This window comes from Gastrolobium bilobum, unplaced genomic scaffold (genome assembly GCF_033153095.1).
Source record: "Gastrolobium bilobum isolate Gb01-03AN ecotype WA unplaced genomic scaffold, APGP_CSIRO_Gbil_v1 utg558, whole genome shotgun sequence".
NCBI lineage: Eukaryota > Viridiplantae > Streptophyta > Magnoliopsida > Fabales > Fabaceae > Gastrolobium > Gastrolobium bilobum.
The window spans coordinates 21506-93594 of NW_026896319.1; the positions used below are offsets into that span (position 1 = coordinate 21506).

A 72089-nucleotide genomic window follows, 5' to 3' on the forward strand; every position below is an offset into this window, starting at 1 on the left:
GTTGGTGTGATCATGATCTGTATGTTTGTTGTTAGTGTGGTAAAAGTGAAAACAAGTGACCCAAATGTATTTTTGCTTCAGTGAATTGTAATGAGTACTCCTTCCTGTTGTTATACAAATTATGTGTTAGTTCAAATCTGTTTGTGTGTATTATCATATGACCTATTATAAAAAAGCCTTGAATGTATTCCTTAATATATTATGGCATTATATATTATTGCATAGTTAGGCATCGATTGAAGGATAAAAGATTGCTACATTGTATCACAAACAGATATAGATTGCTACTGATATAGACACATAACTCATGACATTGCTGATACAGAAGTTGCAAACTGTTATGCATATTTTGTTACTGATTGCAAAACTCGAGGACCAATTAGGTCCCTGGCAATGTTAGTCGAGGGTCGTTTTGGTCCCTGACAAAGTACACGGGGCACTTATTGGTCCCTGATTCCAGAATTATAGGACATCAGTTGTTGATGTCCAAATCAACAAAATGCAGCACTCATTTTAAAAAACAGTAGTGCATTACATCAGATACACTTGCTGTCCCTGACCTATATGCTTTTGAATGCAGTCCAGATCAACAAAATAGAAGTGCATGATATCAGAAATGCAGCATGTAGGGGTCCAAATTGGTCCCTGACAATGATTGTCGGGGTCCTAATTGGTCCCTGCAGCCAAAAAATTGGACATGATCTGTTTAATCAGTAACACAGCACAAACCTGCACCAGAATGCAAATATGGCAGCTAAATGACCAACAACAAGCTAACTCAGTTAAAAAACATAAAATGGACATGAACTTATCACATTCATCAACCCTGCCACATAACATGCATGTCCAGAAATAAACCAGTTACATATAATTGTCTTCCTACAACTAGAAACCAGTAGTGCATTACAAATAAAAGCCAACTGATAGAAATTACAGGTGAGGCCTATAAATACAATCTTGGCCATGCATCAAAATGATTACATTATATCTGTAAAAGGCCTCCAAAAAAAATGGCCAGGATGTACAAAAAAAGGGCATTATATCCACTCCTTTTCAGTTGGCTCATGCACAACTCCCTTGTTCGTCTTCATCAGCAGCTCATTTTCTTGAGGATCGCCTTGGTGGCATGAAACCAGGTGTTGTCATGAAGTGCATAAATCTGCTTCGTGTGCCAGTGTTGGCTGCCTTAATTGTCTCTTCAGTCAACACTGCATTTGCTTCTTCTGGATTTGAAGGAGGTGGGCTGCATCCTCTCAAGTTGATTTGTTGTGCCTGAGAACTACCAATTTCTGACGGGCCTCCTTGACTTAATGGGATTTCATTTACTGAGTCTGTGCCAATCCTCACAGATTGTGGTCTTGCTTGTCTCTTGTCTGTTTTGGAAGCTGTTGGCCCCTTACAACTCTTGCCATAGTGTCCAGTCTGACCACACTTACTACACTTGGCTTCATATGTCCTTTTAACTTTCTTTGTCATGCTCCTTTGGTCTTCAGTTGGGTCCTTCTTCCTGTGTTTCTTGGGTCGCCCAATTGGCCTTTTCAGTTTTGGTGGAAGAGGTTTGGATTCATCAGATGCAGGCTAATACTTGTCCGAGTTCACTGGGTTTAAGGTGTGCTCATATGTGGCATGCAATGCATCAACTGTAAGCCATTGATGGACATAGTTCTCGGCTGGCTCGTTTTTGTGACAAATTGCTGCTATAGCATGCTCACAAGGCAGTCCAGACAACTGCCATACATTGCATGCACATGTATGTGTTGTTAAATTGACTCCAACTCTATCACCTTTCCCACTGACCTCATACATAACTTGCTGCAGATTTCTAGTCCAAGTGGGTGTCCATGAATTGCTAAGAACCTTTAACTGATCCAGTTTCAATTGCTGAGCAGGAGCTATTTTACCCCGAACAGTTCCTAACACCCTCTGATGTGCAGCCATCCTCCTCATAATGTAGCATCTCGGTTCCTCCAATAGAGTGATAATCGGTTTTGACCTATACCCAACGATCTTGGCATTCCATACCTCTGCCATGTTGTTTGTGATATTATCACATTTAGGCCAGTGGCTGAAATAAGCTTTCACCCAACTTGAGGGCTGGATGCCATCCAAGTACTTCCATGCAGCCTCATTCTTTACTTTCAACCGTGCCATGCATTGCTGGAACTGGGGGACAGTGGTGCATCTTGAACACTCCCAAACCATGGCTTGAATTGCCTTGTCTTTCCATTGCTTTATGAAATTCTTCCAAACGTGCTGCACACAAAAACGATGATATGCACCAGGCATCACCTCTTGCAGTGCTGAAATCAGCCCCTACACACAGACACAAAAAAAGGTATCACAAAAACATATATAGATTGCCACAAAGTGTTGTTGACTTAAATATACGAGGATCAATTAGGTCCCTGGCAATTGCCATCGAGGGTCGTTATGGTCCCTGACAAATTGCACGGGGGACTAACTGGTCCCTGACATTATCAGGAATGCACTTAACATCAGCAATGCACTTAACATCAGCAATGCAGTTAAAAATGCAGTTTATGTAATCATGAAAATGCAAAAAAACCAATAACTAATAAGCAGGTAACTAACAGTAGAAAAAAATCATTCAACAATTGGATCAATCTGAATACTAAAGCAAGTTGAAATGAAACAAGCTTAACACACCTTCTATTGGTCAGAAATAAAATTCCATCCAAACACTACGTGAGGGCCAATGTCTTCCTGTAACAGGGTTAAAAACCACTTCCAGTTCTCTTTTGTTTCACTATCAACAATTGCATATGCAATGACATAGAAACTTTTGTTGGCATCCTCACCAACTGCACTTAACAATTGACCTCCATAATATCCATCCAAACCAATTAAGGGCCTGCAGCCAGCTTTGAACCCTTTTCTTGCATGCATCCAGACAAATGTACAACTTAGAAAATATGGGAGAGGAGTTCAGATCAGGTTGTGGGATCACTTGCATTTGACATGTAGACCCTGGATTGCTTCTCAATAGCTCACCTAAGTAGTCTCTCAATTTTGCGTACTGTTCTTTTTCACACCCTTCTATTTTGGCCTTCGCTTTCTGAAGTGCTTTGGTCACTTTCTTCAAATGGACATGAACTTTGTACTCCTCTTTCATGCGGTCGTAGGCCTCAGCCCTTGTCATGTTCGGTTGTGTCATTAGCCTTTTTTCTAACTTCTTTGCAACCCAATCCCTACTTGCCCTCTTGTTTCTAAAAAGTCTGCAGCAAGTGTGTATGTTATTAAAAGTCTTGATTTGGAAAGCTTTCATTTTGTTGTTCCACGAACAGTAAATCGTCCAATCACATTCATCATTACTACACTTTGCTCGGGCCCTTACTTTGTCATTCTTCAGCCACTTGAATTATCTTCCTAGATCAATACTGTAGTCTATGACAACATTTTTAAATAATTGAAGACTCACAAACTCCATTCCTACCTCTAAGTGCACATGACCAAACTCCTCATGCACATTAAATTTTGGATTGACAACCTTTTCATCCTCTTCAGCACCACTTGAAGGAGGCGTGTTCAACTCTTCAGAGTTATACCCATACCCATCCTCCTCGAAAGACATTGACTTCTCCTCCTCTTCCATTGTATCTTCCCCTGCCACATCTTCAACCTTCTTTTTTCTCTTCCTGTTTTGCTTTTTTTTTTCCAGCAGCTTTACCCTTCCCCTTGCACTCCTCTTCACTCTCTGTTTCTGTATCATACATAGGTGGAGGAGGTTTATATGCCTCATCCTCCACACTATCTTCTGAATCAGTAGAAAACCCATCACCACTGCCACCCTCATCCTCCAACCCATCACCCTCATCTCCACCACTGCCACCCTCATCCTCCAACCCATCACCACTGCCACCCTCATCCTCCTCTCCACCACTGCCACCCTCATCCTCCTTCCCACCACTGCCACCCTCACGTGCATGTGCAATAACTTCTTCCGGTGAAACATAGACAAGGGTTGCAATGCAATCTTCAAAATAAATTTCTATGAGATTTCCATTACTCAATGCAGCCTTGACCATCTCCACAATATCAGCGTCCGTATTCGAAGGCCTTAAACCTACATCTAAATTCGTTGCGTTTGGCATGAGCCACAACATTTGATTACACGTCTCATACCCATAACCCTTGAACAGAGTATCAAGGTCACGCAGGTTGACGAAGTCAGCATCCATCTCAGGTAAGTCAACCACTTTGCCATTTACATAGGTTAGGACCCCTTTATCATCTATCCTCAACACACCCCCATAATGATACCTTATCACTATATATTCATCCATCTGGAAAAAAAAAGCAACACAGGGCTGTAAATTACAATATATTCATGTGAACATCAGGGGCCACAAACCAATTTAAAAAATGGCAATAACCATGTACATCAAACTCATCACTGCCGACAGGGGGGACAAGCCAATAACGTGGAAAAAAATTGCACCTTTACAAATTATGCATGCTCTAAAAAATTGGTGACCACAATGCACTAAAAAATGGCAATATACTTTACAAACCGATAGTGAAGGGGACCACATACATAAATGGGTATTTTTTTTTAACCCTAACCATGATAACTCACAATGGAGCGCACATGGGGGACCATTCTCCAACAAAGAATAGACAACATCAGGTGATGGGGGACCACAAATATTGAAGATTTCCTAAAAAAACACTTACCTTACTGCATGTAAGAAAACCAGCACACTTGAACTTCCCTTAACCACCACAGGACCAGCCTTTCGACAACCTTCAAAGTCCACGCTCGATTGCCTTCCCTGCAACCACCGTCTTCGACAACCCTCACCGTTCAACGAAGCTTCCAGTGGAGGTCAACAATGGTCTTCCAATCATATGCAATAACTTAGTGAAAAAAACGAGTCTCCACGGTTACTTGCAGTGTTGGTGCCTCTTCATTTCTGAAGAATAAAACGACGTCGTTTGGTCCTTTGGAGTGCTTTGCTATCCTTTTGATTCAAAACGTCGTCGTCCAGCTTTCCACCGTGTCCACCGTGGAGTCCGCGTCAGCAGATAACGTGCCACATGGGCACCGTTAGTTTGATCGTGACAGAGGAGTTGACAGAAGGACTAACGTGTCCCTTTTTTCATAACTTTAGGGACCAATTTGGTACTTTTATATTGTCAGGGACTAAAATGGATTTCACTAATATTGCTAGGGACCAAAAAGGGTATTTACTCTTATTTTTTTGTCTTTTTTTTCCTTAAGTAGATAAGAGATCATCTCAGCATCATTGTTGTCAATTCCTATTACGCTCTTGTTGTATCTCCTTCTCTCTGATCTCTCTCTAATATGATTTGATCTCTCTGTCTGATATTATCTCTCTCATCCCAGTTCCTATTTTTTTTATTAAAGCTTTCACCTTTATAATGTGTTGATGGATATTATTAATTTAGTTTCATTTTTTTGTTAAATTATTGAATATTAAATGAAATATACGCTATATAAATTAAAGAGTAAACACCATTTTTGGTCCCTAACAAAAAACACGGTCCCCATTTTAGTCCCTTACAAAAACAAATTAGTCAGTTAGTCCCTAACAAATTCAAAGTGGACCCATTTTAGTCCTTTTGAGGGACTAATATGGGTCTTTTTTGAATTTGTAAGGGACCACGATTTCAACTAAATGGGTCCACTTTGAATTTGTTAGGGACTAACTGACTAATTTAATTTTGTAAGGGACTAAAGTGGGGACCGGGTTTTTTGTTAGGGACCAAAAAGAGTTTTATTCTAAATTAAAAATATTATTTAATATTAAAACGTGTCTCAACATGTCAAAATCCATATTTTTTTTAGATTGACGTGTCGGAGTGTCGTGTCACGTGTCGCGTGTCGTTTCGGTACTAATACACATAGGAGAGAAAAGACTAATAAGGTGGTGTGGAGGAATATATTAGGGGTGTTCGAGGTCTGGATTAGATCGGTTTTGAAAGCAAAAATCATCTGATCCAATCCTTTCGGTTTGATCATATAATCATCCATTCGGTTTGGATTTTTTTTTCAAATCCGATCCGATCCAATCCAATCTTTTTCGGTTTGGATTGGATCGGTTTTCGGTTTTTTGAAAATCCCAAAATTTATTTCTTGATTATTGTGCAAATTACATCTTTGTATATATTGGCTTTGTAATTTTTTTTTTTTTTAAATACAAGAGCATTAGTAAACTATAATTTTTTTTTTGGGCAATGAGATATGAAAGTTTACAAAGATAAAACTTTATTGATGAGATGTGACTAGATTTTTTCTTGGGTTTAGTTGATGGATTAACGGGTCTTGGGTTTAGAAATTTTTGGACTATGATTAGGGAAAAACTCAAGTAGGTAGAGGGGAATTAATATATTGGATCGGTTTGAATTGGATCGATTTTCATCAACCCATCCAAAAACCGATCCAATCCAATTAAAATTTGCGGTTTCTTTCAGTTTTCGGTTTTTCAGTTTTTGATTTATTCGGTTATCGGTTTTTCGGTTCGGTTACCGCAGTTTGAATCGGTTTGGATCGGTTGATGAATATATACATGAGAATGAGTCAGACCTAATAATTTCTTGTAGGAAAGTGGGTGTTCCTTTTCCTAATTTTAAACTTCTTCTTTTTTTCCCCAGATAATTGTAATGACGTGATGGGATCAATCATTCTTAGTCAACGTGTCTTTGAGTTGCCATATTTTACTAGAGTTTAAATGTCTCTTGCTTATTTAACAGAGAAAGTTGGAGGGGAAATATATCTTCAGATATAACATCAAGATATTACAATATTCAATAATTAGGGAAAAAATACTAAAATATGCTAAGACAGAAAAGCTAAGTTCTATACAATATTAACATAATATCAAAATAACAACTCTGTTAAAAATGTTAATTACGATATAAATAATAATAATGTTTACATAAATCACTATATTTTATTTTTTCGAGCTTGATACTTCTTTCAGAGTTCACGAACAACTTCTGAGGATATGAGTTCGGCCTTGTGTGTAGTTAGGGTACGCTTGTTGGCCCAACAAATTACTTAATTGATAGGCCTTGTGTGTAGTTAGGGTACGCTTGTTGGCCCAACAAATTACTTAATTGATAATGTTATAATGTGTGTTTATAATAATTTGCTTTCTATTCAAAACAATTTATAAATTATAATTGTACTATGAGAGCTTTCCAAAAAAAATTAACCAAAACAAAACATGCATTTGATCTTTTAACAGTTTATTACTTTACTAATTTAGCCATTTTTATGCATCACATGCAAAAAAAAAAAAAAAAAAAAACGTTTTCTTTCTTATAGACATATAAATCATAAGTTGGATCATTATAAGGGAAGTTCAGACTTCGGATATCACTTTGGCTGAGAAAAAAAAAATATAAGAAGCAACTAATTTATGATTCATTGAAAAACTCAAAGCCCAATGAGTTTAAAAGGGGCTTATTTCTCATGGCAATCATTTTTTTTTAAAGTTAATGGAATTGAAAAACAGACTACAAGTCAGTATACATACGTGGGCTAGCAACACCCATCATATCTCTTCTGTTGCGACTCAGCAAGTGTACCGGTCGTTAAGTAATAAAAGTGTACCGGAGTACGAGATTGTTCCCACGAGGATTGGGTTTCAAACAATAGTTCACTAATCGCGGTTTAGTTGGACAATCAATATTTATACGAAGAAAATTGAAATTAAAAAGAAAACAATTAATAACATGCAAATTAAAATTCAGAATTAAAAAGCAATTGGAAAGATGATTGATTTAAAGATTAAAAACAAGGCTAGTTAAGGTTTCGACTTTTCTCCCAATCTCCTCTATATGCTTTGAATTAAACTGTCAAGAATCTTCTCTTAATATAATGCCAATCAATTCTTTCTAAGTTAATCAGGGCTCAATTCATTGTTACCCTAAATCTATGTGATCTTGAAAGAACTCTAGTTCCCCGATTATTTCCCAAGAAAACATGCATTAAGATCAAGAATTTAAAGATTGCACAATTGCCCCATGTCTCTCCCTAGATCACAAGGATTGTGATAAATTTATCAAATCAGGGTTCATACACCAACATCCCTATTGTCATACAATTCCCTTAAATCAATCTATAAGGAGCAAACTCATAGAAAGCATTAAAGACAGATAAATTTATTCAATTATAAAATGAAAAGAATTCTGAGACAATTTAATTCAAAACATACGATTCAATTGAGTTCCATCTACCCCTAACTACATAAATATCTAGGCTAGCATACTGAATTCAAAAGCAATAATAAAGAAAAGAGAACCCCTAGTCTCCATTGGTGTGATGTTGACTTGGTTCCTCAGTGTTCCCACGCTCCGCAACAGGATTCCTCCTTCAGGTCTCTGTGTAGTTCTCTGGATTGATGAAATGGTGGTTTTCTTGGCCCTCAACTCCCTATTTATAACCATTGAAACTATATCTTTTAATTCTCCATCCAATCTTTCTATGAATCTTGATCAACTTTTAAATCAAATCTTGATTTGTTTCCTTTTTATTCAAGATACTTCAGATTGGGCTGATTGGGCTCGTGTTGGGCACTCAAGCGCGCTACAGGGCGCTTGAGCGTGCTCCTGTGCATAGAATTCTTGAATTTGTTTGCCCACACGCGCTCGAGTGGTGATGTGCCTCTGGCATATGTAGTTTTCCAAGCTAAAAATGATAAGGATTAAGTCATAAAAGAGCACTTTATATACATATTCGCTTATTATATTGACTTTTCCATTTCAATGATATTTCTCACCTATTTGTTATGTTTATATAGGGAGAAAGAATGAGAAAACGACATTTTAAAATATTGTTGGCGTAAATCCGTTCGGGTAGGGGTTCTGAGATGCACCAGTCACACCTGGACCATTTTTCAGAGAAGTGGCGCGATCCTGCGCCAGCCTTGCTAAGCCATTCTCCAGAGAAATGGTGCGACTTTACGCTATAGTGGCGCGGTTTGGCGCCAGATTGGATGCAGGCATACATACCAGAGAAGTGGAGCGATCCCCCGCCAGTTTGCGAGAAAAATGTCTGTGTCCAGTAAGGGCAATTTTGGAAGTAGCAAATGAGGATTATAAAAGCAACGTTGTGAGGACATTTGAAAAGACTTTTGGACGTCAAAAAGAAAACAAGGATTTCAGAAGGAGGAGAGGAACGAAGGATTGTTCTTAGTCTTCTTTTTGTAATTACATTCTTCATCTTTATCTTTATCTTTTATAATTTTATGTAAGCCATGACAATGGTTGGCTAGTACTCTTTATTGTAGCTAGGGTCACAAACCCTATGTGAACCCTTGTTACAACGAATTGATTTATTTTTACTCGTTTATATATTTACATTTATCTCTACTATGTGCGTAATTTCTATCCTCTTTATTAGAACTGCTCAATCTAATAGTTGATGATAGTTTGAGGGTTAGAACCCTAGATAGGAATATTGGGGTTTTGATCTTGAAAGGGAGTAGGATAACAATTTGTATGCGTGCTAGGAAGATACGTATATTTGATTGCAGATGCTTAATTTATCGTGTTCATTGCTTAATTCCATGAGGAACATTTGCAAGGAATTGGGGTTCCAATTGGGGTTAAAGGGTTAACCTTGCAAGGGATTGAGGGTTAACTACTTAATATTTTTAGATGATAAATTATCTGAGTATCTATTTAAATGAGTATTTTAAATCAATCCAGAGTAAGAAGCGGGAATCATTTGGTGAGTGCGCTCTAGCTACAATGCTTTCTAATATTTTATAAAACCAATCTCTGTTTTATTCTTCATAACAAAAACCCTAAAAATATAATCTTGCCTTTAGTTCTTATTTTTAATCAAATCAACAATATTTTTCACACATATTCGAATTCCTTCCTTCTTAAAAGGAACGATTATTTGATATTCGATCACAATCCCTGTGGAGACGATACTTTTCTTATCATTTTATTACTTATGCGATTGGTACACTTGCCGGATAGCATCAAGTTTTTGGCGCCGTTGCCGGGGATTGGCGTTTTTTTATCATATAATCTTGATCTTTAAGATTGGATTTTGTGAATATTTTTATGTTTATTTTATTTTTATTTGAAAAGTGCTACTAATCTCTTTCTTGAGTTGTATGCGAGGTAAAATTGCAGAATTTCTGTTTGATCCTGAGATTACAAAGACCGAAAGGAGGAATAGAAAACTCGCTCAGAAAAAGCTTGAATTCAAAGAGTTTGGTACTCTATCTGAAGAGACACGGGAGATACCAATTGAAGTACCAATCATGGCAGCAAACAATGATGAAGGAAATCTACTCATGGATACTATTCTTACTCCAGCTTTCAATAGGCTGAACTCAAGCATTGTTCATCCGGTAATTGGTAACAATAATTGGGAGCTAAAGTCTTCTATTATTCAATTGGTGGAGAGAGCCCAGTTTGTAGGAGAGAAGAATGAAGATCCTCACAGATTCATAAACAGATTCCTTATGATATGTGACTCAATCAAACATCCTCAAATGTCCAATGATGCAATCCGGTTGAGGTTGTTCCCTTTTGCTGTTAAGGGAAAGGCTCTTAGTTGGTTGGAAAGGCAGCCTGCACTTAGCATTCCTACATGGGATGATTTGTCCCAAAAATTCTTTGCTGAGTTCTTCTCCATGGAGAGGTATAATCAGATGGTGAATGATATCACCAATTTCACTCAGTTAGAGGGTGAAACTATGTGTGCAGCTTGGAACAGATTCAAGGATTTGATGAGAAGGTGTCCTCATTATAACTTGACTGCTGGCAATCAAGTGAGAATCTTCTTCAACGGTTGTACACCTGATATTCGGATGGTGTTGAATGGTGCAACAGGTGGTACTATGAAATCCTTGATAGAAAATGAGACTCTTGAGCTGATTGAGAGAATGGCCGCCAATGAAAATGAAGTGTTGTCATCTAAGCCTAAAAGAGGTATTCTTCAGCAAGGCAATGATGTTGTGCTGGTTGAAAATAAGTTATTATCTCAGCAAATGCCAAATTTGACTTCAAGGCTTGATAAGATGCAGCATTCTGGTGTTCAGGCTCAAGCTGTTGCTGTTGTGTGTGAATATTGCCAGGACAATCACGAGTCTAATGAATGTCCTTCTTTGCTGTCTTCTGATTCTCCTCAACAAATGCAGGTAAATGGAATTTGGTATGACCAAAGACCTCAGCAGCAAAATGTTTAAAGAAGTCAGAATTTTTCTGCTGGAAGTAGTAATTATCAAAGGAGGATTCAGGGAACTGGTCTTGATTTCAAGTCTAACAACTATTTGCAGCCTCCACCAATCCAACCCAAGGAGCTTTATGATTTGGAGAAGCTAGTAGGACAAATGGCTCAACATTCTAATGCTTTTATGGAGGAGACTAGAGCTAATACTAGAAACACAAATGCATCTATCAGAAATTTGGAGAATCAAATTGGCCAACTAGCTAAGCAAATTACTTATAGAACTCCAGGTGCCTTCCCTAGTAATACAATTACTAATACGAAGGAAGATTGTATTGCCATCACAACTAGAAGTGGTAAAGTGGTGGAATCTTCAGAAAAGCCAAACATAAATGTGGGAGCTGATAAGAAGTTTAATGAGGTCGAGGAGCCAGAAAAAGAAGTTGTAATTCCTTCTAAGGTTGTGAAGCCTCTTCAGAAAGGTGAAGAAGAAGAGCAACCGATTGTTGCTGAAAAGAAGAAATTTAAGATGAGTCCTGGATATGTGAGAGCCATGGCACCTTATCCTGAAAGATTCAAGAAAAATGCTCAGAAGCAGCAATATGCCAGATTTCTTGATATCTTCAAAAAGTTGCACGTTAATATACCCTTTGCTGAAGCCTTGGCTAATATGCCCAATTATGCCAAGTTTATGAAGGACCTCTTATCAAGAAAACACAAGTTGCAGGAATGTCAGATGGTAACACTCACTGAGGAGTGTAGTGCCATAATACAAAAAAAGTTTCCTCCGAAGCTTCGTGATCTAGGGAGCTTCAACATTCTAATTGCTATTGGTAACACTAATGTCGGCAAAGCCTTATGTGATCTTGGAGCGAGTATAAATCTGATGCCACTGTCTGTTTCTCTGGGAACCTCTGAGCTCAAGCCTATTATGATTTTCTTGCAACTTGCTGACAAATCTTTGAGGAAACCCAGTGGTATAATTGAAGATGTCCTTGTGAAAGTGGACAAGTTCATTTTTTCAGCTGATTTTGTGGTGTTGGACATGGAAGAGGAAACTGAAATGCCTCTTTTGTTGGGTAGACCTTTCTTGGCTACTGCTCGGGCTATGATTGATGTTGAACATGGGAAGCTCGAGTTAAGAATGAATGATGAGACTATCACCATCAATGTCTTTGATTCTATGAGAAAATCTTCTGACAAAGGTGATTGTTTCAGGCTTGATGTTTTAGAAGAAGTGGGAAAAAAAGAGAAATCTTCTAGTCAGGAGCATGAAAAAGAACTTGAGGCGCCTGATATTGTTCCCTTTAAGGAAGAAAAGGGTATAAATCTTTCTTTTTCTAACCACAAAATTCTCATGGAGGATAATGTCAAACCTGTGAGGCAACCTCAAAGGAGGCTTAATCCTACAATGAAAGAGGTGGTAAGAAAGGAAGTCGTGAAACTTCTTGATGCTGGCATGATTTACCCGATTTCAGATACTGGTTGGGTAAGTCCAGTGAAGACTGTTCCAAAGAAGGGAGGCATCACTACGGTTCACAACGAAAAAATTGAACTAATTCCGACCAGAATTATTACTGGTTGGAGGATGTGTGTGGATTACTGGAGTTTGAATGCCACCAAAAGGAGGACCTGTGAGAAGAGACACCAAGACTCTGTCTCTCAAAGAAAATAATACTTGAAAGAGGTAACCGTCAGGCTCGTGACGTTAAACAAGCGTTCATTGGGAGGCAACCCAATGTAGATTTTATTTTATTCTTAAAAAAAAATTAAATAAATAAAAAATTAAAGAAAAAAAAATGGCAGTACCAAATGGGTTAAGACTTCTGCTTCTGCAATTTTTTGATGATTTTCGGTTTGTTTCTGCGGAGGCCCAAGAAACCACCAGTTCCTCCATTTGGTGAGTCATCCCATGCTGCTGAGGGAGATGACATGGAAGATTGATTATATCTCCTTGCTGCTGGAGATTTTTTTTTTGTTTTAGTTTATCTTTTTAGAACTTGTGCTGTTTTATTATGACCATAGGTTGATGTTAAGGTCACTTAGAATATCTTGTGGGTTTGTTTATGTCCCATACACTCTGATGTTTTTATTGTGCAGATTATAGTTTATTCTATATATTGCTGTTTGTTCCATGGTGCAGATATTTCGCTAATCTTTGGGTTTAACTATTGTTGGGGAAAACAATTCTTTAAATCTGGGAATGGTAGGCTTTGGGAAAGCACTCTAGAAATGTAATTCTTTCTATCAGGGGAGATATTTGATGGGACGTAAATTTGTTCCCATCTAAGCCCATTTTGATGGCAAAATACCATACGTTCCCTCATCTGATAAGCAACTTCAGCATGAAAATCACGTGTTTTACACATTTGTGACAAAAACACAGTGGGGGAACGGATGGTAACGTATTCCTTTAAAATATATTAAAAGGGGAACGGACTGAGACGCATTTAATGCACCTGCTCCATTCATTTAATGCATCTGTACACTTTGCAGGTAACGTATAGTTAAAGACTTCTAAAAAGCAAGGCGGTGCACCAACTGAGCAGCTGGAAACGTGAAGAGCAGAGAATCAAGAGTTCTCATTGGCTGAAAAAAGAAGCAAAACATGGGAAGGCCTGCAAACAACAGCTAATCATCACCAAATCCTGTTCCATTCAGCAATTCACGCAAGCTTCACACTCTGCTGCCACAGTCCCGTCCCCTCATTCAAGTAACTAGCTCCAAGGGAATTACAGTCTTTCCATTCCTCTTCCAGCTATAAATAGGACCTCCCTCACACAAAAACATCATCGAATCCTGGAGGGTTTGCAGTCCGAAAGGAATAGATCACTTAGTAGTAGTTAGTAACTTAGTTTAATTTTCAGTTGTAACTATAGTTAAGCGACAACCCCTCTTCCCTTCTCTGTAAACAACCATCAAGACTCCTCACGAGCAAATACCCATCTTTCTCCATTTTCTGTTTCTTTTTGTAAACTGTCTTTTAAATTAATATAAGTGTTTTTCTCTTCGTTCCAATCGTTATCTCTTGACTGAATCTCGGGTCTATGTGATCTCAGTTGAGAATAATTATGTTTAAACTATCAGCCATGAGCTGAACTATCTGTGGAATGGCTAAACTGTGAAACTCTTAAAGAACTGTTTTCAAAACTCTTGACCGAAGTTTTTTGTATTTCTTTGGCTAAGTAAGCTATATTCATTGTGCGCCAATGGAAATTGGGTACATACTGAGAAAGGAACTTCCATAAGGAAGGGATTTCAGACAGCTAAGCCATTGGGGGAAGGTAGATGTCATGGCAAAAACGCTACTGGTCACCTTAGGAATAAGGGTCCAACTCGTCCATTTTAAGGTTCTGAACTAAGTACCTGTTGGAGTCAAGGGAGCCATAGGAATATGGAAACTTGTGCACTTGGGTTGGAACTGAGGGACGAATCTGTGTTCTGTAAGAACAGAAGAACGTCCTCTATCAGAACTTATATTTTTCCACCATCAGCAAACCACCCAACAAGTTTTTGGCGCCGTTGCCCGGGATAGAAACACTAACTGTTGTTCTTATCATTGTTTTCTAACACATATGCTGTATATATGCCTTTACTTTTATATTTTTTTCTCTTTATCACTGAATCGGCTGTGCATATATATACCCTGTGCTATTGGTTTATGAGTGAAGAGTTTGAAACAGACTCTAACCACGCCATTGAAGTACCTGAGTTTCTCTTTGATCCTGAGCCAGAACGTACACTCCATAGGAGAAGAAGGAATCTCAGGGAAAGATTTCCTGAAAACATGGCTGATCACAATAATAACAATGAAGAGGTTCCCCCTGAACAGAACTTCAGAACTTTGGCTGCTTCTTTCAGGAACAGACCAGATAGGGGAGTAATCCTTCCCCCTGTAGCACCAAATTTTGAACTAAAACCTATCATGTTTCACATGATTAGGGAAACAGGGGTCTTCAATGGACTCCCTGCAGAAGATCCTTACACACACCTCACGACATTCCAAGATATTTGTGATAACTTTAAAGCTGAGGGTGTAACAGAGGAGAGGATGAGAATGAGGTTGTTCCCTCACTCCTTGGGTTTAAAAGCTAAAACATGGATGAAAACTCTCACCCCTGGATCAATCCACACATGGGAAGAACTCTCTAACAAGTTCATAGAGAGGTTTCTCCCAATGTCTCGACAAGCTGATGTTAGAGCTGAAATCTCTAACTTCAGAATGTTTGATGGAGAAAATCTCTATGAAGCATGGGGGAGATACAAGGACATCATAAGAAAATGTCCAAACCATGGGGTAGATAGTTGGGGAGTGCTACAATCTTTCTATAAAGGACTTGACCATACATCTCAATCTCACATAGATTTTGCTGCAGGAGGATATTTCCTTACAGGAACACTTGAATCAAGATATGAAATCATAGAAGGGACTGCTGAAAGATGTCTCCAATGGCCAATAGACATAGTGAGCCCAGTAAGGAAGCCAGGCATGCTAGAACTGGATAAACAAACAGCCATGGAAGCCCAGCTGGCATCACTCATGAATGAAGTGAAGAACCTGAAAGCTGACCAAGCAGCATCAAGGATGGAAGTCTTACAATTCACAACAACTGAAACAGAACCATGCTCAGCCTGTGGTGACCTTCATGACTCTACAGACTGCCCATCCACTGCATTGGTGTGTTATGCAGAAAATTTTGGCAATAAGAACTTCACTAGAGACAATCAACAAGCAGGTCGAAATACACATTCAAGCCCTAGAAGAACTATCATTAAGGATCAGAACCACAACACCCAATGGAGGCCACCCATTAACTAGAAACCATTCAACAACAATCAGCAGCAGTATCAGCAAGGTAACAGCAGTGGAAAGTTTGAACAAAGAAGAAACAACTACGTTCCGTTCCACAGAGATGACCAACGCATCAACACCCTAGAAAATTATGTCAAGGAATATGTCACCAGGAATGATGCAGTGGTCAGGAAAATTGAGTCTCATCTGGGGTAGATTGCTGCCAACCTTCAAACCAGAACACCAGGATCACTACCAGGGGACACTGAGGTCCCCTCAACCATTTCTGAAACCCCTTGAGAGGTAAGTACCATGTCTAGCTAAAGACATTAAACTAAGCGCTGACTGGGAGGCAACCAAGTAGATACATTTGCTCTCTAACAAAGAGCAAAGTTTTGGGGTGGTTATCCATAACCTCATAGCTCCCAAAAAGGAGGGAACGTCTGATGTTCCTCTCCAAAAAGTCCAAATAAAGTACGTTCCGTTCCAGGAACATAGTTTTGGGGTGGTCCCTGACCATACAATCCCAATATAAAAAAAAATTATATATATATATATATATATATAGATGTACTTATATGTTTTGTTATATGTTCATTTAGATTTATTAAATAAGAGGTGATAGGTTAGTACGTCCCATTTTCCTTACGTAGTACTCACTATTGCATATCTTCTTATTATTTATTTCAGTTAGTTATTTATTTATTAGTTAGGAAAAAACAAAGGGAACGTTCCTTGGGTTAGGAGATAAGAGTGACTGGGACACCTGTCCCTGCTGAGTCACTTAAAAAGATACGCAGCCATATCCAATTTGCATTCATTGCAATTCTTGGAAACGCGCGCAGAAAAAGCAACCGTCTCCTCAACCATTAAGACAACTGCACCATTTCCTTTTCCCTCTCTCCTACGTCTCGACCTAAACCGTTCCATCTTCTCACACTCATCCCATCAGTAACTGATCACCTACTGCTGACCACTCGTTCTGTAACGTCCCCATTCCACTACCTCTTCAACCTCATCTCCTTAACCTCCACGTCCCAGAAACCTTTCATTTTCTCCCCCATAATCTATTTAAACTCGGTCTCTGATTTCTTCAAATTCTACTACTTCCATTCAACTCAGAACCCTTTTATCCATCCTGCATTTGTGCCCTAACTCTCTTTCTAAACAAAATGACTAAGCTCTCATTTAAAGTGATCCTTGTAGCCAACCGCGGCGAAGAACCAGAGCTCACTGAACCCACCATCATTCTGTACCCAGAAAGGAACATTTCTCTACATCATGATAAAGTGGTTCTGCCTCCATTTGTGAAGAAATCACTGAACAAACTTCAGTGGTTGCTTTTCGCCACTGATGACCGTGAGTTGAACTTGAACTGGGTGGGAGAATTCCTATACCAGACGAGAAGGCTGCCCGAAGAGGAGGCACCTGATGTGGTCACAGTGAGGGGAAAAAAAATATCATTTTCCCCCGCTGATGTCCAGGAAGTACTCCACCTTCCCACCGTCACCAATTCCCCCACTGTTTGCCATCAGGTTAAACCTACTGTTCCTGAGGAACGTTGTCAAGACAGTAGGGAAAGTTTGACCAGACAGTTCATTTATTAACTTTTCTTCTCATTTTCACTCTTTATAAACAATGATAAAATAATAATTAGCACTTTATCCTCGTGGGAGCGATAATTTGGGCATTAATACTCCCTTTATTGCTTGATGCGTGCACTTGCGCACTTGGATTGGAACTGAGGGACGAATCTGTGTTCTGCAAGAACGGAAGAACGTCCCCTATCAGAACTTATATTTTCCACCATCAGCAAACCACCCAACAATATTCTAAACTCTTTACATTCTATTTTTAGTTAGTTGTTGGTTTGTGTTGCTCTTATATATATATAAAAAATTGGAATATTTCTGAAGCAATTCTCAGGTTTAAATGTGCTTACCCAGTTAACTTTCTTGATTGAATCTTAGGAAGTACGTTTGTATGACATTCTGGCATGACATTGTATAGGTGTAATTGGATTACATGATTGCTCGTTTGTCTGAACTGATGTTGTGAAATTATGATAATATTAAGGTTAATTTTCATAAGTCTATATTGATACCATAGCTGTGAGGTTTGAGCTTAAACACTGAATTTTCTTGTTGAGAGACCTCACTGTTGTAACACTCTAGAACTTGATTTGTTTCTCTGGAATGCATGCATTGGTTGATATGATAAAGGCATTTTGTTCTTATTAGCCTATGGCCCAAATAGCCCACCTGTATGAAATTTTCCATTGATTAGCCCCTTGAGCCTGAGCTTATTTGGTTGATAAATGACCTGTTGGCCTAATTGATGGCTTAGCTTATATCCATGTGACTTACCCTGTTTGAGATTGAATTACTGATGTGTTGAAAATAAACTAAGAAATTGAGGTAAGCTCAACAAAGGTTAAGTGATTAGGGGATGTATATTTATTTGTACCCTTATAAAAAAAGAGAAGGGACAAATATGCATAAAAGGTGGCTGAAAGGAATTAATTCCTGAAATTCTGTGGGAATGTTAGTGGAGCAAAACAATTGAGTTGAATATGCTAATTTGAAAGAGTATCAGTTTTTCAATCTCATTGTTGTTTGAGCTACTATCCATATATTCATACCCTTTTAAACCGACCAAGTTACAACCTGTGAAGTCCTTTTGATCAACTGGTGCATGTGTTTGACTCTTCATTTTTAAGAATTTTTTAGAATATGATCAAGCCTATGGTAGTGTTATAGCTGTGATTGATTGAGTGCTCATGATACCCTTAAACACTGAGTGTTGAGTGGACATTATTTATCTGTGTGAGGGGTAATCAATGTAGACTTGTATCTTTAGAAAGCTGATGACGTTGTTGGAAATTTATGATATTGGGTTAGTCATGCATAACATATTGTGTCTGAGAGTGTCTATGTATTGTTATGCTGGATTCATTGGTTGTTTCCAGGATTGAGTCTTGTACATTGCTGGAGACAGCAACGTTTAAATCTGGGAATGATTTGATGTGCCTTTGGCATATGTAGTTTTCCAAACTAAAAGTGATACGAATTAAGTCATAAAAGAGCACTTTATATACATATTCGCTTATTATATTGACTTTTCCATTTCAATGATATTTCTCACCTATTTGTTATGTTTATATAGGGAGAAAGAAGGAGAAAACGATATTTTAAAAGATTTCTGGCGCGAATCCGTACGGGTGGTGGTTCTGAGATGCACCAGTCCCACCTGGGCCATTTTCCAGAGAAGTGGCGCGATCCTGCGCCAGCCTTACTAAGCCATTCTCCAGAGAAATGGCGCGTCTTGGCGCCATAGTGGCGCAGTTTGGCGCCAGATTGGATGCAGGCATACATACCAGAGAAGTGACGCGGTTCTGCGCCATTGTGAAGCGATCCTGCGCCAATTTGCGAGAAAAATGTTCGTGTCCAGTAAGGGCAATTTTGGAAGTAGCGAATGAGGATTATAAAAGCAACGTTGTGAGGACATTTGAAACGACTTTTGGATGTAAGAAAGAAAACAAGGATTTCAGAAGGAGGAGAGGAACAAAGGATTATTCTTAGTCTTCTTTTTGTAATTACATTATTCATCTTTATCTTTATCTTTTATAATTTTATGTCAGCCATGACAATGGTTGGCTAGTACTCTTTATTCTAGTTAGGGTCACAAACCCTATGTGAACCCTTGTTACAACGGATTGATTTATTTTTACTCATTTATATATTTACATTTATCTCTACTCTGTGCGTAATTTCTATCCTCCTTATTAGAACTGATCAATCTAATAGTTGATGATAGTTTGAGGGTTAGAACCCTAGATAGGAATATTGGGGTTTTGATCTTGAAAGGGAGTAGGATACAATTTGTATGCGTGCTAGGAAGAGACGTATATTTGATTGTAGATGCTTAATTTATCGTGTTTATTGCTTAATTCCATGAGGAGCATTGCAAGGAATTGGGGTTCCTATTGGGGTTAAAGGGTTAACCTTGCAAGGTATTGAGAGTTAACTACTTAATATTTTTAGATGATAAATTATCTGAGTATCTATTTAAATGAGTATTTTAAATCAATCCAGAGTAAGAAGTGGGGATCATTTGGTGAGTGCACTCTAGCTACAATACTTTCTAATATTTTATAAAACCAATCTCTGTTTTATTCTTCATAACAAAAACCCTAAAAATATGTTCTTGCCTTTAGTTCGTATTTTTAATCAAATCAACAATATTTTTCACACCTATTCGAATTCCTTCCGTCTTAAAAGGAACGATTATTTGATATTCGATCACAATCCCTGTGAAGACGATACTTTTCTTATCATTATATTACTTGTGCGATCGGTACACTTGCCGGGTAGCATCAAACGACCAACTGGGAACTCGAGTGTGCTCCTCAATGGTGAATTCTTGTAGTGTTGGGCGCTTGAGCGCCCAAGATTGCTCAATTTAGCTGATTTTACTGTCTGGACGCGCTCGAGCGTCCATTCTGTGCGCTTGAGCGTGCTATTTTGGCTTCTTTTGGTACATATTGAGCTGCAATTTTTCGTCATGATTTCTTCATCACTTCTTAGCACCAATAGGTGTGGTTTTACCTTCAAAATGCAAAGAAAATCAAAACGTTAGCTCAATTTCCTAACTTACGATTTAAATGCTGTAAAACCTTGAATTCCATCCAATCTCCTATATATTTCTCATATAATTTAGCCTAAAAACATGGTAAACCAAAGGTTTATCAAACATTCTCAGATTTGAATATTGCTGTCCTCAGCAATCAATCAGAATAAACTAAGGGAATAGGGAGTAGGAATCCTCAATTGCATGGGAATTTGACAGGAAGGATTCATTAGAGACATGATTACAGAGCATTCAGACTCTAAAAATTGATGCATCAATAAAAAAGATTCGTAATTCATCAGAAAAATTTCAACAAAATTCTTAAGATCGAGAACAAGGAAGATTTCCTAAAGCACTCCCTCACTAGAAATTCAATTCACTCACGCTCAACTGTTTAGAGGGTTGGTGTTTCACTCGTATCCCACTGAGTCAAACTACCTTAAGCTTTCTCATATTCTTGCTGTCCACAGTTTGTTAGTATTTGGGTGTCCTAGAGACAATCTTATGATTAAATAAGGACATAGATGTAGACCTTTGTATTATCGCAAATAAATAAAAGCATTCTTTATCCTGTTTCATATTTTGTCTCGATATTACTGTTAACTGGATAAACCCCTTGGAATAAAATAGGTATCTCTTGAGTATCTGTGATGAGATCACGATCATGAAGATTCAAGGATATTGGATGTTTATTCCTAATTTTATGTTCCTAGTCTAGAGACACTGAGAATGGGGATCAGTGATCTCGGGTAAGACCAGCACGACTTATCCACTTGTATTTGGATGCAAGGTAAAGACCTCATGAGCTACAGATATGGAGATGTCTTAGCTAAAGTTGTGGGTGGATCTATAACGGTATAGCTCGCACTGAACAGACCCACAAAAGAGACTCTATGAGAAAATCTCACAGAGAGTATCATTAGAGTAGTCTCTTTATATTTGGGTATGTCTTTCCTTAGACCAGAAGTTATTACCTAGACTGTGTTCTAGAAGGCATGCTTTGACTGTATACCTCGTCTGCCTGAAACATGGAGACTCATAGGTATACTGTTGGGCTTGTCCTGAAAGAGCACAGGGCTAGGGTGATAAGCTGAAGGAATTCGTCAGATCTCTGTGAGAGATTAGGTTATCTGTAAACCGGAGAAATCAGGATGACATTTACAGGGACTCGAGAATCTATGCATAGTAAAAGAGATCATGAGATGATCTGCCTTTAGAGTCAGTAAATTGAAGATTCCCTATTCCGAATAAAGCTTACCCTAAACCGCAAGGGTTGATACGTTTCCTTACCCTAGGTTTTATGGGAAGGTAACCGAGATGAAAGGAAATACATACGGCAACCAAATATGTGTAATAGGATGATTATGTCATTAACCTAACTAGCTCTGGGGCAACAAAGCATTGCTAGTGCTCTGTGTTGTCATTAGATGAGTTGTGGGCTTATTGGGCCCAAGCCCATTTATGTCAGTGGCTATGTTGGGCCTAATGGGTCACACACTAACACCTTATTGTCATGACAATATAGCATTAAAGGTATTGGGCCTAATAATGGTTGTTAGCCCAAGAAGAAGTTTGGAAGCCCACCAAAAGGAAAAAAGGGCGCATGGTTAGTTAATGGGCTTGGATGGTCCAAGACATTACTAATTATTTTAATTAGTTAAATTAATTATCAAATGTTTAAATTTTGAATTTTGAATTTGAAATTTGAAATTTGAAATTTGAAATTTGAATCTTGAATTTGAATTTTGAAATTCCGATTTTGAATTTTGAATTTGAAATTTGAAATTTGAAATTTGAAATTTGAAATTTGAAATTTTGAATTTTGAATTTGAATTTTGAATTTGAAATTTGAATTTGAATTTGGAATTTGAATTTAAAATTTAAGTATTTGAACATTTGAATTCAAATGTTTGAATTCGAATTTGAATTGGCTATGAAAAGTTGTTTCATAACAAAAGGATAAGATAAGATCTTGTTGGAACAAATCCCAAATATCAAAAGGAGATCTTTGAGAATCTTCTAGTGAGGATATGGGGTGCTGATTTAGGTATCTGATGATGGTCATATGATCAACCAAATGAGCTCCAGTCAGATTTGGTTTGTTGAGAGAATAAGTGAGACAGTTGGTTCAAGTTTGAATGCAACTGTTCAATGTATCTGGACTGTTATGAGGCCAAGTGGGGCGCACCATATGGCTGGCCATATGATGGTTGTTGAGTCAGATTCTTGTTGAGATATTCACTTGATATCATGAGGATCTGAGAGGAGGTTGTTGACAAGATTTGAATTTTGCAACAACTTCACTCATCCCCCTAGTGTGCACTATATATAGGGCCTTATTTGAGTGAAGAAAATTAGATTTTAATTAACTCATTCTCTCATCTCCTTGTGGGTTCCTTTTGTGAGGTTTTTCTTAAGAGAGTTTCGAAATAACCTAGCCTTTTTCAAAGAAAACCATGCGCCACTTTTGTGTCTATTCTTGCTGAATATTCACTCTTCTAAACACCTTGACCTAGCCTCCTCCTTCACACATTGGGCGCATAGCTTGCCTCCATTGGTGTTTTCGTTGGTGGCCTTGAAGAAGAGTTCTTCCGTCTTGACAAAGGGTGGTGTGGATCAACATTAGAGGGCTTGCATCTTCAAGCCTCATCTTGATCATCCTCCAGTTTTGGAAAGCAAACAAGGTAACATCCATGCCCTAAAGCATGTTTCTTGATATGGTATGTGTTATTCCGCTCGAAAAATTTTGTTTTTCCCTCTCACATGCCTCGACCTTCAAGGTCAGTTTCTTTCACAGTTATGGTGAAATATCCAACAGATCAAGAGGTCTTTACTCAGGTTGTAACTTTGGCCTGGTTGAAGGGGGGAAAATTTAGAGAATGGGCTCCAAGATTAAAATCCAGATTCAAAGAGGAATAAATGTAATTGTTTACAATTTTTAAACACTTTCTTTCTTCTTTTTGATCCATTCTTCTTCTTCTTTTTCTTTTGAACTTTTCTCTTGTTTGTCGTTCTCTCTTCTCAGAACAAGTTTTCTTCTTTCTTTCACTTCTTTTCTTTTTCCTTTTTCTGAGTGATTTTCCTTTTCTTTGTTTCTTTTTCATTCTAACCAACCTTACTTCCTTGGCTTTTGCCTTTCTTCCCTTGTTCTCTCATACATCACAATTTATGTAATCAACAATTAACATTTGTTCCTCAATTCAAATCTGAAAGCTAATTTTAAATAAGGCGAGGATTGATATGGGAAGTGGCTTATTCATCTTTATAGGTTTTCAAAGAATAAACAAGCCTATGCTCAAAATGGTTTAACTAAGGAATGTCAACAATGGTTGGCTATTTGGCCATCTAGTTTAAAGAAAGAACATGCATCAATCATATCCATAGAATATATCACATATCACTTTAAGCAAGAAATAAAGCAAGTTCTAGAGTCTTTCATACAGTGGGATGCACACTCAATAAAAAATTTCTGTATAGGCTCAAAACCTCACGGCTATGAATGCACAGCAATTCCCCTATTCTTTATCTTAAAAATTTCATCACTGAAGAGAATATTTAATGAATCATGAAAATCATTACATTGATGCTCATTATGAAAAATTAAGAAGGTGCATCATCATGCTCTGAATCAATTACTGATTAAAAATTCTCGCCATTTTTCCATTTACAAACACTGAGTATAAGTTTCAAAATTTTCACAAAACAGTGGCTTGGGATTTTTATTAATTAAAATTCTAAAAAAAAATTAAATTCAAATTGCATCTAAAGAAAAAGAAAAAGGTTGAGATAGTTTCCTGTACTAGCCGGATGTTCTGTGTATACTCATGAAATTTTTTCGGTTCAATTAGCAATACCAGCTGATGAACTACGTGTTTCCCATTTCCAGATTTAAATGTTGCTGTTTTCAGCAACTAATTTAAATCTAAAAAAATCGCGTTGAGAGTTTAGATATAGTTGATTCCTCTTGAGACAGCCTCAATCGAAAAACTATCTTTCATCAATGCTGAAATATCATACTGCAACAAAGGATTATCTCATACCATAAAAAAACAATAATAATCTCAACAAAATAAAACTGAAATAAAACATAAAAATGGCTAAGGTGATCAGTCATCCTGCTCCCCATCCTTCGCATCTTGCACTATGGCGGGTGTCATGACAGTATCCTCGCCATCCTCCTGATCATCATCCTAGCCCTCAGTAGCCGGAAATGTACTGGTCCCTCGTAGTGCAGCATCATAGGCTTCCTCCTCCTCAGATCCATCGTAAGGCTCGGGCTGGAAGGCTGATGGTCCATCAGGCCGGTTGATGTAAAGGTACGCCATATGTGAGCTCATATATGCCTAATAATCAAGTTGTCTCCTCTGCATGTACCGGTTCCTGCGCCGGATTAATCCCACCTGAGTCTTTAGAGCAGTCAGTCGACTCTCTACTGATCCTCCAGCAGCTAGTACAGAAGTCTCGTCTGCCTGGCTGGTGTAGGTCTAACTCTCCTCCGCCGTCTTGCCTGGGCTGCCTCTGCCACGGATCCATCCTCTTCTACCGGTTGCCTTAGCTTATCAGAAATTCACTTGGCGTTAATAGTTGGCAGCAAAGTAATTTACCTTCTACCTGTAGTGGGAATCTTTACCCCTGCTGCCTGACACATATATTGTATCAGAGAGCTATGGCCAATGGATGCCTTCTTGCTGTTGCTGTGGGCCATGTCATAAAGGCTCTCTGATAGGATTCTGGGTAGGTCAATGGGCATCTCCTGCATAATAGCCCAAATCAATACTGCCCTCTTTACTACCACCTCAATGTGGTTAGCAGAGGGCATGATGTTGCTCACCACAAAATGGTACCATACCTTGGCTGGATTGTTCAAGTTCTTCAGCCACACTCTCTTAGGACGCCCATCCTTTGTTTTATCCCACTTCTCTCCTAGGTTTGTGATGCACTCCAGGATAGGTCTAGCTGCCTCCATTTCATCTTCCTCATACTCAAGGGAAGTGCATTTGTTGTAGTACGTGCAAGTGGTGACAGATGTCTTGTCACAATGGGTTGTCTTCAGCAAATTTTGAATGGAGAGGGAGTCATATTTGATCTCTTTCCCCCTCACGAAGCTAACATATTGCTTCTTTACCCCCTCTTGATCCTATGTATAAGCATTGGCAAAGAATTCCCTACAAATATCTTCCCTTGTCTCCACTGGCAAGGTGCATAAGTTCCTCCATCCCCTTATTGTGATGTTGTTTAAAAAATCAGGGTGTTGTCCCATAGTGAGGTGTAAAACCCTCTCCTTGCAGATTGCCTTGCCTAGGATCTGTGTTTGGTACTTCTCCTTATGAGCTGGGGACTTGAATCTTGGCACCACCATATTTGCAGGTGGTTGAGAACTAGAACCGGCACTCGGTTGCTTTGTGCCTCTTTGCCTTTTGTTTCCTGTATTTTTGTTTCTTCCATACATCCTGCAATTTCAGAAAGAATACCACTTTAAAACTCATTCTTGTTATAAATTCCCTAAATTGCATCTTACTTACTATCAATGGTCTATTACCATACATATATGATGAGTATTTTTCTATGTGATGACTTCAACATACCATCAACATTCCAGAATTTCTTTACTTTTACAATACCCGTACACACAATCCAATTATTTCATTTTCTCCAATAGTTTCCATGTACTATTAGAATTTAGCTTTTGTATTCAAGTGAGCATATGTATGTATGGGAACAATTCTGTAAAAGCATTAATTTTTCATAATAAGCATTTGTATTCATACCAATGATGTAGCAATTGAAATAGCCATTATGAGTTGGAACTCTGTATGCATGAATTGTTTAACCATGTATGCAACTTGGTGAAGCATCTGGTTGTGCTAACTTATGATTCGGTTGATGAGCATCTCATTGACACATTTTATCAAACAATTCATGGGCATTTTATTTGAACTATTCCTACACTCTTCAATGCCTACAATCCATTTATATCTACCGGAACAATCATGATATGAATTCAGCAAGCAATTTCAAGAGGTATAATGTGCCCACTATCCCTGATTAGATATTTTGATTAAACCCTATTAGATATAAAGTAACCCCTTTTAGAACCCTAATTTTCAGATTGCATCGCATAAAAAGGGAAGAACAATTTCAATTTGATCATTTGTTAACTTATAAAAGGGAGAGATTCATACCTTGATTTCTTGACAATGAGATAAAAGGAAGTTCCACTTAAGAGGGAGACGGGGATTAGTGTGTGCAGTGAAGGAAAGATAAGAGATGAGAAGAAATGAAGGATGGGATGGGGATATTTAAAAGAAATTTTCAGGAAAAATTGTGGACCGCTGAAGCGCGCTCGGGCGACCATTGGGACGCTCGAGCGTGCTTTTCGAATTGCACTTTTCCCTCTTCTAGCGCGCCTGAGCGCTCACTAGAACGCTCGAGAGCGTGTGGCCGTGCAGTTCAATCTGTGAATGCAATTGTGCGCGCTGGAGCGGCCATTTGGGCGCTCGAGCGCGCTAAGTGTAAATTTTTTCTAATTCTCCCTGTTGGTACACGCTGGAGCGGCCATTTGGGCGCTCGAGCGCTCCCCTCGATCCCCAATTCCTTTTGTGTTTGGGCGCTCAAGCGCTCAGTAGCGCGTTTGAGCGCCCACGAGCCACTCATAACTTGTCTTTTTTCTCCTCACTTATGATTCCCTTATTCCACTCTCACGAGCTATTGTCACCTTAACCAAATTATCTAATTTTTTTGTATTTTCTTATTTAATTTAACTAAAGAATGTGGAAATTAATAAATTCTAAGGCTGCCTCCTCAGTAGCGCTCGTTTAGCGTCACGAGCCTGCCGTACCTGATTTACCTTACCTATACCAGGGCAACCGTGACTGTTCCCCTATCGATTTCTCCTCCCATCTATAATTTCAGATTCTGGCCATTGACTGTGAAGCTCCTGTCAGAATCCAGCAGACTGATCTCCACTTCTCCATATGACTTCATATCCTTTACGAAGAATGGTCCTGACCATCTGAACTTTAATTTCCCATGGAAGAGACGAAGGCGAGAGTTGAAGAGTAATACTTGTCGTCCCACCTTGAAATCTCGAGGTAGGATCTTCTTGTCGTGCCACTTCTTCGTCTTCTCTTTGCAAAGACTCGCACTCTCATATGCAGATAGTCTGAACTCATCCAGCTCATCCAATTGAAGAAGCCTCTTTTCAGCTGCATTCTTGGAGTCAAAATTGAGGTACTTGATTGCCCATAAAGCTTTATACTCTAGCTCCATCGGTAAGTGACAGGACTTCCCAAACAGTAATTGGAAAGGGGACATATCAATTGGAGTTTTGAATGCAGTCTGGTATGCCCACAGTGCATCATCAAGCTTCTTGGACCAGTCTTTTCGCGAACTTCCAACCGTCTTTTCCAGTATACGCTTCAGCTCTCGGTTGGATATTTCAACTTGACCACTTGTTTGCGGATGGTACGGTGTGGTAATTTTGTGTTTGACTCCACACTTGGCCAGCACGTACTCCACTTGTCTGTTGTCAAAGTGAGTCCCTCCGTCACTGATGATTGCTCGCGGTACCCCATACCTGACAAAGATATTTCTTTTGAAGAAGACAATGACCACTCGAGAATCATTCGTAGGGAGAGCAACAACCTCTACCCACTTAGATACATAATCCACCGCAACAAGGATGTATTTGTTGCCATAGGAAGGGGGAAAAGGTCCCATGAATTCTATTCCTCACACATCAAAGATCTCAACCTCCAATATGTTGTTGAGGGGCATTTCATGTCTTTTGGAGATATTCCCCATTTTCTGCCATCTATCGCATGCTTCCACAAACTTCCTTGCATCCTTGTAGAGTATTGGCCAATATAAGCCACTAATCAAAACATTTGTGGTCGTTCTTTCTCCGGCAAAATGTCCACCGTAGCTTGAACCATGGCAGTGCCACAAGATATCTTTCATCTCTTCTTCTGAAATGCACCGCCTTATTACTCTATTAGCACATCTGTAGAAAAGGAAGGGCTCATCCCATAGGTATTTATTGACATCATGCAGAAACTTCTTCCTTTTGTTGCCATGTGAAGTCCACTGGAATTTCCTCTGCTGCTTTAAAATTTGTGAAATCCACGAACCATGGAGGTGTACTAGTGTTCTTTACTTCCTCAAGTTGCAGATCCGAGATGACATTGATAGCCAATATTTGCTCATCAGGGAATTCTTCTTTGATCTTCAATTTCAGTCCATCTTGAAGATCTTTTCTTGGATCCTGGAGAGGTGATCAGCTACTAGGTTTTCCACGCCTTTCTTGTCTCAGATCTCAACTTCAAACTCTTGAAGGAGCAGCATCCATCTAAACAGTTGTGGCTTTGCATCCTGCTTATTCAACAAATACTTTAAAGCAGCATGATCAGTGTAAACAATTACTTTAGACCCGAGCAAGTATGGTCTAAATTTATCAAATGCATAGACTACTGCTAGTAATTGTTTTTCAGTGGTAGCATAATTTAACTGTGCATCATTAAGAATTTTACTAGCATAGTAAATAACATGCAAAAGTTTATCTTTTCTTTGTCCTAAGACAGCTCCTATGGCATAATCACTAGCATCACACATTAATTCAAAAGGTAAGGAAAAATCAGGTGCAGTGGTCAATTTATCTTTCAAAATATTAAATGCAATCAAACATTCTTCCGTGAAGTTGAATTCCTCATCTTTGACCAACAACTTGCATAGTGGTTTTGCTATCTTGGAAAAGTCCTTGATAAAGCGCCTGTAAAAACCTGCATGACCGATAAAACTTCGAATACCTTTAACATTAGAGGGAGAGGGAAGTTTCTCAATAACAGATATTTTAGCTCTATCAACTTCTATACCATCTTTGGACACTTTATGTCCTAAAACTATGGCATCTTTTACCATGAAGTGACATTTTTCCTAATTCAACACAAGGTTACTCTCTTGACATCTTTGTAAAACACAAGACAAGTTTTCTAAACAAGTGTCAAAAGAGGGCCCAAAAACAGAAAAGTCATCCATGAAGATCTCAATAGATTTTTCAATCATATCAGAAAAATATAAAGCATGCACCTTTGAAAAGTTGCCAGAGCGTTGCATAGACCGAAGGGCATCTTCCGGTAAGCGAAGACTCCGTAAGGGCATGTGAATGTTGTCTTCTCTTGATCTTCTGGAGCTACTGCTATTTGATTGTAGCCCGAGTACCCATCCAGGAAGTAGTAGTATGCATGGCCAGCTAGTCTCTCTAACATCTGGTCCAAGAAAGGAATAGGAAAGTGATCCTTCCGAGTGGCTGCATTAAGTATTCTATAGTCAACACACATCTTCCACCCGGTGACTGTCCTTGTTGGAATCAGCTCATTGTTCTCGTTTCTTACCACAATGACTCCACCTTTCTTGGGTACCGTTTGTGCTGGACTTACCCACGCACTATCAGATATAGGATAGATCATTCCTGCATCTAACAGTTTAACTACCTCTTTCCTCACAACCTCTTTCATGGTTGGATTGAGTCTTCTTTGTGACTGCCTAACAGGTTTAACATTATCTTCCATTAGAATTTTATGAGTACAAAAGGAAGGATTTATACCTTTTAAATCGGGAAAGACCATCCTATGGAAGCTTTGTGTTTCTTCAACACCTTGAGAAGCTTTTCTTCTTCTATGGTTGCTAACTCAACATTGATGATGACTGGATAAGTGTTTTTGTCACCAAGGAAAGCATATTTCAGATTTGAAGGTAACTTCTTTAGCTCCACCTTTGGTGCTCCAAGAGGGATGTCATCTTTCTTTTTCTCGAGCTCTTCCACCACTGGTTCTTTTTCTTTATCAACAAGTTCAGTTTCTTCGTTGATTTGCTCTAACTCAAGCGGGAAACTCTCCTCTTTCATCGTGTCATCAACTGCTTTTTGAATTATGTCAACCATGAAACAGTCTCCTCCATCAGACGGATGCTTCATTGACTCGAAAACATCAATGGTGATTGTCTCTTCATTCATCCTCAGCATCAGTTTCCCTTGCTCCACATTGATTATTGCTCTTGCAGTAGCTAGGAAGGGCCTTCCAAGTAGTAGAGGAATCTCTGCATCTTCTTTCATATTCAGGATTACGAAATCTGCAGGAAAAATAAATTTGTCAATCTTTACTAAAACATCCTTAATTACCCCATCTGGTCGTCTGATCGATCTGTCAGCTAACTAGAGAGAAACTGTAGTTAGTTTTAGCTCTCTGATTCTAAGAGTTTTGCACATGGAAAACGACATGAGATTTATACTTGCTCCCAGATCACATAATGCCTTTCCTACTTCAATATTTCCTATAGCTATAGGAATACTGAAGCTTTCGGGATCTTTTAGCTTGGGAGGGAGTTTCTTCTGGATGATCGCACTACATTCCTCAGTTAAGGCCACTGTTTCGCACTCCTTCAACTTGTGCTTCTTTGACAGAAGATTTTTCATGAATTTTGCATAGTTCGAAATGCTTTCCAGGGCTTCTGCGAAAGGAATGTTCACTTGTAACTTCTTGAAGATATCCATAAATTTAGTGTATTGTTGTTTCTAGACCTCTTGTTTCAGTCGCTGAGGGTATGGAACTCGTGCATATGGAGATGGATCTGCTGGTTTTGGTTGCCTGTCCAGAGCTTTCTTTTTCTCCCATTTGAACAGCTTCTTTTCTGGACTGCTCTTTTCGGCTTCTCCCGCATCTTCCTCTTTCTCCTCTACAGCTGCAGGTTCAACTGTTTTCTTCTTCTCCATTGGAGGCTTTTCCATAGGTTGGATCACAATCCCACTTCTGGTAACAAAGGACTTACATTGTGCATTTTTATTAGTGTCTGTGTTACTCGAAAAGGTGCCCTGATTTCTTCCAGCGAACTGTCTTGACAGCTGGCCAACTTGAGTTTCCTGGTTCCGGAGAGAAGCTCTTGTTTCATCTCTAAAGGAATTTGCATTCTGAATATAGTTCGAGGTGGTTTCGGACAACTGTACAAAAGCTTTCTCCCACTCTGAAGTGTTATCTTGTGGTGGGGGCTGTTGTTGCATTGGTAAAGGAGGATTCAGGTAATGATTTGATTTGTAACTCAATCCTGGGTGTTGATTTTGATTTTTTTCACCCTTGATTATAGTTGTTTCCATATTGGTTCCTCCCCGAATTATTCTGGTTCTTTTGATCGTACCAGATTCCATTGACTTCTTCCTTTTCAGGTGTCCTCATATAATCGCAATCATCAGTTGCATGAGTACCTGCACAAATACCACAAGTAATTTGATAATTACTAACAGAAGAAACTTGAGAATTAGAAAATTTCTTTGTAAGAGCATCTAATTGTGCTTGTTGTTTCTTATTCATTTGCAGTATTTGTTCATTCTGAGCCAATATTGCATCATAGTTGTCCAGCTTTATGATTCCTGCTCTCCTGCGTGAGATTGAGGCATTATCAAACTCTTGAGAAGCTAAGGATTCCACCAATTCTAACGCTTCCTCTGGAGTTTTTGTTTTCAATGATCCCCCTGCTACAGCATTCACTAATGTTCTTGTGCTCAGCGTCATTCCTTGGAAGAAGATTCTTCCTTTCTCCCAGGCTTCAATGCCATGTTGGGGACACTTTCAGAGTAGTCCTTTAAATTTGTCTCATGCCTCGTACAAGGATTCACTTTCTTTTTGTTCAAAAGTTGTGATCTCTGTTTTGAGCCTTGACATCTTTGAAGCTGAGAAAAATCTGGCCAAGAACTTCCTTGCCAGGTCATCCCAACTGGTGATGCTTCCTTCAGGTAGTGACTGCAGCCAAGCTCTTATGTCATCTTTAAGCGAACAAGGAAAAAGTTTGAGCAAGATGGCATCACGAGAGACTCCATTCATCTTTAATGTATCATAGTAAAGTAGGAAATCATCAAGATGACTTTAGGGGTCTTCTTTTCTTCCTCCAGAAAACTGCTCTTTTTGAATTAATTGTAGCAGCGCTGGCTTGAGCTCGAAGTTGTTAGCATCTACGGTTAGTCTAACGATGCTTGACGTCTGCGGAACTCGGGCTGAAGTCATGTAATCTCCCAACGTCCTTGGATGATTCTGAATCGCGTTGTTGTCATCCATTGTTTCTTCCTTTGGTTCCGTTGAACTTGAGGCTTCTTTTTCTTCTTTTGCTTTTCTTTATTTGGCACTTTTTTTGAGTTTTCTTTCTGCCTTTTCTATCTCAGGATCAAACTGCAAGATTCGTGGGTTAACCGTACCTCGCATAAACCAAGATTTAAAAGATGTGCAGAAAACAGAAAATAAAAACAGAAGAAGTATGCAGAAAAATTAATGCAGAATTTAATTGCGAAAATATTAAAACGTCCAATCTAAACAATTTTTAGTTACTTCTAATGTTGAAGGATCCAATCCCCGGCAACGGCGCCAAAAACTTGTTGCGACTCGGCAAGTGCACCGGTCGTTAAGTAATAAAAGTGTACCGGAGTACGAGATCGTTCCCACGAGGATTGGGTTTCAAACACTAGTTCGCTAATCGCGGTTTAGTTGGACAATCAATATTTAGATGAAGAAAATTGAAATTAAAAAGAAAACAATTAATAACATGCAAATTAAAATTCAGAATTAAAAAGAAATTGGAAAGATGATTGATTTAAAGATTAAAAACAAGGCTAGTTAAGGTTTCGACTTCCCTCAATCTCTTTTATATGCTATGAATTAAACTGTCAAGAATCTTCTCTTAATATAATGCCAATCAATTCTTTCTAAGTTAATCAGGGCTCAATTACTTGTTACCCTAAATCTATGTGATCTTGAAAGAACTCTAGTTCCCTGATTATTTCCCAAGAAAACATGCATTAAGATCAAGAATTTAAAGATTGCACAATTGCCGTATGTCTATCCCTAGATCACAAGGATTGTGATAAATTTATCAAATCAGGGTTCATGCATCAACATCCCTATTGTCATACAATTCCCCTAAATCAATATATAAGGAGCAAACTCATAGAAAGCATTAAAGACAGATAAATTTATTCAATTATAAAAAGAAAAGAATTCGGAGACAATTTAATTTAAAAAATATGATTCAATTGGGTTCCATCTACCCTAACTACATAAATATCTAGCCTAGCATACTGAATTCAAAAGCAATAATAAAGAAAAGAGAACCCCAAGCCTCCATTGATGTGATGTTGACTTGGTTCCTCAGTGTTCCCACGTTCCGCAACCGGATTCCTCCTTCAGGTCTCTGTGTAGTTCTCTGGATTGGTGAATTGGTGGTTTTCTTGGCCCTCAACTCCCTATTTATAACCATTGAAACTGTATCTTTTAATTCTCCGTCCAATCTTTCTATGAATCTTGATCAACTTTTAAATCAAATCTTGATTTGTTTCATTTTTTATTCAAGATACTGTAGATTGGGCTGATTGGGCTCGTGTTAGGCGCTCAAGCGCGCTACAGGGCGCTTGAGCGCGCTCCTATGCATAGAATTCTTGAATTTGTCTGCCCACACGCCCTCGAACGGCCAACTGGGCGCTCGAGCGTGCTCCTCGATGGTGAATTCTTGTAGTCTTGGGCGCTTAAGCGTGTTGTTGGGCGCTTGAGCGCCCAAGATTGCTCAATTTAGTTGATTTTCCTGTCTGGACGCGCTCGAGCGTCCATTCTGTGCACTTGAGCGTGCTATTTTGGCTTCTTTTGGTACATATTGAGCTGCAATTCTTCGTCATGATTTCTTCATCACTTCTTAGCACCCATAGGTGTGGTTTTACCTTCAAAATGCAAAGAAAATCAAAATGTTAGCTCAATTTCCTAACTTACGGTTTATATGCTGTAAAATCTGGAATTCCATGCAATCTCCTATATATTTCTCATATAATTTAGCCTAAAAACATGATAAACCAAAGGTTTATCATCTTCCTAACAGAATTTTGCAATCTTGGGGAACCTCGTTAAAAATATGCAGATCCCAGTATGAGAAAGAATAACCCGCGTTTGCTAACTTGTCCAATGATTTAAAGCCTATTTTTAAGCCTTAAAGTCTTAAATGGCCATAACTAATTTTATAATATTCTCTTCATCCAATTTTTATAGTTTTAGTCGTATTTATGGCCCACGTTGATTCGAAGAGTAGGTCTAAGCCCATTTTTTATTAGCTTCCCGTAGAATTAGGGTTACTTTACCTATTTTTTTTTCAATACTATTAGGTCATAATCTCAAGAGAAAAGAAAATAGATGTAAGTTAATTAAGATTATGATCAGATAGTATTTAAGAAGAATAGATAAAGTAGACATGAAAAAAAAAGTAGGCATAATATCTTATTCAACAATAGGCATATATATATATATATATATATATATATATGTGTGTGTGTGAAAAAAGTATTTCTACAACCACTTTAGATAAGGTTGTCTACAGCTATCCCTTTTTCATTTTTTTTATATATATATATATATATATATATATATATATATATATATATATGGGTCAGGATCATTTTACACCAGTGTAACTTACACTCTCAATATTGTCCGTCGATCCCACTTATATCTAAGGGCTCCAATTTTTTAGTAATGTGAGTCATTGGATACAAGTGGATCAATGATCAAGATTGAGTGTAAGATATTAAGTGTAAGAATATCCTGCTCCTATATATATATATATATATATATATATATATATATATATATATATATATGGAGATTGATTTGAATAATTCGTTGAAGGGGTTGATGTTGGATCCTTTTTAATGCTTGCCGAATATTCAGCCACTCGGCCCACTCCTATCTGTAACCAATTCTGGGTGCTATTATTATTTTTTTCTTTTTTACTTTAGTGATTCTAGTGTAATTTCCATTCAGTTTGTGTAAGCTTGCCGGTTGATATTTATATAATGCACTTGAACAAGGAGATTATATATTAGGCAAGCTTTCTAACTGAAAAAATAATAATTTACAACACTATTTCACTTGCATTTAATCCCTCACATATTAAATTAAAGACTAAATTAAACACTTGTATACAAAATGAGATAAATGACAAATTAATGAAATAAAATAAGAAGCCTGTAAAATATATCTTTTTTCTTAACCTACTTAGTCCCTATAATTAAACCATAAGTGGCCTTTATGTTCATATACGAAAGGCTCCTCTTCATGGTTATGTTTTGTGACTACTAATGCATACACATATATATACATGTGCATACTAATTCACACATACACAAATAAAACAAGGAACATTGAACAAGGATATAATAACTTAAAATATAACTCAAAAATGAAGTAGATCAACATTTTTATGCGCAAATATAACCTTATTAACTTTGGGACAAGTCCTAAATACATCTAATTTCAAATCAAACCCCTACCTGTTAATAGATAACGGAGAATACGGTTTTATTGGGCAAACGTAAATTACAAAATAGGAAAATATGTTTATTATGTTGCAAGATACAGATTATCTCACGAAACATACGAGAAACACGTTCCCCTACAAAATAACCATGGAAAACATAATAATCATAACAGGGAAATAAGGACAATTATTGAAATTCCTAATCTTTGGCTTAACCATAATAATCAGAAAACATTTTGGGCTAATAGCTGATCAGCTTGGGTCACGTTGCAGTGTGCTATCCTTTGAACTTTTTGGTCACCTCCGTTGTTTTTGTCTTCTTCACCTCCATTGTTTTTTTAGTCGTCACCTCCATTGTTTTTATCTTCGTCACCTCCATTATTTTTATCGTCGTCACCGTTGTTTTTGAAGTAGTGGCACCACCGTTTCTGGCTACACAAGCATTCCTCTCTTTTTCTTTTGGTTTTTTGGTTTCGATTCTGGGTACACAAGCATTCTTCTCTTTTTCTTTTGGTTTTTTGGTTTCGATGGGTGATTTGTGGTTTCTGGCTACACAAGCATTCTTCTCTTTTTCATTTGGTTTTTTGGTTTTGGGGCGTGGTTGGTCATTCAAGCCGTTTCCCATTTTTGGTTTTGCAAATATGGTTTTTGGACTTTTGAGTGTGCTTTTGCAGAGAGAGAGAGAGAGATAAAGAGATAGAGAGAGTGCTTTTGGAGAGAGAGAGAGAGAGAGAGAGAGATCTATAAAGAGATAGAGAGTGCTTTTGCAGAGAGAGAGAGAGAAAAAACTATTAAGGTGCTGGGGGTAGGTGCGGTTGAGATATAGGAGAGAAAAAACTAGGAAGGTACTGTGGAAAATTATACATGATAAAGATTACGAGTCACACCTAATTATTTATTGAAATTAATTTCTATAGTAAATTTAGATAAGTTATTTATATTCATTCTTAATATGTTATTTTGTTTAAAAAATTAAAAAATTATAATGAGAAAAATTATTATAATCTTGAATAAATTATAATTACAAAAATATCTTAATTTCTGTCACAAAATGACATCATTTTGTGTTTAATGTAGATAACTTATCTACATTCACTACATCAAAAACTAATCCATTAGTATTTCTCATATTTTATCAGATAATTTTATTTTTTTTATATAAAAATATTTAAGACCCATTTGAGATTATGTGAAGAGAAGAAAAAAAAAATATAGACTCCACATATATTATATATAAGAGACAATTGTATCTTTTATAAAAAAAAATATTAATCCCTTATTCAATTTAATAAAGTGGGTGCTCCTTTACCAAAGTTTTTGATTTGTTTTTTTTTGGCAGATAATTGCAATAAGGTGATGGGATCAATTATTGTCTGTACTCTGAATTTGAGTTGCCATATTTGACTAGGCGCTCAATGTTTCTTGCTTATTAAACAGAGAAAGTTGGAGGAGAAATATATTCAGATATGATATCAATATATTATAATGTATATAGCAATCCGATTCAATAACTAGGGGAAAAAAAATCCGATTCAATAACTAGGGGAAAAAAAAATCAAATGATGGTATTTAGTTGGCGCTAGGAAATTGGGTAGATGAGGGGTGAGTATATGTTCGATCATTTTGGAGAGATTTAAAATCTTAATCTTGAGACTCGTCCTGAATCGAATTAGTCCAAAACGAGGAATCGATTGGAACATCTTAAAAATATAATTAGGAATAAAAGACTAGACAATAAATTTTTAAAACATACATGCTAAGACAGAAAAATTAAGTTCTATATAATATTAACATATTATCAAAATAACATCTCTGATGAAAATGTTTATTACGAAATAAATAATGATAATTTTTGCATAAATCACTATATTTTTTCTTCTCTTTTTTTCCTGAGAGTCCGCTAATTTTTAGTTTGGCCTAGCTTGTTATGTAGTTATGGTATACTTGTTCGCCTAACAAATTACTTGATTGGTAATGTTATAATGCGTGTGTTGTGGCTTCACATGACAACTACGAAGCACCGACACTTCAAAAATCATAACGTGTCCCGACACTTCGATACTCCCCGACACTTTCCGACACTTCAACACGTGTTGTAGAGACTCAAAAAAGGTTCAAAGATTGCGTTGCGTTGCATTTTTAGTTTCAATTATTAGATTCGTTGGATTACGATTACCATTTTATTGAGTTTAATATAAATATTTGGGATATCTTATGTTTCTTTGCAAAATTGATAGGCATTATAAGTTTAACTTTATTTTTTTGTTAAATTATTGAGTATTAAATATAATATACATTACATAAATTAAAAAATATTTAATATCAAAATGTGTCTTAACGTGTCGAAATCTAACATTTTTTTAGAATTAACGTGTCGGAGTGTCGTGTCGTATCGTGTCTCGTGTCCCATGTCAGTATCGGTGCTACATAGCATAACAATCCTATAAATTTTAAGAAATAATGAGTTTTCTTCGTTAAAGGTGATTTCTGTAACACTCCCTAAATTAATTACTTAGTAAAGAGATATTTGATTAAATATTTTAAACAGTAAAGACCCTTTTTGATCCCTAACAAAAAACACGGTCTCCACTTTAGTCCCTTACAAAAATAAATTAGTTAGTTAGTCCCTAACAAATTCAAGGTACTAATATTTTAGTTCTTCTGAGGGACTAATATGGGTCTTTTTTGAATTTGTGAGAGACCACGATTTCAGCTAAATGAGTCCACTTTGAATTTGTTAGGGACTAACTGACTAATTTATTTTTGTAAGGGACTAAAGTGGGGACCGTGTTTTTTGTTAGGGACTAAAAATGGTATTTACTCTATTTTAAATTAATAAAATATATAGGGAAAACTTAAAAAAAACCCTACGATTTTTTTTAATTATCACTTATCCCCCTCACAAAATGTTTGAATCATTTACACTGTTATTTAGATTTTTTTTTTATCATTTACCCTTTTGACTTAAAGTTTCTTTATCACTTACCCCCTTCACTTAGGGGGATAAATGATAAAAAAAACTTTAAGTCAGGGGATAAATGATTCAAAATTTTGGGAGGAGTAAATGATTATGAAAAAAATGATGATTTTTGAAGTTTACCCAAATATATATAATGTAACTTATGTGATTTTATAACACAAGATTATAACTTAATATATTGGATGGAATATTTAATTTTTTTTTTTTTTTTTTGTAAAACAGAGGGCCTAAGCCCACCAAAGGAAAAAAAAAAATCAAAAAACAACTATTGAACAACTAGTGTATGAGGTCTGCCCATAGCAGTAAGGTTAGCCAGGAACAATGGTTGAATTCCAGGAGGAGGCTCTCCGCTAACGAAATAATCTAAATTCTCATTGTTATCCAAGATGAAATTCGCCATTCTAATCGGCACAGATGTTCCCTTTTCTAAAAGTGTGATGAAATTTGACAATCCAATCTATCTGCATCAAAGCTCGTATACGAACAATCAAATGATGCTCACAAACTACTGCACCTAAAGAGGTGAGCACAATGACCACACTAGAATAGTCACTTTCCAAAATCACCTTCCTAAGCTTAGAATTTCAAGCCAATTCCAGTCCGCGAAAGATATCTAAGAGTTCAGCCTTGAAAGAACTATAAACACCCAACCTGTAAGCAAAACCAGTAATTCAGTTCCCTTGAGCATCCTTTACCACCCCACCACAAGAAGCTTGTCTTGAATTGCCACGAGAAGATCCGTTAGTGTTAACCTTAACGAAACTTTCCATTGAAAACTGCCGAGCAATATCAACAGTCATACATCTTTTTTCTGATGGAATATTTAAGTTATTCATGTAATAACTTCATATCAAAATATTTATTAAAATATTTTTTTATTTTATTAAGAAAAATAATTATAAGAAAGCTAGCAAAACAGAATATGACAGTGTTATTTTTGCATCACTTGTGACGAATTAATTATTATATAATGGATAAAGAGCAAAAGAGTAAAAGAGAAAGGTTGATGTTTCTAGTGATTCCATTAAATAACGCGTTTAATATTTATGTTTTTTTTTCAGAATTTTTTTTTCTGTCACATTCATGTGAATCTTATTAATATTTCTTTTCTTTTTTATTTATAATAGGATTTATTTATTTTTATACGAGCATGTGCAATAAAGAAAATTTTTCTATAATAAAAGAAGAAATGTTTTTTCAATAATAATAATAGGAGTAGGTTATATTTATAAATTTTTTTGTTTATAAATTACGTTATATACTATGGATAATACATGCTCAAGTAATAAATATTATCTATTATATGTAATTTATAAAAATTTATAAATATAACCATGCGAATAATAATAATCAAAAGAAAACACATCTTTACCTTCTCATGGTTATCTAATGCTGGTTATTATTATTCTACATTCTACTTTCAAAACATGTAGGGTCCATTTCAACATTAAAAAAAAAAGATTTTTTTTTTTTTTTGCAGTTATTGTCGATGAATTTTTTCACAGTAGATACAGAAAAAATAGGATTTATTCCTTTTTAAAAAAAAAAAATTAGGATTATCCTTTTTTTTTTTTCAAGAGCTATATTTCAAAAGGAGTCACGTGCATTTACACTAGCCTTGTTAATTGAGGAAGAAAAGTAGAAAACCTGCCATGGCCGTTGCCAGTTGTTTGTGTTTCTAGTTTATGACTTTATTCATTTCAAAATTCTCGGGTGGGACCAGTTGCAAGGATTTGTGTGTAATAAATAATTTTTTATTTGTCTGCCTTAATGAACCCGTACCAATTGTCATAAAGTCAAGAGGAGGACCACTACAAGCAATAATGCTTGCAATATCATCATAGCATGCACCCTACCACAAATAGCATGCCACTTGTCACAAGAAATAATCACAAATCTATTGTCATTAACATATGGGTTTGGGAAACACAAGAGTAGTAGAAGCTTAAGCAAAGTCATTAGAGTTGCGAAGGATTTGAGTAAATTATATTAAGTTATATGTTTAGTTTTTATTTATATTAAAAAAAAGTAGAAGCTTGAATAGTTATAAATTCTAATTAAAGAGTCATGGTGCCTGGCTGTCTCAAACCAATTCTTTTCATTATTAAAATGTCTTTATTAAGAGAATTTTTCTCCCTTACAAGATTTTTTTTTGTTTTTGAAAATGTTGGGTAGCAAGAGGATAAAGTTACATTGAAATCAATGGTGGTATGCTATGTTGCACTGACACTAAGACACGATACGATACGATACGACACGACATGACACGCCGACACGTTAATTCTAAAAATTGTCATATTTCAACACGTTAGGACACGTTTTGATATTAAATAATATTTTTAATATATATAAAATAATTTATATTTAATATATACAACAACCCATAATAAGTCCTATAAGCAATCAAATTTCAAATTTCTGTACCTTGTTAATTTTTCATGTCAAATTTCTGTACATAAATATAAACAAAAATAATTTTTTGTACCTTGTTAATTTTTCATGTCAAATTCCATAACAAAAAATTGATTTATAAATTATTTTTTCATATTTAGTTAATAAAATAAAATTTAGACCTAAAAAAAAAAATGTCAGAGCGTTGACCACTTGTCGAAAAAGCGTGTCAGAGCGTTGACCACGTGTCCCAAAATGTTGACCACGTGTCGGAACGTGTCGGAGCATGTCGATGTCCGACACGTGTCTGACACACATTTTGTAAAAAAAATTGCGTGTCCGTGCTTCACAGGTGGTATGAACTTGATGCATCTTAAAGGAGGAAGGTTTGTAATTAATATATTATTAGCAGGTTTTAAATTTAATCTTTTAACTTTAGCTTCTTAGTATGGATAAAAACACTAATAAAATAATTGTTTCTATTAATTATTAATATTTATTAGTATAACAAGAAAGGGAAACATATATTAATCAATTGTGGTAATTAATTTAACATGACTACTTTGTTTATTTGAGAATGTACTCTCATTTTGAAGTTTATTGTATTTTTTAAATTCTTATAATAATAGGTGTGATGATAATGTCTATATATCTAATTCATATTAAAAATTTTATGTAAGTACAGAAATAATATGCAATGGGATAAGTAAAAATATTTCCTTTAACATGGGATAAGCAACAATGTGCTCGCTAAAGATTTATCTCTATGATATGAAATAACTTATCTCCTTTAACATGAGATTAATAACACCTATTTATATATGGAAAAAAAAATATTTCTCCAGCCACGTGAAATAAGCTTATCTCCAGCCACCTCCTTATAACTATGTACTCCAGGGAGTACATAAATATAAAATTAAAGTTTTTTTCTCTCTTTGTAAAGCCCGACCGCTTCAAGAATCAATAATTATCCCCACATACTAACACGATACTTTTCGGTACGCTTTTTCCTCACTCGCACACTTCCTGGGAAGTTTTTCCAGGAGGTCACCAATTCCAGAATTGCTCCAAGTCAAGCACGCTTAACTACGGAGTTCTTCCATTATGGGCTACCGAAAAGTAGATGCATCTTGTTAGTATAGGTAGTACCAATTAATTCTTATAAGCTATCCTCAACTGTATTGTCCTATACCAGCACAGTCTCTGGAATCCCTCTCTTTCGGGTATTGATTCGATTCATTCATGAACCCCCGTCGCTGAAAGCCTGCCAGGAGCCGCTCCTTGTTTGTGCCCTTGCGCACCGGCTTTAACACCTCGTATTTTTAAATGTATGATTATATGTGATGATGTTGATTAAAGGGGAAGGATTAGTGAAAATCCTGAAATTAGGGCCAAAATACGTAAAAAGGGCAAAATGGTAATTTACCAAACACGTAACCCTAGGCAAGAAAAATTGAGTAGAAGATCTCAAATGGTAAAAATAATGCCAAAAATGGATTCAAGACGAAAAATCGAGTGGATAGACAAGTTTCGGAAAATTTGATGAATAATGACTTTACCGGTGTAAAATACTGCGGTATAATTATACCGATAAGAGTGAAAATATGATCAGTATTTTTAGGAAATAAAAATATGACGTGAACAAAAAAAATACGTAGGTTATAAAATTGTGGGTCAAATTGGGTGATTTAAGAAAATCAAATGACATGTGGGACCCACTTAAGTGACTTAAGTGGGTGGAAAGCCAAAAAGTGCCAAAATCTGATTTCTTCTCTCTCCTCTCTTCCTCTTCAACCCGTGGAGCTCACCATTGATGGGGATTTTGCTTTGAAATTTCCATCCAACTAAAACATCATCAAATCCTCTCCAAAAGTCAAAGTGTTACACATCAAAGTTCAAGTAAATGGCATTCTAAACCCTACCATACCACTCTCCACTCTTGAAACTCATTATTTTGGGAGAAAATCATCACCTTCTTCCATGAAAATTTGGAGAAAAATAAGTGTTCTTGGAGTTGTTACTCAAACCATTGCTTGGGTATTGTGTGGAGGAGCTATTGGCCTTGATTCTTGGTGAGTAGCTCTACTTGTAGGTGTTTAATTTGGTAGATTTGAAATTGGTGACCTAAAGCATGTGTATATGGATTGATAAAGTTAGAGAGCTCAAATTGAAAATGTGTATTAGATAAAAGTGGCTTAGAATGATGTGTTAGAGTGATTAAACTCATAAATATTATTGGTGAAATTGTTGGATAACTTAGGAGATTTTGTGATGGGATTTCAATACTTTATGAAATTGGTGTGTTCTGTAATTGAATAATTGAGTTGTGGAGCATTGGTACGAGTTAATAATAGGATTGTATGATATGTGTGTGTTGTATTGGATTGAAAACCTTGTAGGGTACTCCCTTGAGGAATTTGAACCATAGTGTGGTTGGAGGGAAAAATGATGTGAAAATATTGTTTAGGCAATGGTTGATGCTTTAGTGCATAATTGATGGATTGGTGAATTAGTTTGATGATTCAAGTGGTTGAGGTAGTTAATTAAATTGTGAGATGGCCTTTGGACCTAAGTGATTATAATTGGTTAAAATTATTGTGAATTTGAATGTTTGTTTGCAATTGGTTGATGATCTTGGTATTGACTTATATAGGTTGCCTATCACGGAACCAATAAAAGTGGACTAAGCTTGGAGCTTACGTGAGGAGCATTACTCTTGGAGTTGAGGTAAACTCTTGGTACTTGGGTTTTATCCCTTGTGTGTTCCACCACACCTAGTGGAAGGTCGTGGTTGGATTTTGTGCTCTTTGACATTGTGTGAAATGACATGTCCATGCATTATTGCTTTGATTATGTGACATATCTATGATCTCTGGCCAGTAGATGTGTGTGGTTTGGACTTCCACTGGAGATAACCCTTTGGGGGATTCCGATCGGGTTTTGCCGTGGGGTTGACTCTGGGAGCGACACCAAGATGATCCAAACGTGGGACTTTCGCTGGATAGGGCTCATGAGGAGTTCCAGTTGGGTTTTCCCATGGGGTCGTCTCATCCATGGGAGAGGCACCAGGAAGCTTCCCGGGAGTTATATGACGGGGTCCTTGAACGGAATCCTTGTGGGGATGTTCTTGGATGTGAGCCCATTGTTGTGATTTTGCATGTTATGCATTTTATATGATGATCATTGTATGCACATTGAGTGAACCATGGGGTGGAGTGATCCTCTAGTACCCTTGGTTTACTGAGATATATTTGTATATCTCACCCCATGTTTGGGGACATCATTTCAGGTTATAGTGAGCATGGAGGACCATCAGGCAAGAGGCCCACTTAGTGGAGGAGTGGATCATGATGTGCATATGGAGAGCATAGCATTTTGGAAGATTTTATTTGATGCACATAGCATTACATTTAATGTTTTGGACTTAGATCATGAACATATTGCATGTTGAGGTTTCCATGCTTTTGGGTGTTCATGACTAGTTTCTAAGTCTATGTAGTTGTTGTACATTGATGCCTATTGTTCATATTGATATTTTGAGTGAGCATAGGACTTGTCCATGGCCACATATTTTGTGCTTAGAGGCATTTGGAGACTTGTGTTGTAAATGGACCATTTGATGTTTAAATGGCTATGGAATTGGGAACTATTGTAATGGATGTATTGGATAATGATTATGCATGATGGAAGCGCCTAGAGCCTAGATTAGTACTTGTGTAAGATGTATGTTGAGCATCAAAGTGTTAGTAGTAGAAAGTATGGTCCATTAGTGATTTAAAAGCTGTCATCTGTGATTTTTACAGTAGGATAATCGATCACTTTTCTTTGGTAATCGATTACTTGAAACAAGAGACGCAAGATTTGAGTCAGTGTGATCAAAGTAATCTATTACCTGAGCATAGGTAATCGATTACCTAGTTCAGTAATCAATTACCTATGTTAAGGTAATTGATTACCCAAAACAGGGGAGCTCAAATTGAGCTACTACCTCATTCTGGAACTTTTGGTAATCGATTACCTCAAGAATGGTAATCAATTACCACTGTGCAATTTTTGAAATTTAGTGATTATATAACCTAGAGTTAATGGTATTTCTTGAAGAGGTTATAATTAATAAGTTTTATGCTTCCGCGAGTTTTGCAATTACAATTACGGTGTTATTTTTAATTGATTACGAAAATGGTTAATGTAAAAAGATAAGGATGTAATAAAAGAAAAAGTTTACCCGTAATTTAATTAACTCAATTGCTATGATTGTAACTGCGCTAAATACCATATGCAATGATAACATTACCGGTACGTAACAGGCTGTTACATTTTATGGTATCAGAGCCATTTTACTAGGGAACTCTGAGTTTGTATGATTGTATTTTGTGTTGCATAGCTATCTGTGAACTCTTTATGATTAATGTATATGTGATTTCTTAGTGTGGGTCTGATCAGCTCATTTTTGTGTGTTACATGTACAGATATCATGAGGAGGGCTCATGGTCGTCGTGGGACACGAGGAGCAGATCCTCCAGCGCCTGATCCAGTTACTGCAGTTCTAAATGCTCTGCAGGCGGAGACGGCTACCAATATGACTATGACTGGAAACCTAATGAAGAATAATCAAGATATGTTGCAGGCCTTCATGACTGAGATGAGGGCTGAGAGAGCTCAGTATAGGAGGGATGACTCTCCTCTGCATACGGCTACGGTGACACCTACACCTACACCATCTATTACACCCCTGCACGGGGAGAGTGAGGCTAGTCACCATACTGGTGAGGCTAGTCAGCCCTCTGTTGATCCTACCTATGTTTCTCAGTCTTCAGGAAACACAAGCTTCCAGCATTTCTGGGGTCAAAGGACCTGAAGGAGGTTACTACCTGGCTTATGGGGATGGATAAAATATTTCTGGTGATGAGGTGTCAGGATCCTCAGAATTTATTGTATTCAGTCTATATGTTGGAGGAAGATGCACACGAATGATGGTGCAACGCATCTTGCCCTTTTACTATTCAGGGTGAGGAGATGACATGAGCTTTGTTTGAGGGCCTATTCCATGAAGAAAATTTTCCCCGTGACATCAGGGAGGCAAAGCAAGGTGAATTTGATAATCTTGTACAGGGGTCGATGACCGTGGATGCTTACTTGGCTAAATTCAATGAGTTGGTCAAGTTTGCCAATTACGGGGGTACTCTGCCTATGCCCGAATTCTTGTCTGCTAAGTTTCAAAGAGGGCTAAGTGAAAAGATTGCCAAAAGGATGTCAAATACGGCAGTGAGAAATTTCGCTGACCTTGTGATCCAATTAAGAGGGTTGAAACTGTTTATGGAAGATATCCTAAGTCTAATGCTGCAAAAGAGCAAGAGATGAAGAAGAACAATAATCCTTATGGTTCGAATTACAGAGGTGGTCATCAGAATAATAATAATAATAGGGGTAGGGGGTTGCAAGTAAGGCAGTCTTCTGGTCAATTCAAGAGAGGTGGTGGATCTGTTGACATATACTATACCCCACAATATGGGAAGTGTAAGAAATACCACAAGGGTGTGTGTGGTGCGACCCTGGTGGCGTGTTTCAAGTGTGGTCAGACTGGCCACTTTGCTAGAAGTTGTCCATCTGCTGCTGGGAAGGCTGCGAATCTGCCGGCCTAGCCATCTTATACTCCTACTGCGGGACAGGCTGCGAATCTGCAGGCCTTACCGACTACTACTACTACTGCTGCTATTCCTATGGTGGGACGAGTGTGTACTACAAATATGCAGCATACGGAAAAGGCACCGAATCTGGTCAAAGGTATAATTTTCATCTCTAATATTGATTTGTTTGTGTTGTTTGATTCGGGAGCGACGCATTCATTCATGGCGGAATATGTGGCTAAGGTGTTGAACTTAAGGATAACACGAATGATTCCCCTTATACGTATTATTACTACTACAGGAGAGGTTAGTGATTCCTCCTTTATGTGTAAAGAGGTTGGGTTTGTCTATGAAGGCAGAGGTTACACTATTGATTTGATTATCTTGCCCCTGGCCTCTGTTAATTTGATTTTAGGTATGGACTGGTTGTCTCAAAACTGCGCAATGATTGATTGCTGCGGAAAGAGGTTGATATTATCTCACGAGAATCCTTCGATTTATCCGTCTCCTTTTCTGTCTGTCTGTCAAACCATTAAGGCCTTGAAGGCTGGTGATCTGGGTTATGTACTCTTGGGTGGACTGGTTGGTGATAGGGAGGAAGAGATTTCTGGTATTCTGGTTGTTAATGAATTTGCGGATGTATTTCCTAATGAGATACCGAAATTTTCACCTGAGAGAGAGAGAGAGATTGAGTTCTCTATTGATTTGTTGCCTGGTGTGGGGCCTATCTCTTTGACTATATACCGGATGTCGCCACTGGAGTTGGCTAAGTTGAAGAAGCACATTGAAGAACTATCTGCAAAGAATTTTATCAGACCGAGTGTGTCTCCATGGGGAGCACCGGTAATATTTGTGAAAGAGAAGGATGGTAGTATGAGATTGAGCACTGATTACCGACAGTTGAATAAAGTTACGGTCAAGAACAGGTACCCGTTTCCACGTGATAAACCTTTGGTTTACCATGTTTTTAGGCTAAATTATATGAGAATTTTATGGTAGATTGCATGGAATTCAAGGTTTTACAACATATAAATCATAAGATAGGAATTTGAGCTAACGTTTTGATTTTCTTTGCATTTTGAAGGCAAAACCATACTTATTGGTGCTAAGAAGTGATGAAGAAATCATGACAAAGAGTTGCAGCTCAATATGTACTAAAGGAAGCCAAAATAATACAAGTCAAGGGCTAGAAGAGCACGCTCAAGCGCACAGAATGGATGCTCGAGCGCGTCCAGGCAGGGAAATAAGCTAAATTGAGCAATTCAGGGCGCTCAAGCGCCCAACATCACGCTAAAGCGCCCAAGACTACAAGAGTTCACCATCGAGGAGCACGCTCGAGCGCCCAGTTGGCCGCTCGAGCGCGTGTAGGCAGATTATTTCAAGCAATTTGTGCACAGGAGTACACTCAAGCGCCCTGTAGCGCGCTTGAGCGCCCAAATACGAACTCAATCAGCCTAAGATTTGAATTGATTTTCTAATTGATACAGATTTATAATATTCTGAATAAAAGTCGAAAGAAATCAATCTTGATTTATTAATTGATAGAGATTTATGAGGAGATTGGATGGAGAATTAAAAAGATATGGCTTCAATGTTTATAAATAGGGAGCTGAGGGTTAACCAATTGAGCAATCCAGAGAATTACAGAGAGACCTGAAGGAGGAATCCTATTGTGAAGCTTGGGAGCATTGATGAACCAAGTCAACATCACACCAAAGGAGGCTTAGGGTTCTCTTTTCTTTACTATTATTTTTCAATTCAGTATGCTAGGCTAGAATTTTATGTAGTTAGAGGCATATAGAACTCAATTGAATCTTTATGTTTTGAATTTAATTGTCTCTGAATTCTTTTTTTATAATTGAATAAATTTATCTGTCTTTAATGCTTTCTATGAGTTTGCTCCTTATAGATTGATTTAGGGGAATTGTATGACAATAGGGATGTTGGTGCATGAACCCTGACTTGGTAAATTTATCATAATCCTTGTGATATAGGGATAGACATAAGGCAATTGTGCAATCTTTAAATTCTTGATCTTAATGCATGTTTTCTTGGGGAATAATCGGAGAACTAGAGTTCTTTCAAGATCACATAGATGTAGGTAACAAGGAATTGAGCCCTAATTAACCAAGAATGAATTGATTGGCATTATATTAAGAACAGATTCTTGACTATTTAATTCATAGCATAAAGAGGAAATTGGGGTAAGTCGAAACCTTAACTACGCTCTTTCTTGATTTTCAAAACTTTCATCTTTTTACTTTCTTGCTTTTAATTCTGAAATTGAATGCTATTGCTTGTTTTGAATTTCAATCTTTTCATCTCAAATTTGATTTTCCAACTAAATTGTTGTTAGTGAACTAGTGCTTGAAAACCAATCCTCGTGGGAACGATCTCGTACTCAGAACACTTTATTACTTTTACGACTGGTGCACTTGCTGAAGTCGTAACACCACGTATTGATGATTTGCTGGATCAATTGAGGGGTGCCTGTATATTTTCTAAGATTTATCTTCGGTCCAGATATCACCAAATCCGGATTAAGCCGGAGGATGTGCCTAAAACGGCGTTCCGATCCAGATATGGACACTTTGAGTATCAAGTGATTCCTTTTGAGCTTACTAATGCCCCTGCGGTGTTCATGGATTATATGAATCACATCTTTAAACCTTATTTGGACCAGTTTGTAATTGTGTTCATTGATGACATCTTAATTTACTCTAAAAGTGAAGAGGAGCACACAGGTCATCTGAGGACTGTGTTACAGGTGTTGAAGGACAAAAAGCTATATGTTAAGCCGTCTAAGTGTGAATTCTGGCTATCTGAGGTGCAATTTTTGGGTTATGTTATTTATGCCAGTGGTGTTGCGGTGGACCCGAGTAAGATTGAAGCAATAAGTGACTGGGAACGACCTAAGACTGTGACTGAGATTAGAAGCTTTCTGGGTCTTGCTGGTTATTATTGCAGGTTTGTTTAGATGTATTGTTTCGATTGAATAAAATAATGATAAAACATAGGATGATCAGTTTGTTTCTTTTTTTTTCTTTTTTATATATTTTAATGTGAAAACAATACAAAAAATCATGTGTATTTGGTTATCTATCCTTTAGTTTTTGGGTCCTGATACATGCCTTGGGTGTTTAAGAGTAAAACAGTGAAGTACTTGGGTTGGAACGGTATTTTACACGTTATTTTATATACTAGTCATTGTTTTGATTGATAAATTTGAAAAGAGTAAGTAGTACCTCACGGTACTCATTACTAGTTGGTTATTTTTATGGTAAAATATTCAAATTTCTCTGGTCTAATAAATTTTATAACTTATAATGTCTTTTATTATTCATAACTCTTTTATCTTCTTATTAATTTTAATAGTTAAATGTTGAGACAAATTAAAATTACAATTATAGCAAAGGGGGGATTAATTGAGTTATGACAACTTGTTGATCCCATTATTTTTAGAATCATTTCGACTGTGACAGTCTAATGATTTTAAATCGTCTAGTAATAATAAACAAAAAAAACAACCATAGTTTCTATTTAAAATTATTGATTTTGGGTTAATTTAGAAAATAAAGACTAACTATTAATTAAATTGGGAGTTAGCTGAGTCATGACGTCTTATTAACTACATATATTTTGTTTTGACTTATTTTAGCCGTGACAGTTTGGTGATTCAAAATTTATTTAAATTCATCGTAAAAATTATCATAATAAAAAGAATTATTTTTAAAGGGATTAGCTGAGTTGTGACAACTTGTTAGTCCTACAATTTATTTTTTGGATTATTTTAATTGTGACAACTTGATGATCCGAAACTTTTAAATGAATTATTTTCAAAATTAAAATAAATCAACACACAAATATTTTTTAAGAATGACGTAACTTTGAATTCCTTGCTGCACCAGGGGATACGATGGAGCGAGACTTTTCCCATAAAGCTAAAATAAAATTTTAATATTTTGGTTTTTCCACTTCCTAAATAATAATATTTATCTTTTAAAAGAATCAAGCCAATATTTTTAAAAGCTATTAACAATTTGCACAATTAATTTAAGGTAACCGTTTTCTTAACGGATGTGTCAGGGGTGCAGTGAGATTAAGTTTCCACCCTTCCTTGTGCATAATTAGACTCCCGAATCTTGATCTAAATTTTAAAGATCAATTTGCAATAAAAGATTTTCCAACATTTTCCAACTTAAATGAAATTGGTGGTGACTCCATTTTTTTATTTAAAATGATTTTGGGTCGTTACACACATTATATGATATATACTCATAATGGCTGCACATATAACATCTGAATCCAGCTATCTATGATCCTGGGCAAGACCCTAATTCAAAGAGGTGGACCTTGGCCCCATTTACGGACCACCCAATTATTTTCATTCTTGGGCTTGATTACCCACATATACCAGGGACAACCGTCAGCATAGTTTTGACACTTCATCACAAATCTGTGCTCATCGTTTTTTTCGACTATGGTTTTCCTACGTCCCTTCATACAATGTAATTTAATGACATGTTGCATTTCAGATTTGGAACCAAATTCCTGTTATACATATAATGCATCCCCTAATTTCTAACCACCGTGCAAGTCATTGTCACCATAGATCATCCCCAACTCTTCATTAGGGTGCGCCCAATTAATGAATGAATAATGCTGGCTTTCATTCCAAAATGGCTCTATCTCAATCCCTACATCTAAAGCATAATTATTTTTGTCAGAAGTAATTATAACACAAATATTAAATGTTCAATACAAATTGAAATTTAATAACTTACCACTACTAATTGGGTCAACATGAAATGGTGACATAGTCGAGGAACCCATGCTTACCGCATTCGTGTCAGTGTCAAAATTACCATTCACATCAGTATCTGACGAATCACCTTGTGGAATAACACTTTCAGGTTCTCCCTCCTCTTTATTGTCCATATCCTTCTCCTCCTCACCTTTATCCAATGTTATCTCACTTAACACTTGAGCTGGTGCAGATAAACTGGCAACTGTATCTTTTTGATCAAAACACTATGGAGTGCTTGTATGCGTCGGTAAAGATGAAGACTGACCAGCATCAACTTTAACATATATCTCAATAAATTTTAATACTTTCCAGTTAACAAATGCATCTGTGACAAACTCCACATCATCATCATCATTGATATCGTTACCAATGTAGTATATTGTATCCATATCAACTAGAGTCTCTAACCTGGCTATCATGTGACGAATGCATTGGCTGCCTTGTAGCCCTAATTTTTGATGAGTTCTCTCCTTAGGTTCATTGTATGTAGTGCCCACTTTCATTTTCATTGTTTTTGTTTTTCCTTCAAGTAGGACACCATTGGAACCTCCAAATTGCCTCCATATTGGTAGATAACTATAGGATAGGTGTTTGAACTTGAGCTTACCTTTCACAAAAATTGGGTCTAGGGTTTGGGTTTGGTTCGATTTTTTGAGAAAAATTGAAATATGTGGGTGTAATGCTAACAATTTCACAAGATAAAGCTTTTTGAGATGGTGGGATGAAATACAATTTTGATGGCTCAAAATAGAGATGAGAAACAAGAGAGATTTAGGGGTAGAAAATGGATAAATGACAAATGAGGTGGAAACCCACAAATTTTGGGGTTTCTAGCCGACGAATACCCGGGGTATTTGGGTATAGTTACCAAGTATTTAATTGAATACTCGAGTATCTGGGTCTATACTCGGGTATAAACTCAAAGTACGTATGAACACCTTCAATCCGCGAAATATACCCAGGTATATGGGTCAATACTCGAGTATCTATGTGGTCAACGGTCAAACATGGGCAGATTGATGTTTTGTTTGCGGAAAAAGTCAAATTTTTTGAATAATTTATAAATGGGGGCAAGATGGTAATTTTTTTTATCATTTAAGGGGTACAATGTTCAAAAACCTAAACATGTAGGGTCCATTTCAACATTAAAAAAAAGGAGTCACATGCATGTACACTAGCTAGCGTTGTTAATTGAGAAAGAAAAGTAGAAAACTTGTATGGCCATTTTTTGTGTTTGTAGTTTATGACTATTCATTTCATAATTCTCATGTGGGACCAGCTGCAAGTATTTGTTTGCAATAAATATTTTTTTTATCCATTTGTCACAATAAATAATCACAAATCTATGGTCACTACTATTAATATCGTATGAACACATGGGTAAAAAAGAGAGTCACATGCATGTACGCTGACATTGTTAATTGAGGAAGAAAATTAGAAAACCTGTATGGCCATTGTTTGTGTTTGTAGTTTATGACTATTCATTTCATATTTCTCATATATGGGACCAGCTGCAAGGATTTATGTGTAATAAATAATTTTTTATCCACTTGTCACAATAAATAATCACACATCTATAGTCATTACTATTAATATCGTATGAACACTTGGGTTGGGGAAGCACAAAAGTAGTAGAAGCTTAAGAAGCTATTGATTCTAATTAAATAGTCATGGTGCCTGGCAATCTCAAACCAGCTTTTTTCATTATTGAAAAATCTTCATTGAGAGGACTTTCCTCCCCTACAAGAATTTCTTCTTCTTTTGAAAATGTTGGGTAGCAAGAGGATAAAGTTATTGAAATCAATGGTGGTATAAACTTGACGCATCTTTAGGGCATGTTTGGTGTATAGAATATGATAAGACCTCTGATTAAATTTTGATATTATTAAGCATTTGACATAATATTGAATAAAATAATATATTATATAAGATAATATTATGCAGTGTTTGATAATACACTATATAATACTAAATATGATAAAAATAAATATTTTTGATAAAAATACCCTTTAATAAAGAATGGGTTTCTGTGTGAGCAGTAACAGAGCCTCAACCTTGCATGCTTCATCACCAAGAAAAATCCCTAATTCAGAAACGGTTGCTGAGCCATTAAAACATTCAGAAACCCTTTAAGCAGAGGAAGAAACAGGAAAGGAAGTGCTCTCAGAAACGCCCAAATGGAACCCAACAAACATTTCCAAATTAGAACCGTAAAAGCCACACCAAAACATTGGCCTTTAAGAAGTTCAAAGAAGAAGAAGAAAAAAGCAAGGTTGAGAAGAATGCATTGCCCATGAACCCATTAACAAAGTTGAAGAAGACATCTCAGAAGTTTGTAGCTTTAGCAAAACCACTACCACAATCACGGATAAGAGATAGGAGGCAAAAGAAGAAACTGGAAAAAAGGTCAATAGATCTCCGGCCAAATGGCAGAAAAACAGTTCCTTTTCTAGTGAGCTTGGGACAGAAGAGAGAAAACGGTTGATGGTTCAAGGAATGTCAGGTTTGTAAATTTGATTCAGTGCAGAGACCAAATGGGTCAGAAAATGGGCAATGAGGGAATGCTCGCTGGAGAGATCCCGGCAACAACTCTTTCTGGCGGTCCAGGTCGCCAGCCCCGCATGCAGACATCAGAGAAGCTAGATCAGACATTGGTCGTAGCCCATATGCAAGAAGATCAAACTAGTCCCTTATAAGGGTCAGAACCACGCCGCTAGTGAATTGTTTCCAGAAAAAAGAGAATACGACCATGGAGGATAAATGCTTTTCCGCAAAAGAGTCACTGGAAAATCCAATTGTGTCATTGGAATGCTTCATCTTTATCTAGGTTTTTTAAAATGTCCGGCAACGGTGTTGGGGTGGCGTCACCAATTAGCCACCGTAGAGTGGCTGAGCTTACTCATCGTCGCAGTAGATTGTTTTAAGCGTGGAGCCGGTTACAATGGGTAAGAAAAATGGAAAAGAAGAAGAAAAATGGTAGAAGGGTTAAAATAAGGAAGAGAAAGATGGGAAGAGATCAACCTAATAGATTAACCCCTTATCAGGCCTAATCTCACCCTTAGGGCCTGTTTGGTGTGATGTATAAGGCTTGATAGTATAAACTTATACTATACGTTATGACATTTTCAGTTGTTTGTTGTGACCATCGTATAGTATAAGCTTATACAGCAGATCTTCTTAATACATCAAAATGATGTATAACTTAATTAGGCCTAAGGAGGTGAGATTAGGTCTGATAAAGAGGTTGATGTATTAAGATTGCTTACAAATACAATTCTCAAGAACTAATATATCATTTCAATATTAATATATTAAAATAATTTTTTTAATATATTATTTTTTAAAATATTGGAGGATATTATCTTATACTATACCATACCAAACGCTGGATAGTATTAAAATTTAATCAGATGTTATACTATCAGGCCTTATCCAATACTATGCACCAAACATGCCCTTAAGGCTGATTAAATTATACATCATTTTAATGTATTAAGTAAGGGGTTCTGTTGTATAAGTTTATAGTATACGATGATCATAACTTATACATATTAAAAATATTATAACATATAATATAAGCTTATACTATCATACCTTATATATCACACCAAATAGGTAGGAGCAAGGTTTGTATTCAATATATTATTAGTAGGTGTACAGATCAACAACAGTCAGCCCAACAGTGAGCCCAATAACCAGTAGTAATTGTCACTTAGAGTTTTTCTATTATGACAGTTTAGTTAGTTACAGAATCAAGTTAGTTAATTTCTTTATCGTTAACTTTCGTGTATAAATAGTAGAAGCTTAAGTCTTCTCTGTAATCTTTTTGTAATTCTTTCTTACCAATCAATGAGAATTAGTTTTCCGTTTTCTCTCTTCTTCTTCCTTGCTTCTGATATGAAGTTAGTTCACTTTTGTAATATGGTATCAGAGCTATTTGGGCTCTGGTAACCAAGTATTCCGCTGCAATCTCTTTTCTTTTCTTTTCTTGCTTTCATTCTTTCATCATGGCTATTCCTCTTCCATATTATCATACAAATCCCAGTAACCCTTTCTTTTTACATTCTAATGAAAGTCCAGCTTTGGTGTTAGTAACTCCACCCTTAGATCCAACCAATTATCATTCTTGGGCAAGATCTACGAGCATGACACTTTTATCCAAAAAATAAAATTGGTTTCGTTAATGGCACAATAGAGAAACTTGATGATGATGATCCAACTTTTCCAGCATGGGAGCAGTGTAATACCATTGTTTTAGCATGGTATTTATACACGAAAGTTGATGATAAAGAAATTAACTAACTTGATTTTGTAACTAACTAAACTGTCATAATAGAAAAACTCTAAGTGACAATTACTACTGGTTATTGGGCTCACTGTTGGTGGGCTCACTGTTGGGCTGACTATTGTTGATCTGTAACAGTAGGTTTTATATTTAAGCTTTTAACTCTTTTTTGGAGACATACAATGAAATAAAGAGAACAAAAGGTACCAGCTACATGTGCCTACGTGGGAGAACAACTCCCCTAAAATCATTTGACAGCAAGGGACTACAGCCAGTGAGGGATTTATTTTCAAAAGTTAGTTTGTTCCTTTCTCCCCAAATAGCCTAGCACAGTGGCAGAGCCAGAACAAAAAGCGAGATAGTGCCAACAAATATTTTTTAATACATAAAGTGGGCAAAAGCCCAAAACAAAAAAAAATCAGATGATTTTTCTTGGCATGTTGAGATATATAGTCCCATATTGGTTAGATGTGCAACTAATGTGGCCTTTATAAGGCCTTGGGCACTCCCACCCTTTGAGCTAGCTTTTGGGGTGGTGTATCCCAAGGTTCTTTACATGGTATCAGAGCTTGATCTCTCACTGCCTCCCACTTTAAAGTGGAATTAAAATAAAAAAAAGCACAAAAGGTAAACCAAAAATTGGGCCTGTGCAATTCCACGCTTCTAGCCCAAAGAGCTCTTGCGTGAGGAGGCGTGTTGAGATATATAGTCTCATATTGGTTAGATGTGCAACTAATGTGGCCTTTATAAGGCTTTGGGCTCTCCCACCCTTTGAGCTAGCTTTTGGGGTGGTGTATCCCAAGGTTCTTTTTACATGGCATATACGGGAATGGAATGAACCCATGTTTAGACAGATTCTTCTATGATAACATTGGGGTGTCCGGGTGGGTTGTTTGTGTACTTAGTTTGGGTAGCATCCTCATATCTTGTTTGTCGTTTTGTTTTGTTTTTTGTGTTTTTTAATTCCCGTTGTTCTCCAAATATATATATATATATATATATGGGTTTATCATCTATCATTTAACATGATCACAAAAAATTTCCTACACACACAACATTTTGTGGGGCCCGCAGCAAAAAAAAAAAAAAAAACTTCAGCACGCAAAACGAATCTCTATAACATAACACAATCATTTTTCCTACAACATAACTCTTATAAAACTCTATATATATATATATATATATATATATATATATATATATATATATATATATATATATATATATATCAAGGCCTCAGAGGGGTCAGAGAGCTCAGCTCTCAAAGGAGTCTAGAGAAATAGTTATTTTAATTTGAAATCCGATGATTTGATTAATATATTTTAAGTACAAGGGGGTTTAAGTGGTTTACTTTATTATAACATTTGTCTCATGCATTATTTTAAACTTATTTTGTATCTCATAGTTATTCAACTTTAATTTTTTTTTTTTTTAAGTAGAATTGGTTTTATTAGTGGGGTGTGGTTTAATTATTAGCGATTGCTGCATACAGACAAATGAGAGTGGACGCTTCTAGGGGTGTTCGCGGTCTGTATTGGATCGGTTTTGGAAGCAAAAATCATTCGATCCAATCCCTTCGGTTTGATCACATCACCATCCATTCAGTTTGGATTTTTTTTCAAATCCGATCCGATCCAATCCAATTTTTTTCGGTTTGGATTGGATCGGTTTTCGGTTTTTTGAAAATCCTAAAATATATTTCATAATTATTTTGTAAATAGCATCTTTTGTATATATTGGCTTTGTAATTTTATTTTTTTTGAAATACAAAAGCATTAGTAAACTATAATATAACTTTTTTTTGGTAATGAGATATGAAGCTCTACAAAGATAAAAAAAATTTTGATGAGACGTGACTAGATTTTTTCTTGAGTTTAGTTGATGGGTTAATGGGTCTTAGGTTTAGAAATTTTTGGGCTATGATTGGAAAAAGAACCCAAGTAGGTAGAGGAGAATTAATATATTGGATCGGTTTGGATTAGATCGGTTTGGATTAGATCGATTTTCATCAACTCATCCAAAAACCGATCCAATCCAATTAAAATTTGCGGTTTTTTTTCGGTTTTCAATTTTTCGATTTTTGGTTTATTCGGTTATCGATTTTTCGGTTCGGTTATTGCGGTTTGAATCGGTTGATAACACCCCTAGACGCTTGTGTTATACAAAAAAGAAAAAAGAAAAAAAAGAAAGAGTGGACGCTTGTGCGTTGGATGAGTGGGGCGGGAACCATTCTCATTCCCATTCACCACTGTCACCCATCTCGAGGGGGAACTCAGACAAATTTATGATACCCGAAAAACCATATGCAAAGCGTCTAAGCTCCGTTCGGAAAACCGTCCAAAAAACCAGTTGGCACATTCGTTTGCTTCACTTCGGATATGATGAAATTCTAAGCTCCATTTGCGTAAAGCCCGGCCTTTTATCCTCTTAGCCATTTGCAGGATGTTTGAGGCCCAGGTGCAGGATCTAAAGATGTGTTCATTATCTTCCTAAGGGTCGTTACACCTAGGACAAGCAGTCACTGTAGCCATATGCCTTTGAACCCTCTTCATGTTTGCTAACAAGTGCCCTCCTATTAGTGGCCATAAGAATACTCTGATCCTCTGTAGCCCCAACCATGACCAAAAGATCCTTCAATCAAAATCTAAGTTCATCTGAGTTTGTGTGTCAAGGACTCATATCCTGATTTCATCCAGAACGTACCATCCGCTGACTTGTTTCAAATTACCTTATCCAGAGTTTTAGCATCGTTTGGAGGTAGGACGTTTAGAATCTTGTTAATCACATCCACGGGCATTGGTTTGCTTAAGGCCTCCCATTTCCAAGTTCCCTGGGGCGGCACATACGCTGTTATTGGTTTGCTTTTCTCTACATTAATTTGGCTGGCTAGATTTTCCAGTGGAAGGAATTCCAGTACCCAACTGTCGACCCAGAATTATGCGCTCTTTCCGTTCCCAAGGAGAAATTGTGAGTTTTCTATTACCTAGGGCCAGACGCGAGTCACCCCTTTCCATAGGTTGGCCACCGCTTGAGATGGTTTGATCTATAATAGTAGTAGGGTATCCTCAAGACCACGTAGTTAAAATCAAAATTTCACTTAAAATGGGAAGAAGATAAAAAATCATAAAACAAAAAATTGTAATATAAAAAATTAGTAAAAAATCATAAAAATCAGTCTATGTAGCACAGATACTGACACGCGATACGATACGATACGACACTCCAACACGTTAATTCAAAAAAAATGTTAGATTTCGACACGTTAGGACATATTTTGATATTAAATAAATTTTTTAATTTATGTAATATATATTATATTTAATATTCAATAATCTAACAAAAAAATGTATCTAAACTTATAATATTCATAAATTTAGTAAAGAAACATAAGATATCCCAAATATTCATATTAAACTCAATAAAATGGTAATAGTAATCCAACAAATCTAATAGTTGGAACTAAAAACGCAACGCAACTTAACCTGTGAACTTTTTTTTGAATTTCTATAACGCGTGTTGGAGTGGAGTGTTGCAGAGTGTCAGAGTGTCCGAGAGTGTCGAGAAGTGTCGGACACAACACGTTAGAGTTTCTGAAGTGTCTGTGCTTCATAGATCATAATGATAAATAGAGATTTTAACCACGTGCTCGAGACTATACTTCTTGTGCAAAACTCTTGCCCAAAGAGCATTCAGGTTGAATAAAAAATTGAGGCCTACTTTCATCGTAAAAGCTGAGTTCGTTGTTCTCATACTGCGAATGCCTAGTCTCCAATTGAATTTTGCGCTACAAACTTGCTTCCAGGACGTAAGTGAATGCGCTGACGGGAAGAGGATGATCCCCACACAAAACTCCTTATGCGCTTCTCCATCTCCTTACAAGTCGATAAGGCGAGCGAGCAAACCTACATGGGATATATTTCTGTGGCAGTCAAAGTAGATCTTGCTAGGGTAAGTCTACCAACGAGAGACAAGCTGGTCTGATTCCATCTGCTCATACGAGTATTAATCCTGTCCAGGATGTATCTGAAAGATTCTTTGTTGAATCTTGTTTGGTGAAGTGGGACCCCCAAATACTTTCGTAGATCAGATGTAAGGGTAAATCCAAGTGTTCAGCACACTTCTTGAACTTTGGTATGGTGGGCAATTTTTTAGAAGAATATTCTGGGTTTGGCACTGCTGACTTTCTGACCAGGCGATTCACAGAAGCATTCGAGCGTCCTCCAAATTATCTCCGCTTGGTCTGTGGAGGCTTGTGCAAAAAAAAAAGAAAAAAAGATCACTTGCACAAAATAAGTGTGAAATTGGTGGACGATTTTTCTTAAGAAAAATTAGCCTCCAATTTTCTTGATTAGTTTCTAACGTAGTGAGCTAGTTTTTCGATACGGAGGACAAACAAACAGGGAGATAACGGGTCCCTTTGTCTAATTCTTTTTTTGGGGTTCAAATTCTGTTGTTATCGAACCATTCCACAGGATACTCATCTTCACTATGGAGACACACCACATAATAAGAATGATTAGGTTAGGTGGGAAGTGGAGATCCACTAAGGTCTCGTATATGAAATCCCAACCAACCATGTTGTATAGGATTTTTCCAAAGTCTACCTTGACAGCCATCTAGCCTCTTCCTCTTATCTTGAGCTTCATGGAATATATGATTTCCTGAGCAATAATTTTGCCACATCCATGTCTACCTTTAACAAAGCTGCACTAGTTTGGTTTTACTAATTTTTCCATCAAACCTTTCGATTGGTTTGTGATTACTTTCGTGACCGCCTTGTAAATGACATTACGTAGGCTGATAGGCTTGAACTGTTTGAGGGTCTTCGGTGCCTCCACTTTAGGAATTAGGCATAGATATGTCTGGTTAATGTCAATGTCTGCTATATCCTAAGGCTTTGTTTGGGAGTTTGGAGGGGAAGGGAAGGAAGGAGATCAAAGGAGGAGGGAGTGGAAGGAAGGGAAGAAAATTGGAAGAGATTCCCTTCGCTTGTTTGTGTGTTAACAAAAATGGTAAGAAAGAAATTGGAGGGTCAATGAGAAGTTTTTACAATTTTACCCTTTTTTAAATTAATATAATTATTATATTTTAAAAATACAATTAAATTTAAAATTGCAAAAAAAAATTATTTATGTATTTTCACACTACTAAACAAGATATATTTTCAACGAAAATTTTACGTTGAAAACGACAAAAATTTCTTCAAAAAATTACTTTTCTGTTGGAATAATTTTCGTCGAAAGGCGATGGAATTTTTATCCGATGAAATATTTTACAAAAATAAATTTTCAGTCAAAATTTTTCGGAATTTAGCTTCTGTCAAAAGTTTTGATGAAAATTATTTCTTAAATACTTTCGACTCAAAAAAGGATTCTGTAAAAAAAATTGAAGAAATATTTTCTGTCCAAAATTTAAGATGAAAATTTCGACGGAAATGTTTTTGTCTAAAATTTTGAGGGAAATATTTCTGTTGTAACTTTCGACGGAATTAGGATTTTGTAAAGAATTTCGACGTAATATTTTTTTTGTCGAATATTCTGACGGAAATGTATCCGTTGAAAATTTTGATAGAAATATTTTTTATCAAAAAATTTTGATAGAAATATTTTTCGTCGAAAATTTTCGATGAAAGATGTTTTATCGAAAATTTTGACGGTAATTTTTTTCGTCACAAAATATGACCAAAATATTTCTGTCGAAATCTTTTGACAGAATTTAGATTCTGTAAAGAATTTTGACGAATTTTTATTTTTGTCGAAATTTTCGACGAATGTGGTTTTTTGTCAATATTTTGAGGGAAATTACCGTAAAGGATTTTGACAAAAAAAAATTCCATCATAATTTTTTATAAAACTGTTTTTCGTCACAAATTCTTATGAAAATATTTTTCGTCAAAAAATTTTGCTGGAAATGTGTTCCGTTGAAAATTTTCTATGGAAATGTGTTTCGTTAAAATTTCAAATGAAATATTTTTTGCCAAAAATTTTATTGAAAAAGTTTTGACGAAATTCTGATTCTGTAAAGAATTTTGATGAAATTTTTTTCCGTGACAAATTTTCGATGGAAATGTGTTTCGTTGAAAATTTTGATAGAAATATTTTTCGTCAAAAATTTCAATGAATACATTTTTTTGTGAAATGTTTAGAGGAAAATATTTTGACGAAATTTAGATTCCGTAAAGAATTTTGACAAAAAAAAAATTTTCGTCAAAATTTTTTACAGAAATATTTTTTGTCACAAATTTTAATGAAAATATTTTTCATCGAAAATTTTTGCAAAAAATTTTGATGGAAATATTTTCCATAAAAATGTTGACGTAATTATTTTACGTCGAATCTTTTCGATGGAAATGCGTTTCGTCAAAATTTGGACGGAAATATTTTTGTTTAAAGTTTGGACGGAATTTAAATTGTATAAATAGTTTTGACTGAATTTTTTTCCATAAAAAATTTATGTGAGTGATTATGGCAAAATCTGGTTTCGTCTCTAATTTCGTCTTTAGTTTTGACAGAAATTTTTTGACGTATATGATTTTCATCAAAAATTTCATCACTGTTTTTGACGAAATATTTTTCGTCGATAAATTATATCGGTATTTGAGACTTTTCTAATAATGTCACATTTAAAATGATTCACAATTATGTAGTTTTCACATTTTAATACTAAGGGTAGATAAGTAGTTTTTAATATTTTCTCCCTCACACACTCCAAATTGGGAGAACTTTAATTTTAGGAAGAATGAAGGTTTAGTAAAAATTCTCAATTCCTACCCCTCCTTTCTTTAAACTCACAAACAAAGGAAGGACTTACTAAAACCCTCTATTTCCTTCCATTCCCCTCCTAAAATCAACTCCGAAACAAAAGGTTAAGGCTCCTAAAAAATGTTCTGGACCAATCTTCAAGTGACATCCCCAACAATGCTCCATTAAGTTTGCAAAATTAGTGTGTGCAGGAGGTCATCTGGTTCAGGGGATTTGTATAGGGGCCCATAAAAAAACACAACCCCTTTAATCTCATCTTTGTTTGGCATCGATGATGCTAAGCCTGCTAGGTCATCTCGATCCAATGATTGAAACTGTGGCGCACAGGAAATCTAGGCTTTAGGACCTCGATTTATTTTAAAAGGTTACTAAAATATTTCACTGCCATCGACAGGAGGGTAGCCACGTCACTAACCCAGTTCCCCTCTTCATCCTTAAGGGCATCGATTCTATTGCGTCTCCTTCTAGCTACTGAAACACTGTGCAAGAAATTGAAATTACAATCCCCATAGGCTAGCCACTTCATCTTTGAATGTTGAAACCAAGTTAACTCTTCTCTGGTATATATCAAGTCCAACTCCTTCCAGAGTTTTTTTTTTCCCTGAAAAAGCTCTAGGGGAATGACAAGGGGTTTATAGCCAGAATCCTATCAATCCCTCTGAGTCTTGCGTGGAGTTTCCTTCTTAAGTCTGGCCGAAGCATTGAACTGGTTTTTATGCCAGGTAGAGGCAGCCTTCTGGAACTTCTCGATCACTAGCTGTCAGCCACGATACATCCACATTCCAGCACTCCTGTGTTGGGAACTCGGTTCCCTCAGATCGGCTCAGGGGCCTTTGTGCGGAAGTCAATCAACAAGATCCTGATCTCGGATCTCAGCAATACCTCGGCCTGAACTTCACCAGGTCGGGCAGCGCAGCGGAAAAATCAAAACAAAAACAGGAGAGAGAGAAGAAGAACACAACCAGATTTAACGTGGAAAAACCTTCTCCAATGAAGAAGTAAAAACCCACGGGACCTAGTCCAGATCAAAAATCCACTATGAAAATAATGTTACAAAGAATCAAATACACCAATGTGGTGGTTAACTCAACCTCTCCAACAATGGTGATAATCAAACCACCCTAGAGATGTTTCACTCAAACTCTCTCTAGAGATCTCTCAAATGCAAAGCATAAAGCTTTACTCAAACAATCAAATAATTTTTCTCTCAAATTTGTTCTCTCAAATCTGACCTAGCCTCCACCCACAACTAATGAGTATATATAGAGGAGGTGGAAATTAGGGTTAGGGTTTTAGGAAACCCCTCAAATGGGCTTGGGCTTAGCATTGAAGGAGGAAGCCCAACAAATCTCCCCCTCCGACTTCAATGCGTCGGCTTCAGCATCAACCCGGCTCCTTCACAGCAGTCTTCAAATTTCCTTGCTGGAACCAGCTTCGTCATCATGTCGGACCAATTTTGGTCAGTGTGCACCTTGACGAGTTCGAGCTCTCCACCTTCCACCACATCCCGGATCCAGTGATACCTCACATCAATATGCTTAGTGCAGGAGTGATAGGTTGAATTCTTCGCAAGATGGATTGCGCTTTGATTGTCACAACCCAGCTCGTACTTGTCTTGATCATGGCCGAGTTCCATGAGGAACTTCTTCATCCACAACATATCTTTGCTTGCCTAAGTAGCGGAAATGTACTCAGCCTCAGTTGTCGATAGTGCAACACATTTCTGAAGTCTTGATTGCCAAGAGACAGCTCCTCCGGAAAATCTCGTCAAATATTCTGTAGTCGACTTTCTCGAGTCGGCGTCTCCCCCTAAATCAGAATCCGAGTAGCCTTGCAACTCGACTTTGCCTTCTCCAAATTCGAGGCATAAGTCGGTCGTACCTCGGAGGTACTTGAAGATCCACTTCACTGCTTCCCAGTTCTCTTTGCCGGGGTTTGACAAATACCGGCTTACCATTCCAACAGCATACGCCAAGTCGGGTCTAGTGCAAACCATTGCATACATCAAGCTTCCGACAGCGGATTGGTAAGGGACCTTCATCATCTCATCTTTGTTTTCATCAGATCTCGGACATTGCTTCTGGTTCAGCTTTATGTGTCCGGCAAGGGGGGTGCTCAATGTTTTGGCTTTGTCTATGCTGAATCTCTTCAAAATCTTCTCAATATATTTCTCTTGACTCAGCCACAGTAGCTTCTTCTGTCTATCTCGGATGATCTTGATTCCGAGAATCTGCTTTGCAGGGCCGAGGTCCTTCATTGCGAAGGACGAGCTCAACGCCTTCTTAAGGGCGGCTATCTTCGATTTGTTTTTCCCTACAATAAGCATGTCGTCAATATATAACAACAATATCAGAAATTCTCCTGCCTCATACCTCTTCACAAATACGCAGTGGTCGGCTTCAGTCTTCTCAAACTTATGATCAGTCATGAATGATTCAAACTTCTTGTACCACTGCCGAGGTGCTTGCTTCAAGCCATAGAGGCTTTTCTTCAATCGACATACCAAGTCTTCTTGGTCTGGAGCTTGGAATCCTTCAGGTTGCTCCATATATATTTCTTCTTCTAAGTCACCGTGAAGAAATACTGTCTTCACGTCCATTTGTTCTACCTCGAGGTCCATCGAGGCCGCTATGGCTAACACGGTTCGGACCGAGGTCATTTTCACCACAGGAGAAAAAATCTCCTCAAAATCAACTCCTTTCTTCTGATTGCAGCCTTTCACTACAATCCGGGCTTTGTATCTCGGCTTTTGCCCGTTCTCTTTATTCTTAATCTTGTAGACCCATTTATTTTTCAGAGCTCGTCTTCCTTCTGGCAACTCGGTCAGCTCATAAGTCTGATTCTCGTGCAGAGACTTCATCTCGTCTTGCATTGCCTTTTCCCATTCTTCTTTCTCTGAGCTCGTCACAGCCTCATCATAACTCTGAGGCTCACCGTCTTCAGCAATAACATTGTATTCATCAGATAGGTATCTCGTAGAGGGTCTTCTTTCTCGAGTTGGATATCTCCCTGTTCTTCAGCTTGAGGACCCGGTTCATCATTCTCATCCCGGATCTCATCCTCAACTCGGACCTCAATGTCTTGGTCATCTTCAGCTTGTTGCTGATCATCATTTTCTTCATTTTCTTGATTTTCTCCCCCTGCTTCAGCTCGGACATGAGGGATGGGTTCTTCACGTCTGACAGTAACCAGGACTTTGGGCTTCGAGATGTCATGAATGTTCTCATGCTCATGAAAGATCACATCTCGACTTCTCACGATCTTCTTATTGATTGGATCCCAAAGTCGGAACCCGAACTCACATCTCGGCGAAACAAGATAGATGCATTCTTTTGTCTTCGCATCAAGTTTTACCCTTTCATCTTTAGGGATATGCACGAAAGCTCGGCATCCAAACACTTTCAATTGATTATAGGCCGCTTTCCGACCTGTCCAGACTTCTTCTGGAATTTCTCCTTCAAGTGGCAGTGATGGTGAGAGATTGATCAAGTCAACAACTATTTTAACAGCTTCTCCCCTGAATGATTTCGGTAACCCGGCATTGGATATCATGCTTCGTACCTTCTCTTCAATTGTTTTGTTCATCCTCTCAGCCAGTCCATTCAACTGTGGAGTCTTGGGGGGCGTCTTCTCAAGTCGAATCCCGACCGCTCTACAATATGCATCAAATGGGCCGTAATACTCACCACCATTATCAGATCGGACCACCTTCAATTTCTTGCCAGTCTCCCTTTCAACCATTGCATGGAATTCTTTAAAGGATTGGAGTACCTGGTCTTTAGATTTTAACAAATATACCCACACTTTGCGGGAATGGTCATCAATGAATGAAACAAAATACTGAGCTCCTCCAAGGGATCTTTCCGACATGGAGCAAACATCAGTATGGACGAGGTCAAGAATATACCTGCGTCGCCTTGGTTGATCCGGTCTCACAAAAGAAACTCGGTGCTGCTTTCCAACTAGGCAATGCGTGCAACTCTCCAACGCTTGGCCTTTCAACCCGGTCAGTAATCCTTTCTTGTTCAGGATCTGGAGTCCTTTCTCGCTCATGTGGTCGAGGCGCTTGTGCCATAGCTCCAAGCTAGGTTCATCTAGGAAAGAATTGGCTTCTCCGCCATTGATCTTTCCTTACATCACGTACAAGGAGCCTTCCTTCTTACCTCGGGCCACGACCAAGTTTCCCTTGGCCAGCTTCCATCTAACACTACCGAAGTAGTTCACTAACCCGGCATCATCAAGTTTGCCTACCGAGATTAGGTTCAAACGCATGTCAAGAACATGCCTTACATCTTTCAACACAAGTCGGCATCCGACATCCGTGGTCAGAGTTACATCACCGACACTAACAATCTTGTTGGTCACTTGATTTCCCATCTTCACGACTCCAAAATCACCACCTCGATAAGAGGAGAAGAAACCTTTGTGTGGAGTAACGTGGAAGAAGGCACCAGAGTCAACAATCCAGGTGCAGTCATCATATGCAACATTCAAATAATTATCCTCACCAAGGAGGAATATCTCGGCATCCAAGTTGGCAGCCACCGCAGTGGTGCTCTTGTCTTCCCTCTTCTTGGGAATAATCTGATCCGGCTTCACAGAGCCATTCTTCTCATCATTCTGCGGGGTCCAGCAGTCTGGCTTCTTATGACCTGTCTTTCCACAGTAAAAGCACTTCAACTCATAATTCGGCTTTGACCGACCTCTGGACTTGTCTCGTCTGTCACAACCTCTACCTCGGCTTTTGCTTCTACAGCGGGAGTCAGATTTCCCTTTGTTCTCAGCAACGTTGGCCTCAGACGTACTCGAAGTACCTCGTTCTCTTCTCCTGGATTCTTCGCCCAGGAGGCTGTCTGTCACGACATCCATCTTCAATTTTCCATCTGGAGTCGAGTTATTCAGGGTCACCACCAGAGTATCCCAGCTTTCTGGCAGTGAGCTAAACAGCAGCAATGCCTGCAAATCTTCATCAATTTTCATATCAGCCTTTGACAGCTGATTCACAATACCTTTGTAGGTGTTCAGGTGTTCAATCATGCTCATGTCGTCCTTGTATTCAAGCTTAACAAGTCGGCGAACCAAGTGTGCTTTGTTCCTGGGAGTCTTCTTCTGAATCATGGACTCTAGCTTCGTCCACAACTCATACGCGTTCGTGAACTCGGACACGTGTTCAAAGAGGCTTTTATCAATATATTTCCTGATCGTGGCTACCGCCTTCCGACTCAGGATCTCCCACTCCTTATCGGTCTTGCCTGCCAGTCTCTCATCAAGGGTAATGGGTTCATATAGATCTTTGCAGTAGAGATGATTTTCCATCATCGGTCTCCAATAAGTGAAGTTGTCTACGGTCAACTTGAACATGTCTCCATCATTGGTTATGCCACTGGTCTCCATCTCGTCTTCCTCAGAACCCGTCGAACTCGGGCTCTGATACCACTGTTGGGAAATTCGTTCCCTCAAACTCCAATGTCAAGCGGGTCCAGGGGAAGCCCGTGGCGGGGAACCACCACCAATGAGCTAAGGCTACACCAACCGTAGCAAGTGGATCCGACACCATGTCTCAACCCAAAACCTTAAGGCATTGGGTTCATGGGTCCTTTCACTTATATACTCTTCACTTAGCTCATTACCAACCAATGTGGGACTCATCACACTTGAATATCTCAACATCCTGAACCAATCGAGGGAAACTTTCCATCAGGGAACTGAGCTGGTTATCCCTCCCAGATCATAATGGGTCTATGATTTGACCCATAATGAGAAAGATGAGTTACAACCTGATTAGGGAAAAGTTCCATCTCTCATTAACGCAAACTCAGTTTTGTAGCTCCTTGAGTAGTAAAGGTTGGACCTTGGTACCTCATATCATGGAGTTCGCAAGCATCAAGGCAGTCGCAGAAAATTCCTCTATGCTCCTGCTATTATGGGCTCCACCCCAATCTTCTCATGTTCCCACAAACATGCGTTAAAATCACCTAGCATACCCCAGGGGCTTGTCATGGTCAATTGTAGTTTAGCCAGGCTTTGCCAAAGCTGAAGTATCTACTGCCTTCGGGGACTTGCATAGAAAAACGTGAGGAACTCTTCCTTCCGATTTTTTTTTCAACGTGATCTTAGAAAGAATGAATTGTTGGTAGGTCTCCAAAATTTTGACCTTGACCACACTGCCATCCCATAGTAACGATCCTCACCACCGCCCCCCGGCAAAGCCAACTGCATCTAGGTGGAAATAGGAGGGGAATCCAAGCTCCTTAATGGTTCAAGCTTCTTTCCTCCGGCTAGATCTTGTTTCCGAAATAGCGTAAATTCCAATGTTGAATCTACCAACTAAGTCTCTAATGAGTGGGGGAAAACTCTTTTTCGGGTCACCCAGGAATTCTAAGCACATATATTCATAATCATGAAAAATATAATTAAAAGGTATAAAAATATAGGGAAATCAACCCACCCCTCCACCATGGCTAGGCGTTTGTTTCATCAACAATTGGTGCTCCAATAGAAGCATTTAAACTGATGCAGAAAGCGCGTAGAAAAATTGACTAAATATAAAGTTGGGATACGATAAAAAAGAAACATCAAGTTCTTTATTATAATTCTCAAAATAACAAAGTTCAATTCATAGAATAGGGGTCATAAGCACCTTTTTATAGACTGAATACAAATTGATTCAAAATTCAAAATTAAAAAATCTAAATCTTAAAAATAAGAAAACTTTCTAAAATAAATATAACAGTAATTAACTTCTAAAAATAAATAAATCATTATAATTAAATCATTCAAAACACCTCTCAAATCTTAGATCTCAAATCACGTCAAATGTTTTGCTTTGTTTTTCTTGCCAAACAAATTACAATCATATCTGCAGCTTTATTAGGACTTGAATTTGATTGTAATTTGTTATATTTCAAATCACTATTTTAACAATTGGGTCACAACTCTGGTTAACTCTGAGCTTCTTGAGTCAATGGTTGGGTCATATGCAATGAGTCAACTGTAAGTGCATCATTTTTTCCTGCTAGAAAAATATTTTTCCTCGAATATGCTTTATATTCACTGGTATCAATTTCTTTAGATAAAAACTCAAACGATAAGTCTTCCTCTATTAGATCTTCATAATCTAATTCTCCATCAGATTTATCATAGACTGGATTATAATCATAAATTGAACCTTCTTCGTAAGATGGATAATCATCATAAATGGGATAATCATCATATACTGTGTTATGATCATAGACATCAAAGTCAGAAATGTTGCTTTGCATCTTGATATCCTGAAAAATGGGCTGAATTCCATGCCGTACTTCCCAATTCTGTCCTTGGTTTAGAATTTCCAAGGGATTGACGTCCTCCTCTTCATCACCAGATCCATCTTCTAATTCCATTTCTTCTTCGGATGGAATGCCTAACTCTGTTCATGCAAGTCGCCGCTCCAAATGATGGATTTTCATGCTCTGCGCCTCCATAAGTTGTCGCTTCAAAATTTGGATTTTCTCAGTATAGGCCCTCATGAGTTGTCACTCCAAATCTTGAATTTTCCTGCACCGCGCCTCCACCAATTGTCGCTTAGATCTTGGATCCGCCTTCTGAGATCTTCATTTTCTATGTCACATGGGTCTATCTGACGCGGTTATTTATATTCTTTAGGAACGAATGCACGTCTCTTGCCTTCATGACTCCTCCATTGATGACATCTACGATTCTGTTCAGACATTGGTTGAAAGCAACCTAGTGCTCTGATACCAAATGATATTGAAAACGCATAGAAAATGTGGCTAAATAGAAAGTTGAAATTTGTTAATAGAAATTGAGAACCGGAGGTTAATCTTTTAGCAAATCCTAACTTTCTATTTAACCACATTTTCTATGTGCTTTCGGCATCATTTATTTGGTAATGGGTTATTGCTTCGTCATTATTTGGCAATTAGAGTTCTGGTTGTCACATAAATGGCTGAACAGAACAATGGCGGTTGAGGTCGAGGTCGTGGATGACAAGGTTGAGGCGATTGGGGCGGTAGAGGGCGTGGTAACACCCTTAACGGCGACAACAAATAACTACACATCTATGCGCGAGATGCCATAATTGTAGCTGCAATGGCCACTGCAATGGCAGAACAAGATATATGAATTTAAGAGTTCGAACAACTGTTTGCCCTAACACAATTGGACAAGTCAAATGAAGGAAAGGAGTCTGAAAGATCATTTCATGTAGAGAAAAGGAACAAAAACTCATTCTGAAACCAGGAGCGACAAGGACGAAGTCAAACTGGCGATAAATCCTTTTTTGCTAATATTGGGGGTGAAGATTGCGATCACAAAATTTGAGAGCACCACTCATCCAGTAGAGTTTATCGACTGTTTACACATTGTCAAAAGGGTCTTTGACATCAGAGACTTGACAGAAGACCATAAGGTCCCTGTCTATTATGAATCCAAAGAAGAGAAGAACAATAAGTATGCATTTTATGATGAGGTCCCTATCTATGATGAATCTGATGAAGAGCAAGATGCTGAGAATCCCATTATGGATGCTCCAGTTTATGACGAGTTATCTATCTATGATAAGTATGATTGGGAGCAAGAGAATGAAAATTCAGAGGCAGAAGAAATCCCTTATAGTGATTTTGATGGAAAGTCAATTACAAGAAATTCTAATATCTCTGACAAAGCGGAAGTTCTACCCAAAGATGTCATGCGGAACGATCCTTCATTCAAGAAGTCTTTAGTTTACAAGCAATATTATGAATTTGCACACAACAATCATAATAACCTTATGCTTTATAGAGATAAAGATTTAACTTTTGGTAGAAGTTTAATTGGAGATAGTCAGGGCAATGGGACTTGATGTTACATCAGGCAAACTTTTCCTATAATGGATCACAGATACGATTATTGAACCAAACTGCAGGAAATAGCCCTTTTGGGATAGTCTATGGGCTTTGTCCGCCTACTCCCTTAGAACTCACATTATTTCTAGTTCCGAAGCAATTTAGTTCAAATGTATATTGTAAGAACCTGCACCGCTAAATAATTAATAAAATAACATTATCGATGTCGGAGCATGGATTTGATAAAGATTATGCATAATTATGATAAGGTAATTATTTAGAAACATGACTAATGCTTAAAGTTGCTTTTCTGATGAAAAGTGCAGATACCGGTTTTGCTTCGCGGTATAAATGTGTATCGGTGAAGTATTTCGAAAAATTATAATATAAATATAAATATTCCTAGAAAAATATCTAGGTCAAGGATACCAAGTTTGGAGTAAGAAAACATGCAGTACACTAAATGAAAAAGAAAACATGTTC

General features: G+C 37.3%; 3 protein-coding genes and 3 non-coding genes across 6 annotated transcripts in view; 2 read left to right on the forward strand and 4 right to left on the reverse strand.

The window, feature by feature from the left end:
* LOC133298943 (uncharacterized) overlaps positions 1-84 on the forward strand; it is a 564-nt gene extending 480 nt beyond the window's left edge. Inside the window, exon 2 of the mRNA XM_061498334.1 lies at positions 1-84. This exon is cut by the window's left edge and continues 300 nt beyond it. Coding sequence (XP_061354318.1) covers positions 1-84 — 84 coding nt within the window.
* A 1494-nt stretch (positions 85-1578) lies between these two features.
* On the reverse strand, positions 1579-3613 carry LOC133298944 (uncharacterized). Its single transcript, XM_061498335.1, has 4 exons — positions 3444-3613; positions 3039-3236; positions 2707-2896; positions 1579-2313 (listed from the first exon to the last, which is right to left on the reverse strand). The coding sequence occupies exons 1-4, from the start codon at positions 3611-3613 to the stop codon at positions 1579-1581; spliced, it is 1293 nt and encodes a 430-aa protein (XP_061354319.1).
* Positions 3614-10659: 7046 nt separating this feature from the next.
* LOC133298953 (small nucleolar RNA R71) lies at positions 10660-10765 on the reverse strand. Its single transcript, XR_009749875.1, has one exon. It is a non-coding gene; the product is annotated as a small nucleolar RNA R71 (small nucleolar RNA).
* Positions 10766-15371: 4606 nt separating this feature from the next.
* On the reverse strand, positions 15372-15478 carry LOC133298952 (small nucleolar RNA R71). The gene has a single exon (XR_009749874.1). It is a non-coding gene; the product is annotated as a small nucleolar RNA R71 (small nucleolar RNA).
* Positions 15479-30204: 14726 nt separating this feature from the next.
* Positions 30205-31146, reverse strand: LOC133298945 (uncharacterized). Its single transcript, XM_061498337.1, has 2 exons — positions 30885-31146; positions 30205-30725 (listed from the first exon to the last, which is right to left on the reverse strand). Exons 1-2 carry the CDS (start codon positions 31144-31146, stop codon positions 30205-30207), a joined length of 783 nt encoding a protein of 260 aa, XP_061354321.1.
* Positions 31147-32195: 1049 nt separating this feature from the next.
* On the forward strand, positions 32196-32302 carry LOC133298951 (small nucleolar RNA R71). The gene has a single exon (XR_009749873.1). It is a non-coding gene; the product is annotated as a small nucleolar RNA R71 (small nucleolar RNA).
* Positions 32303-72089: the final 39787 nt, after the last annotated feature.

Coding starts and splice junctions, on each gene's coding strand:
- LOC133298944 (XM_061498335.1), bottom strand. CDS start 3,613: ATGGAAGAGGAGGAGAAGTCAATGTCTTTCGAGGAGGATGGGTATGGG. Junction 3,237..3,443: donor CACTTAGAGGTAGGAATGGA/GTTTGTGAGTCT, acceptor CACTTGCTGCAG/ACTTTTTAGAAACAAGAGGG. Junction 2,314..2,706: donor AGGAAGACATTGGCCCTCAC/GTAGTGTTTGGA, acceptor GTCTGTGTGTAG/GGGCTGATTTCAGCACTGCA.
- LOC133298945 (XM_061498337.1), bottom strand. CDS start 31,146: ATGGATATCTTCAAGAAGTTACAAGTGAACATTCCTTTCGCAGAAGCC. Junction 30,726..30,884: donor ATTATGTGATCTGGGAGCAA/GTATAAATCTCA, acceptor TTTTTCCTGCAG/ATTTCGTAATCCTGAATATG.